The sequence below is a fragment of the Hibiscus syriacus genome, unplaced genomic scaffold, assembly GCF_006381635.1.
Source record: "Hibiscus syriacus cultivar Baekdansim isolate YM2019G1 unplaced genomic scaffold, ASM638163v2 tig00111794_pilon, whole genome shotgun sequence".
Taxonomy (NCBI): Eukaryota; Viridiplantae; Streptophyta; class Magnoliopsida; order Malvales; family Malvaceae; genus Hibiscus; species Hibiscus syriacus.
Genome location: NW_024063180.1, coordinates 642,210 through 714,298, shown reverse-complemented (window position 1 = coordinate 714,298; position 72,089 = coordinate 642,210). Strand labels below are relative to the sequence as shown.

Sequence of the window (72,089 nt, the reverse complement as noted above, 5' to 3'; positions counted from 1 at the left end):
GGTTTGTTTCCATTTTTGCTATGATTTGTTCCTTTGTCTGTAAGAAGGTACTGTAAGCAACGGTTTCATTTTTCCATATTTCTGTAGGATTACTCACCCAGGCGAAGGCCTACCTTCATCTCTTGTTCAAGAAATGTTCAAGGACGTAAATGGTGGGATGACGCAGGAAGGACTAGAGCTAAACATGTCGCGGAAGCTTCTGAGCAAGATGAATGGACATGTTCGGTATGTCCGGGAACGCAACAAATGTTACTTCCTTGTAGATCTCGAAATCAGAACGAGGAAAGGAAGACTAAATGCATCACAAGCAGAGTATTAATCTCTTATACATATATATACAATATGAACAGATGCTGAGACTTTCTAGCAGTTGAAATGCAAGAAACCCCAAGCTATTTGTGAAATAATGATTGCAATGTAAAAGGTAAGCCTGCTCATATCTACAATAAGCATTCACTAGTTACATCGTTCGCGATAACATTCATTATATCCACAACTCGAAAAGCTTAACAGAAAACTAATCACAATATAGATGTATTCCTTCTCTGAGAGAAAAAAAAACGCTCAGTCAACAGGCATTCAGCATGCATAGTGCATAATCAAACATCGTCAAATTACATTCATCATAGGAGAACAAAAACAGAGTCTGCATTCCGAACTATACAATTTTCTGTTAATGGCACTAATGTTACGTTCCTTGCCATCAAAATCTCAACTCCCACATCGAATGTTCCGTTTTGGAACACTGAAAAAAGAACCCAAAATAGAAAGGCAGAACCCTACATCCTCTCAAATGGAAGACATTAGATACTGAACTCAGAAGTTCAAATGCTCAGGTAGCTCGCAAGAGCCTCTCTAGACTACATAATATTTGCATCCTATAAATAACAGATTCACCTCTTCCTATGCTTTTCTTAAGGTCGAATATGTACGGATAAGTTGGCCTTCATTGCCCCCTTGAATTTGGTACAAGGGCAATTTCCGGATATTAAGCTGTTAAAACATTTAAAGCTCTTCACCAGCATCTTTCTTTTTAGGGCTACCAGAAGAATCACCTGAGGGCAACCCATTTGGCTGGCAAATGATATTCAAAGTAGAGTGTAGATACTCTGGAATGCCCTACAAAAAAGAAAATTTCATCCTTATTATTCTATTGATGAAAATCAACTCTTCAAACAAAAAGATGGAATCTGATACTTGGAATTTAAAAATGGTCAAGTAATTGAAAAATGCTTGGGAATAACTTATGCTAGATTGCTAATGCTACCTGATCACCACCATCTGGGCCATCAGAATGAAAGAGTATTGGGCGGCAGCGCTTATCTTCATTCATCAAGCTTGAATTCTGGAAATGGGCAACAAGAGCCGTCTTTCCCTGGATTCGAGCATATGCCAAAGAAGCAACTTTCTCGCTATTAAACTTCTCCCACTTCTTTCCATTAAATGCCTGATAAAGTAAACATAAATCAATCCAAAGAAAACATTCCAAGGCGTCGGTAACAAGCTTGCCTTTCTCTTTAATAATAAGCACAAGTTTTCTTAGAAAGGGTCAAATCCAATCATTTTAAATACACCTAATTAAGTGTCTAAGACACACAGTAAAAAATATATTGAGTTAGAAAAATATAACCTCATAAAAAGGTATAATGTGTGAAGGGGACAGCATATTGATAAAGGCATAGCCCACATTGCACTTGTTCTGCATCACAAATGGGAATATACATCAGTAGGGACAGAATAGAAAGAGAAAAAATGGTCTAAACTGCAAATTAGAACACCAAAGCAATTACCTTAAAATCTATGGGCAAATAGAGGAAATCATAAGTCCCTTGGTGATTTTCATCAATGGCAGCCAGCAACATCTTTGAGGTATATCTGAGGATCATAATGAAATAGAAATTGTCAAATAAACGCACCAGTACTTCAAACATATCAGTATGTATTCAATATTCACAAACCAGAAGATTATAGAGGGAGACTGACTTATTTGGAATATTTTTTATCATCAGAGTTGTTCGAGTATCTTCACCGCTAACAATTTTATCCAAATCCAGCTGAAACTGTTTTTTGTTATCCAACTGGTTCCGATTATTTTCAACCCGTCTGCTCCGGCCACGCTCAGCCAGCCCCTCCATATTGTTGGGTAGTAGTCCAGGGTATAGGCCATTGCCTAAGAATACAGGGCTCAGCCTAGGTGAAGACATCATTCTCAGACTTGACGAACCATTCTCAGACGCATTCCGTGGAATGCCAATACCTGAACTCATAGCAGCACGAGAACCCATGTTAACCATAAAACCTCTATCGTTGTGGCCTACACCCATGCCTCCAAATGTAGCGGGACTCGTGAATGAAGCATCTGATGATTCTGGGAAGAAACCAAAGTGTCTTTCCAGCAGAACACCAGACGGAGCAGATCCGATGTGATGATGATGGTGGTGTTGGGATGAGCCTGAGAAAGATCCTTGCTGGCCTGAGTATGGAAAGCCATGGCCCTTTCCATTGGATGAAAATGGATGCTCCAAAGATGACGTTGGCCAGACGGAAGAGTTTGTGCGATCTGTATATGAATTTGGATTTCCCCAAAGAAACTGTGGCCCAGACATTGTTTCCATCCTGGAACCATTTGAAGGACCAAAAGTAGGTATGGTTCCATGGAATTGGCTCAACTTTGGCTCTGGCAAAGAATGAGAAAGTTGAAACCCAGTTCCATGGGTTGAATTTGTACTGGTTAATGCATGCTCTACATGACTACACCTTGCTTGGTCCTTGCCAATTGGTGCAACTTCCATTGAGTTCGAGACTTGGGGATGCAGGATAGAAGCCAGACCTGGTAATTGGTTGCCGATCGTTGGGCTCATGTTCCCAAAAACAGGGGACTTATTAAGAGAATGCATTGGACTATGCTCTATAGGACTGTTAAACTGTGCCCAGCTACCTGTCAGGTATATCACAACATCCTCAGTTTACAAAATAAATAATGGACAACCAAGCCATGTGCACACAAATGATAGAATGTAGATCAAACAGCCTTACCTGGAGGAGAATTGGCTATCGGGGAACCAACTTGATGTCTAAAACTCCGAGATTCATCTTGTTCAAGCTCTTGATTCAGATGCAACATCAAGCTATGAGTTGAAAAAGATGACCAATGTGATTTTTTCATTATTGTTATACTTCCGAAAACAACAAAGCAAGAAATCAAACAAAAAGATTCTAACAGATGATAAACACAGAATGAAAAAAGAAATTAAAAAATTAAAAAGATAAAATAGAAAATGTTTGATAGTGTCTAGCATGCAGCTGCCAAGATAAAGGATCCATCTAGCTATGGTTCTGCAAGGACACAATTGCAGTAGTTCTCATAGTGTGTATTTCCTTGAGGTGGTGGCTCTAACAGAATTTCATCTCTAAAGTCGCTTCTCCAAGCTCAGTTCCATACCAAAGACTTTGGGATGTTAAAACATTTCTTGGAAGTTGAAGTTAGCAGGAGTTAAGAGTGGAATCTTCCAATCCCAGAAAGAAGTATGTGCTTGATTTACTATCGGAGTAGGGAAAATTGGGAGTTAAACCATGTAGTATTCCAATGGTTAACCAAAGAAGGTGAATATATGCAGATCCTGATAGGTACAAAATACTTATTGGAAAGTTGAATTATCTTATTGTTGTCCTAAATCCTAATATCGCTTATCCAATAAGTGTGTTGAGCCAATATATGTCATCACCAATTGTTGTTGGAATGCAGTAGAACAAGTTCTACATTATTTGAAAAGTGCTCAATGACATGAAATTCTATATGGCAATCATAGTCATAATAGGATCAAATGTTTTTCAGACTTGGATTGGGCAGGATGCAAGGAAGATAAGAGATATTTTCACATATGGCAAAACATTATTAGGTCACATTGAAAAAGGCAAAGCCCAATGCTATCATAGTGCCAAAACCTACGAGGAAAAAACTTATTTTCTAAGGGAAAACAAGACTGATCAAATAAATACAGTTTTAAACATTAATACCAATAAAAGTATCGGGTTTAAGATATACATACTTCCGACGAGCTCCTCCGGGGCGACTAGGTTCAAGCTTAATACGTTTACCAGCTATATCACTTCTATTGAGTGACTTGAGAGCCTGTTCTGCAGCTCTAACATCGTAGAATTCAATGAACTTATGGTGTCGCTTGTACGGTGTTTCCCTTATCTGCTTTTACATGATGAAAAGACTATTTCAGAAATGTTGCACACAAAATCTCATGTTTGAAGCAAGCAAATATTTTCAAAAAGAAAAAAAAAAGCATCACCTCTCTGACCTCGCCATAAACCCCAAATATTTGACGAAGATCTTCATTTGAAACTGAGGGGTCCAAATTAAAAACTACTAAAGTTCCTTGATTAACATCCTTCTCTGATGGATTGTCCTAGTAGTATAGGTTGGGAAGAAAATATAAGGGAACCACATTAATAGAAACAACACTGTGGCAAAACAAATTAATTCGGGAATAAAAATGTTCTAAACCTTGGGAATTGAGAAGTGAATGTCAAGTTTTCTCCGTCTTAGTGGCTTGTTCTGTAATGCACGCATAGCTGTTCGAGCAGCACGGATGTCATAATAGGATATCATCACAAAGCCCCGATGTTTACATGCCGTATACAGAGTTCTAATATCACCATATTGCTGCGAAAAGGGGGAAATGTAGCAGTTGGATCAGAAAAGATAGGAAATGACTTGTAGTGTTTAAAACCTCATCGGAGAGCTAAGAAAAACAGGTTTGCCAAACTTCCATTATAGAATTTAGGGAACATATAGTTACAACTTTAAATTGCTCCATGCAATACTTTTAACTTGAAAAACAAGGAAGTTGCTAAATCAGAAAGGCCAGTCAAATACAGCACCTAAAACCTGCATTTCTGGCGTAAGAGCAATGCATCACAATTTCACGCCATGCATATGAAAAGGGGGGCAAAATAATATAAGTACTTCCAAAAGCAGAATGCATTTTACACAGAACTACAGAAGCCCTAATAAAGTGGTGACAAGGAATGCCATCGTAAAGAATTTTAAGAATTAATTACCTCAAAAAGAGCTCTTAGTTCTGAATCTTCAACATTGCTATTTATATTTCGAACAAATAATGTTCTCGAAGGATGTTCTCCATATGGATGTTCCCCAGCTATAGTTCCAACACCATTAGGAAGGCCATATTGGAGCATGTCGTTTCCAGCAACAGCATCAGAGAGACTTACTTTTGACATACCAATGGTCAGGCTCTCTTGTGGATCAGTTTCCAATTCCATACCTCCACCGCTACCAAATAGATCATACTCTTCTAAATCTTCCAGTGAACTAGGCAACCCTCTTAAGTCAAAATCATCCATTATGCCTGCTAAAAGCTCATTCTCATCATCAGGCAGCAAGTTTCCAACTGCATGGGCTTCAATGTCTCCAAGTGGATCATTGACTTCCGCATCTTGATGTAGGTTATTAAGATCAGATGGGACACATCAACAGACTGATAATTATTATCAGTATCATTTAAGTTCACTGCATACAGTCAAAATCAGGTCAGTCTTTCCTTAATACAGTATATAGTGAGTCTTTAAACAAATGCTGACACTTACACTTTTCATGCGGAAGAACAGGCAACGAGCTAGAAAAAAGGGTAGCATCACTTGAGGCATGGTACGAATCAGAACTATATAAAATCTGCCATGCACTTTCCACTTTCTTTGATTCCTTTGCCATTGGAATCTTAGTAGGATCTAGAGCACACATGATTAAAAAGGCCAATTAAATGAGAAACCACACCTCGTATATTGGCAGCATAAAGCAAACAGATTGTAAAATTACCTGACACTGAATGTTCAGCCGACTGCATCATTGCATTGCCTTCTGCCAAGAACAAGGGGACAAAATATACATCAGCCTTATGAGACATTGAACATTGCATGCTTGACAACTGACTAAGAACAGCAAGAAACATACTCTAAAATTGTTATGGAGCAATGAGAAGTTTTAATATAAAGTCAAAATCAAACAGCCTGCATAATTAACTCTTAAAGTTCCTAACACCATGACATGTGGTAAAATAGTATCACAAAATATCTAGATCTTTTAAGCCTGAAAAAGTTGAAGACTTGAATTAGAATTCGAGTTCAAGTAAAAATCAAAGGTCTTATCTTTTTTATGTATTTAAATGCACCAATAACCTAAGTTCTAATTCCAAATTCAAGTGAGACCAATTCCAAAACCCAAGGTAAAAAAAAGGGGTCCAATCAGCTAAAAATTCAGTGTTTTGAGCAATACTCCTACAATAGCAATCCTACTATTCTTCAACATCCAATACCAAAAACAAATATTATCTGTTGACAAACTCAAAAGACAAGCAAAACCCAGAAAAACTTATTAAAGAAAGCTGATACCTTTAATACCAAGACTCAAACCTACTTGCTCAAAAAAAAACCTAATTTACATTAAACCCGGAAAATAAATAAACTTCAAATAAACCATAAAAACCCCACCAAAACAGTAAATTGAATATACAACAACCAAAAGAGAGAAAAAAATAGATTACCTGAATGAGGTTCAAAGAGTGTGGGGAATTAAAAAGAAGAAATAATTAACTGATTTTTTTCAATAGAAAGCTCTCTGCCACGATCACACGCAAACAAAACACAGAGAGAGAGCCGTGAAGAGAGAGGGTTTGAAGCAAAAAGTACTTTGCTTTCTCTCTCCCTCTTTATAAGACTTTAATGGATTTATTTATTTATATTTTTTAATTTATTTCTTGAAATAAAAATAATTTCTTTTGTGAAATAATGATGATTGGACGAGTGGAGTTAAAGAAGCAGAGAATGATTGAACAGAGAAGAAGAAATTGAGGAATTATGTGGGAATTTAACTGTATTTAAATATGGTCTTGGGGTCCGGAAACGCGTTCAATGGAAATTAATATTTGTTTTTACTTTTGCGAAACAGTTTAATCCAATCATTGACCTCGGGGACGAGGTGGAATTGCAATTTTGCCACTAACTAGAGGTTGCTGGGAGCAAAATCAATGATAATTAAATTAGGGTTAATAATCCCATCTCGATTCAATTTGGTTTAATTTAAATTAAATTTGAATCAAATGAAAATTAATTTTAAGATAAAAACATCCAAATTAAAATAATAATATATTTATAAATGATTTTATTTAAATAGAAATATTTATTATTTGAATTCAATTCACTGTTATGATATTTAAATTCATTACCTTCTTTGCTTTTAGTTTTCTAAACTTATTAAATGCAAATTTAGATGCCCAGAAGAAAATTTAACGAAGTTATATTTAAATTTAATGCGTATAATAAAAGGGCTTTTAATGATTATACATTTACAAATTTGAATATAGAAATTACTGAAAATTGAAGAGAAAAATAATAATTAGTATTAAAGTTCAATAATTCATAACTTTTATTTACTCGTAAATTAAAATTTGGATAATGTGTTGATTAAAAGCACAATGATTACATGGCAGGATCAAATCCGTAGATAAGTGAGAAGTTTATCGTATGACGGCTTAATATATAATTAAGAAAATATATTATCAATTTTATTATTATTTTTTTAACAAAATCGATAAAAATTACCGAAAATATTATTATTTCTACTCAAAATATTATTGAGCGTTTTATCGAGTATGGTAATATATCCTGTAAAGCGTTACCTAAAACATTATTTTTTCTACTAGATATATTATCAAACCCAATAAAGCACCCAATAATAACAAAACCGGTAGAAATAATAATATTTCCGGTAATTTTTTACCGATTTTGTTAAAAAATAATAACAAAACTGGTAACCCTTTTCTTAACCGTATATTAGTTTGTCGCACTTAAGACTTCCCCAAGTTTACAAGTTAATAATGTTTATCTTGCTTGACACTGAGGTGTTGAAAACTGGGTATTTGCATTTTTGGTACTTAAATACCGGATATTTGTTCTTTAGGTAGTATTTATCGGTTTGTGCTACAGCATGTTAAGTTCGGATACCTAGTAGTTAGGTACCCGTAAAATTTGAGTACTCATATTTTTTAGTAACGAGTGCTAGGCTTATCTATTTTTTAATTTTTTAATTTAATTTTTTAAAAATCACATAAAAAATACATAAAATTCTAAAAGTTTATTATACACAATTCATATACAAAATTTAGTGATTTGAAGTTAGTTTTAGGATAAATATTTGGATATATATATTAATGTTTATTTCAAAAAGAAAAAATTAAAGTTATTAATATCGATTGTGATTTTTTTTCGAATCTCATATTGACAAATTAATAAAAACTTTTTGTAAAATTTGAAACTTAAAAGCTCATAATACAAATCTAAGAAAAATTAGGATTTAAATTTAATTTTAAGGTAAAAAGGTTAGGGAACCTAAAATAAAAATATAATTTAAACTATATATATATATTAATATTATCAAGTCGGGTCGGATACTCGATTATAAAAACGTTTAACCCAAACCCTGGCCAACTACCCAGGAAAAATTACCCCTTTATTAAGTTCGGGTTGACAGCCAGATCAACTTGGTGGAGTATTTTTTAACACCCCTACTTGACAGGAGTTAGGTGTTGGGATCGAAGAGGCTTAATTTGAGACAACCGAAAAATGCACAAGGGGGTGAATTGGTAAGAATTTGTTTAGGGAGTAAGGAGAGTAAAAGATAAAAAATTGGCAAAACGATTTATAGTGGTTTGACTTCTCAACTAAGTCTACCTCCACTACCTAAGCTCTCACTTAGGATTTTTTAACAAATTCTACAAATTAATGTTGGTGTTGTGTTTAAGTCAGACAGGCCCATCAATATGATGTTCCCTGTAGATGTATCTCATCGCCAAATGAAGTAAAAAATTGAGAGAAAACTTGGAGCTTCTATTTCATGTTTAAGTTATCAACACCTGATGCAACACACATCTCCCGTATACCTTTCTGTATACGAGATTTGGATGTCACCTTACTTTTAAAATAGTTTTGTCTTTTGAAAACCCTTAAAAGTTTGTTTCAAAATTTAAGTTAAAAATTTTAGCACAATGATAAAACAATCATCGAAATATACTACCAAAATGTCCACTTTATATACATTACAGAGCATTTTTCTTTAAAATTTGATTACATGCCAACAATTGTTCAAATTAAACATGATTGTCCTACCGTTACTGATGAGAGTCAACCTTAACCGATGATATCTAATGCTATAGCTGCACTCCTTATTTAATTTGTCTTCGCTTTTACCTACTTGTGGAAACAACACATGTTAAGTATTTACTTAGTGAGATATAATATTATAAAGATAACACAATTTATACATAAGTATTTTATGACTATTGAATGATGAATTAAATTCCATAATCCATAAGGACCCGATAAGCCTTTCTCAGTTAAACCATAATTCTTTCATACAATTATCAGAATTATTCTTAGTAGACCCAACATATTTATCCTTTTGTATATTTTCCCCATTATTCTTAATTTGCCCTTTGTACATTAAATGAGAAATTACTATACATGCATTGCACCAAAGTGTCAATTGATCATGTATCTTTTATAATCATCATGGTGGTACCTTAAATACTGTTAACATACCATTTTGTATTTTCATTTTGGGACATCCTTTCATGCCCATTATGTATTATTTATGTTTTTCCTGTATGACATCCATCTTACCAATTATGCATTGATGTACATTATATATATATATATATATATCATCCTGTCATATCACTTATGCACCGTTTATATCAAAATGCATTATAATCCTTTTGTCTTTTACCCAAAGGCATTTAGCCTTTCATCTAACTTGCATGATTGACACCTTTCTGTCAAATGCACAATTAAGCCATTAATCTTTTACTTTTAAACAGATCATACTCTAATAATTAGACAAATTATCAATTAACTATTTAATTTCATTATAAATTCTATAGTTTTCACTTGTAGTGCCAAAACAGTCATTCCCCAAACATTTCTATAATTTACATGGGTTGCACACCCATTACCAATACGAAAATTCATAAACTTATTATGAATTTCTTAGTTTTTGAACTAATTCGTATCATCTATAAGGATTAAATAAGTCCTTATTATTGAAACCAAACTCCTTTTATAATTCTTATCATAAACATCCTTAGTATGTCCAACATATATTTCTTTCTTATACATTTTTCTTTTCATTTTTATATAGTAATTATTCGTTAAATTTCATTTTATTTATGGCATCCTTTCATGCCTTAATGCATCATTTCATGCACTTTATTACATCTTTTCATGCCTTAATGCATCCTTTCATGCATTTTATCTATAGCATCCTTTCATGCCTTAATCCATCTTTCATGCATTTTATTTATGGCATCCTTTCATGCCTTAATGCATCATTTCATGCATTTTATTTATAGAATCCTTTCATGCCTTAATGCATCTTTTCATGCATTTTATTTATGTCATCCTTTCATGCATTTTATTTATGGCATCCTTTCATGCCTTTTATTTATGGCATCCTTTCATGCCTTAATGCATCCTTTCATGCATTTTATTTATGACATCTTTCATGCATTTTATTTGTGGCATCCTTTCATGCCTTAATGCATCATTTCATGCATTTTATTTATGGCATCCTTTCATGCCAATAATCCACCCATATGCATTATTCCTTTATGCCAATAATGCACCTATATACATTTCAGCTATGGCATCATTTTATGCCAATAATGCACCCATATGCATTATTCTTTTATTCATTCGTTCTAGAGTAGTTCATACTTTAAAACTCGTTCATAATACTCTTTTCATACATATAATAAATAGCATAGTTAATACTATAGAACATACCTTAATTTAAACTTTCTAATTTGAATCAATATAAATCTTATTCATCTCAAATAATTACAATAATGTACTCACCTGGATTGTCTCGCTATTATATCCAAAACGCAAAGTTGATTAATCAGTTACTTTGCCTTTGCCTTTTGTTTTGCTTGACTCGGGAGCTTGATTTCGATCTACTCAAGAATCCATAAAGACACATACAATATCAATTGTTAGTATATTTCCTAACAAGTATACTTAAACATTACTCAAGAGTATATATTATTATATTTTCTATAACAATCTTAGCTTATATTCACATTTTTGAATCCATAGTATCGATACCCCTACCATGGTATTGATACTACTATACTATGGTACCGATACTCTACTATGGTATCGATATCATTTTTGCATTATGCTTTGAAATGGTATCGATACCTTCCCTTCAGTATCGATACTACCCCTTCGGTATCAATACCGATTGAATTAGTATCGATACTACTTAGCATATTCTTCTCATTTTAGCATGTAGTATCGGTACTGTTCTATCAGTACCGATACTCGTGCCAAGAATTTCCAGTTTTCAACCTGATTATCACCCAAATGTGGTTAAATTTCGTTATAATTACACCATACAATACTATTAAACTCTTATTTACCTATTCATAACAACTTTCCTTCATTTAGTTTCTTAAATCATCTAAAATCTTCCAATAACATTCAGTTCTAAGAATCACACTACTTTTTCTAATATGTTATTAATCATATCCAATGCTTTCAATCTCTCATTTACCTCTTTGGCAAGTCAAATCTACCAATAAACATCCATAAACACTCATATATTAATATATCATTTCAAAACTCATTTTCTTAAATCTCTAATATTTCATTCATACCTTTGTTTTAATCCTATATAGCCCTCCTTTAGCTTACATATCACTTAAGGTTGTAAAAACAACCCATAATCGAAAGGAAAAACTGATTAAATTGAAGTTTACCTTTGGGCTATGGAGGGTGGTCATTGCACAGGAAGAGAAGAGGAGAAGAAATAACTCTCTTTGTTTCTACTTTCCTCTTTTCTTCCTAAAATCCATAATAATGATAAATTTTAAATTCATTTCTCCTTAAAAGACTGAAATACCCTTTATATTCATCTATTGCTACAATTTAATCTAAAACACTATTTTAAATCATTTTCTTATCTTTTACTATTTATTCAAATAAGTCTTCTGATTTCAAATCTTTTCAATATAGTCACTGAACTGATATTTGGGGTATTACACCTGATCACTTCAAATCCAATCATATATGGAAAAATCTAGCTTGATGACGATGATAATGTCACTGTTATGGTTGGACTTCATCAATCATCAAATAATAATATGGTAGAGATTTATGTCAAAACCACGATTGCAACTAATATTCCGACCTCATTAGTACCAGCTCGAAGAACATATAAGCAGAACCCTCTGAACCATATGCAAGTGAGGCTGATGATAACCTTGTTGGGTGGTTCGATGAAAGTCTTGCTGAATTTAGCGAGGATGATGAAGATATTGTTCCATTACTAGACGATGACAACACATCATTAGTTGATGAGTCCAATGTTTTTGAGGTCGCCTCAGAGCGACAAGGTGTGGATGTTAAGGATGTATGGGATGCAACTCTTTCAAGATATCAAGGATTGCATAATGCTCCAAATGTTTGGGTAAAAACATACCCTCAACCTAAATTGCCTTGCCATGATTTGCATCGATATCATCATGCAGTTGCAATGCATGACATTAACTACGATGTTATATGAAATCCTGAAATATATGATATGCCAGAGTTATATGTGCCTACTGGGGTTCTTCAGACGAGTGGTCATATGAGTTGGCCATTGGGTCTCAGTTTGAAACAAAAAAAAGGCTCAACTAGTAATCAAGGAGTATTGCATAAAATCTCATCTTCAATTCTATATGGCAGAGTCATATCAAAAGACTTATTTCGTACGGTGTATACACCATGATGTTGCCTGTAAATAAAGGATATGAGTATCATACCTTCAACGAAGATGTTGTGAGAAGTCACAAGGTTCAATACACAACACGTATGTACAATGACCTCCTTGACACAAGACCACAGACATTTAGATTCAGATGTCATATGCTCTTATGTGAAGCTGTTGGTGGAAAAAAATCCAAGAGTGTCTGTTTCTGTGTTAGCGGCATCTATTCAGAATACATTTGGTTATATTCTGACTTATTACAATGCATAATGGCTAAACAGAAAGCAATGACCTTGTTGTATGGTGATTAGGATTAGTCATATAATGAGCTACCACGTATACTGCAAGCAATGAAATTTTTCATCCCTGGAACCATTGTTAGGTAATATATCATCATGCAGTCACGTTTGAAGGAAATGTTATCCCCAGGAAGAGAATTTTTGGTGGATTATTATGGGCGTTTAAGTCAGATGTAGAAGGGTTTATTTTGTAAACAAATGATTCAAGTTGATGGCACTTTTCTGTATGGGCTCTACAGACACGTCTTGATGATAGTCGTTGCATAAGATGGAGATATAAATATTTTCCCTATTGCCTTCGCTATTGTTAAAAATGAAATGGAGGAAACTTGGAATTTCTTTCTCTCAAACTTACGTTCCCATGTGTCACTCAATATGGGGTTTACGTGATCTCAGATTGGTCGCCTAGGTTGTTAAGCACAATTTCTAGACTCGAAAATAGATGGACGCCTCCGCATGAATATCCTTCATATTGTATATGTCATATCGCGTCCAATACAATGAAGAGGTTTAAGCATAAAAAGATCAAAAATGAGATTATCAACATGTGTAAGTATTATATCATTTCTCATTAATTATTTATGCATTCTCATTAATTATTTCTTCTTTAGTTATATTTTTTTATTTCTCAATAACATTTAATTTATTGCTTTTTAGGGTATGTTTACTCCAAACAAACTTCCATGCACGGCTTGAAAATTTGAGAAGATACGGAGATGATGTGTATGAATTCGCAGCTGAAATCCCTAGGGAGAGATAGTCACAAGCATATGATATTCAGGGTCGACGTTCTGACCATATGACTAATAACATTGCTGAATGTATCAACTCAGTGCTGAAAGCAACTCGACATCTCCCAATAGCAAGTATTGTTAGGGAGACTTACTTTGGGTTGGGTAAAGTATAGGCAGAAAAAAAGTGCACAAATTGATGCCATGATCAACGATAGGAGAAATTGGGCTCCAGATTTAGAGAAAGCAATGCAAAAGAATCAAACAAATGCGGCATCGATGCTTGTCCATAATTTTTCCAGACTTGATTATGATTTCGTTGTCCAAACACTAGTTCGACCACATGAGAGAGGTAATTCTACAACTTACACTGGTAATATGAAAAGAAGATGGTGTAACTGAGGTCGATTTCAAGCTTTTAGGTTCCCATGCACTCATGTTGCTGCATGTATGTACATCAATGTTGACCGATACTTATATGCTGATGACTGTTATAGCTTGCACACTATGTGCAACATTTACAGTTTTGAGTTCAAGAACCTCCCAAATTAATCATACTAGCCTACATGCACAATTTCTAAGGAATTGTTGTCAAATCCTCAATTGTGTAGCAAGTTACGGGGTCGAGCTGAATCTATCTGAATTTATACCGATATGGATGATCCACAAAGAGAGCCAGATCTACCCAAACTTTGTGGTCACTGCAGATGCGAAGGTCATAACAGAAAACATTGTCCATATCTTCCAAAAATCAAGTTGGATGCTAAAATAGTCGTTACGAAATATTATGTACTTTAACTATGTATTTTTTGTATTGTAACTATGTCTTTTTTAACTATGTTTTTTTAACTTGTATTATTTGAACCATGTTTTATAATATTTTGATATAAAAAATTAAGGAAAATGTTTTTGGTCTTAATTGAATTTGTTCAAAGTCTTCAAAAGTTTTCAAAAAATAATTCAAAGTTCACATATAAAGTACCGATAATATTATGACAGTATCGATATTATATGAACAATACCGATATTGTAACACCTTCAACCTGTACCCAACCCGGATACGAGTTTGAGATGTCATATTGACTTTTCAAAACCTTTACTTGTACATAATAATAAAATTTCACACTAATATTAAATAAAACTTCATATTATTCCAATAAAAAGGTTTACAAAATTTATCAAGCGTATATAATTCAAATCTCTTATTTATATGCCAACTACATTCGTATAACAAAATATATATTAATAAAAGACTTTTTTGATCTGATATCCAGAAAGGAGAAGCTGACCTGTCTTGCTCCTTTGTGCTCCTCAGACTTCTTGAAACCTACGTGTGAAACACTCACACACTAAATCTATGACTTAGTGAGGCATATAAAACATATAATGTAAACTATAACTCCTAACGATACATGCATATTTCATACTATTATATCATACAACATCATATACCCTTTCATATAACAAATACATACGCACACATATATCATCAGTTACATTTTTAGCATCATTCATATCATCATATCATAAATGATCGTATACTAATTCATGTTCTTATAATCATTTATATCTACACCACATAGCTTGTATCATATTCTCATGTTATCATTTAAATCATTCTATTTACATAATTCATGATCATATAATATCTATCACAAGGTCACATATCTTATCTCTTGTTTTCATATGTTCCTATTTATCATATAACCAACAGATTCTCATTGCATATTTTATATCATATTCTTGGATACTGATTTTTTATATTATACTAGTTCATGTTCACAAAGCTTGTCACATAGACATATATTTTCATAACTTATTATTACCTAATTCCTATAATATTCTCATATGATTTCTTGGATCCTTGTACTATATTTCATATTACCTAAGAGTTTAACCAATTTTAGATCATAGTTTCATTTAAACATATAGACTTTCATATACAACTTATCTAATATATTATTATACTTATTTATATACATGTTTCCTAGTTGATATATTATTCTCACATTATCCTGTAATTCAATACTACTTATTTTATCTCAATTCTCAATTAATCATATAATTCCATTATATTAGTTCACATACAAAGTATATTCACATAATACAATCATATAGTCAACCACCTCATTACCTATACATATACTTATAGTGCTCATAACATTTCTCATGTAATCATTTATATCATGTCATATATCTTACACTTTATTCTCTTATATTCAAATATATCATGCAAACATTTTTTTCACATAGATAATCTAATATATGTAATACATGTAACCTACATACTCATATTCAAGTACTCAACCACACATATAACAATCATACCAAGTTTATTTATATTATCTCTTTATTAGCCCATTTATACTTCTGAGAACTAAAGATATTCAAGTACATAGAGGTTGTGCACATATGTTGTCACCACAGCTCGTATAAAGTCCCACTAGGGGCATATGAATTTGTCCCGAATGACAGCATAGAAATATCCCGAAGGACCATATAGATGTCCCGAAGACCACATATAACATATATGTCCCGAAAGACCACTCCTTAAGGATTACATACATATTCCAATTGACCAAATAGGTGTACCGAAGTACCACATATATGTTCCAAAAGATTACATATATGTCCCGAAGGACCACGTAGAACCCTCAACTCTTGGCATGCAAACTATACCCCTAGCTCTCATAACACATAACATGGCATTATCATTTATATTATTTCACATTTCACATAGGCACGTAGTTCACTTACACATAGTATATTTCTATATAATTCACATATCACATATCACGTGACTTATATATTATTCTTATGTCTTCTTATAGACATATTCACATGACTCGTCACATATACGTATCTTATTTCACATTTTCATGTATCACATATATCTTGTCACATGACTTATCTCTTATGATCATATAATTACATAACTTATATTATATTCTCATATTATCACATAATATTATGTTTACATAAATCATATAGCTACAAACAATAACATATCAACACATATAATCAGGCATACATACAAATCATATAATTCACATGCTTGTATTTATGACTTCATGCACTATAATTATAGGAAATAGACTTATCGCAAGTCCAATTTCCATATACTCCCATATCAAAATAAAATGCACTCACATGGCCTCATAGTCAATACCGATCTCTTATCTCTTTCTCGATGATTATTACTTGGACGACTTGTTTGGACTTTACTCTCGATCGTTATCTACACAATCATACATTTGATATGCATATCAGAATTCTAAGTATCATAGTTTGATCCTTAATAACTCAATGTTGAAAGAAAGGCTTAATACAATTTTCCTTTTGAATAGTATCGGTACCCTATGTATGGTACCGATACTTCTTAGTTGTGGTATCGATACCAAGCCTGGGTATCGATACCCATTTTCGATTTTGTGATTTCATTGCAAAAAATGGTACTGATACCTCCCCATTGGTATTGATACCCATGGTACCGATACTACCACTTCAGTATCGATACCCATAAATATTTATCCTACCTTTTTCCTTATGGTATTGATATTGTTCATGCAGTATCGATACCATACGCATAATTATCACCTATTTTACCTTGTAGTATCGGTAGTAGTATCAATACTCACTCAACCAGTACTGATACTACTAACCCAGAATATACTTCTTTAACCCGAAATTATCAACACTTTACCCAAACTTTCCTTATTTAGCTCTCTTTATGCCTTAAAACTCAACTATAGATACTTAAATAATCTTTAAGCAATATAACACCTCATTATCTTCAATATCTCACTAAAACTCTTGAAATTAAGAATCTTTCTAAACTTTCAAGGTGTTCTAAATCCATTTCTAATACTTTATACTTCTTAATCCATCTTATGACAAGTCAAATTCATCAACAAAACTTCAAAAACTATATTATATCAATAATTCACTTCTACACGCTTATTACAATTTCTTTTCTAATTCTCTTCTCTTGTTGTTTTAATCTTATATAAGCTTATATAACACTCAAAGAATAAGAACCAACTTAAAGATTCAAGAAATAAACAGTTATACCCAAGTCACCTTTAAGCTGGAGCTCTTCAGCAACGAGAAGAAGATAACAATGTTCCAGACTTCTCTTTTTCCTTTCTCCCATTATCCATGTATTTATATCCCTTAAAAAGAGAAAAATAAAAATATTCTCTTAGAAAATACATCATACCCTTATTACTTTCACACTTTACTATTAAATCCAACATCAAAATTCTCCAGTTAAGTCTCTGAACTTATCAATTTTTTGAAATCAGGCCTCAAAATTTCTGAACTTACATTTTAGTCACTATCCCTGATTTTGGGATGTTACAGATATTATTCATGTGGTGTCGATACCCTAAGTAAGAGAAGTATTAATATTATCTAGGTAGTATCGATACCACCAACTTGCTCAAATTACAGAATGCAAAATAGGTATCGAATACCCAAAAAGGTACCGATACAACTTTACATAGTATTATCGATACCATGGTCACGTATTGATGCCATCAGCTCTAAAGGCTAGTAACAACTAGTTTTATTTAAAAAAAAAGTATGATACCCATACAAGGAGTATTGATACTTATTGTACTTTTATAAACTGCATAAATATGAATGTAATTTTTGTAATTAATTTTTTTTACTTATCAATGATTTTTTATACAATTAATATTGAGTACAAAAACTTAAATAAACAAATTTATTACTTATATTTGTTCAATTCTTGCCGATGTCGAGGAGTGGTAGAATAGTAATGACGTGGTGCTCATCGATTTCGTTGTTGTTGTCCACATTTGTCAATTTCGTCTTCTTCCGGTTCCGGTGTACTGAATATTACTCTACCACTTTGATTTACATCTTCGGGTGAAAATGATAGAGTATTCAAGGTATTTGACGTCATCGCCTCAAATTGAGATTGTACGTGATGAAGAAGATGATCCCATGGACCTCTTTCTTCTGATTAGGAGGAAAATTATTGTGAAGGTGGCACTTGATCCCACCCACTTCCTTCCCACGCCGCTCGACTCTCAATCGATGGTTGATAAGCACCATATCCACCATAACTTTATTGTGATAGATAATAATTGGAGGAAGCCTAAGATGAAGATATTGATGAAGATGATGATTTTCCCCATATTTTGTCTTCATTATTTTCCACTCGGATCGCTCTTCTAGCGTTGTCAAGTATTGTTTCCCATTTGCTTCATAATTTGGAGGTAGAAAGAAACATTGAAATCAAAATCAAAATCTTTGGGTTGTACCTTGGAACGATTAGGCAATCATAAATGTCTATTTTGCCATTGATGTATGAATGTAGCATGCTTCCTCATCCAATCTTCGCTATGCTTCCCACACACATCTATTTTATGTAAATCGTCAATGTTAATTATGGACATTTCTATCGGTTGGTAAAACCCAACTTGTCACGAAACTCTATTGGCAGCATGTATCTCAATAATTGCAAAATGGAGCAATGGTGTTACGGCATATCATGTCGCTGCTCATTCAAAGAACATTGGCGGTAAACACTGTTGGATATCCGACTCATAATAAGGCATCTAATTAAACTGCCAAAGTATTATGTTAGTATAATTAAACAATTAATATTACAATTTCAAAGTTAATGCAAAAAATATTAAAATTTATTGCATGTCTACCGGCAATATCAATCCTTATCGGAATATCTACTTTGGTTGCAACCCGATAACTTTGTATCGGTTATTCGATGTTGCCATCTAAAAAAATTACATTATTTATTGTCATTTTCAAAATATTTAAATAAATATTATAAATATCAAAACTTTAAATATATGAATTTACCTTGCGGTGAGAGGAAACTCCATAGGAGCGAATGTAATAGGCGTTATAAATGGAGACGATACCACTCCCATAATTGGAGCAAAACTAAACAAACCGCTATATCCACTTTTTTTCCTTTAACGACTACGGTCTCCTTACAGAGTTCACGATACAAAAAAGCCAAAATTGCATAACCCCAACTATATTGGCGACATACAACAAAATCCTCCATTACCGGAAGATATTGGGTGTGCACCAAATTGCCCAATGTATCTGGTAGCAAGATCTCTCCAATCAACGTCATAAGATATGCTCGAGCTCCATATATACCTCTTGCTCCATTGATTGTTCATATACTCTAAATTCTCTATCCAATCACGTTATTTGTATCAGTAACCCATCAATGACATCGGTTGGAGCTTCTTTTCCCAATAAATTTGAAATAACAACATTTAGCGAATAAGTGTTACGAAGCACCAATATCATATCATTAATCGAAACGCCAAGTTGATACATGATATCTTCCAATGTTATCGTCAATTCACCACAAGGAAAATGAAACTTATGTGTTTCAGGCTCCAACACTGATATCAGTACCGACATCACCTTAAATCCGCGAAGAAATGTCGTTCTATATAATCCAAATCGTGAAAGATATATCATCATCCGCTTATGTGGCTCTTCATTCGTCATTCCTCGATGATGAATGACTCGTTCTTCTCGCTACAACTTGAAAATAAATTATTTAGTACAATTACATAAATAATTATTATTAATACTATAATTTTGTCAAAACTAAAATGAAATAAAACAAATTAAATTTACCGTAGTCAACTCGATCGACGAAATATGAACATCATCAAGACGTAACATTTCTTCTCTTGAGGTTATTTCAAAACAAAATCTTGAACACAAGTTTTTTGCTCTCAATAGAATGTTTAATTCCAAGTGAAAAATCAATCCAACCCAAACATTTATTTATACTACTCTACCCAATGACATAAATGACTATTTTTTCAAATTGAAAATAATCGTTGGAACTCGTCACACTGATGTGACGAGTTTCATTGAATTTTTAAAAAAATTTATCTGTTTAACAACAATTAATCCAATAGTAAATAAATTGAAAATTATACCTGTTGGAACTTGTCACATCGGCATGACGAGTTCCATTAGGAATAAAATAATATTTTTTTAATATTTTAAAAAAATTCAAAAAAATATTTTTATTGGACTCATCATACCCGCGTGACGAGTCCCATAAGATATATTAAATTAATTCTGATTGTGGACTCATGTGACACGACCTATTAAAAAATATATATACCATAAAACTCGTTACGCCGACATTACGAATTTTATAATACTGTAGCATTCACAAAATATCTGAAAATAAATTTCCTTATCCTATTGGACCGAATAATCTACTCGCCTTTGTTATTTACCCAATTCAGTCGTCTCTAGTGCATCACTAAAAGTCTAAAACAACCTTTTTCTCTAAGAATATGCGATATGAATATTCTATTTATTTTCTAAGTACAGTCTTGAGTGAATCGCTAAAATAATAAACCCAAGTAACTCAAGTCTCAGACCACCACGGAACCGACAGAGGTATTGGTGGAACAAGAAACCCTGCCGTCACCGGCACAAACGCCGCCAACAACAATGTATGATGCTTAAGCTCCACCGTTCTACAACTGTTACTGTCGATCAGAGATGGATTGATGGGATGTAGATAGAGATTGTAGTCCTTGAAAACTTTAAAATCTCTTTTTATTTTATATTGGTGGACTGTATGTCCATCCATGTCAAGATCCAATAAGATTAGGGAGTGACTCCTTTTATTAATGAGAAAGCATAGTTTAGAATAGTGTTCCGGTGACTTTAATGATGGACGGATCGGTATTTTCTGAGTGAGATCAATTTCGATGGGTCTAATTAGTGTTTTAGAGTTTTTAAAGTGATTTCTGTTTGGTCGTGTTACTTGAATAGCTTTGGGTTTTTGTCGGTTTCGTATTGAATGGAGAAAGATCCAACTCTCAACAATGTAATGGGGCCTACTAATACACTGTAGATTTGACCTTATGAGTTCATATAGTTCCTTCCATTGCTAAACACCTTACTTGTAAGCTTTTCATCCATCGTTAATGGCCAACGCTCTCTCATTCTTCGTCTCCATATCCATCACTATCTTCGTACCCTTATGCATGGCTGCAACGAGCTTCAACGACGACCAATCCGTTCTTCTCGAGTTCAAAGCCCATATCACTTCCAAGGTTTTAAAAAATGATTCATGACGTTATTTCGGCCGTGATATAGTTTTGTCATTATCTAAGTTACCCGCGATGTCTGTAATAGTCCGCGACGGCCGCAATCACAGTAAATTCGAAATAACCAAAAATACGATCGCGATTTGAAACCCTGATCCTCATAATGTCTTGCCATATAATTGGTCCACGGCCACCGGAGTATGCAGCTGGACCGGCGTTTCGTGCGGCTTTAGTGGCCGAGTCACGGCCTTGAATCTTTCCAACATGAACCTGCACGGCGGTATCCCGCCACCCTTGGGAAACCTCTCGTTTTTGTTGTCTCTCGACATGAGTGGGAACTGTTTTAATGGCAATTTGCCATCCGAGTTGGCCAACTTGCATGGCTTGGAACTCATGGACTTGAGCCACAACGAGCTTACTGGTGAAATTCCTTCATGGTTGGCAACTATTCCGAGCTTCAACATCTAAGTCTCTTTGGTAACAACTTTATTGGAAGTATACCCCATGAGATTGGTAAGCTTCGAAAGCTGAAAAGTCTTCGTCTCAGATACAACCTGCTTTCGAATCCGATTCCCCCATCATTCTATAATATTTCTTCCTTAGAAGTTGCAGATTTCATGTTAATAATACCACAGGAAGTATATCAAGCAGTATGGGAACTTAACTAATCTCAGAGAACTATATCTTGCAGCAACAGATATTGCAGGTGAAATTCCTAGGGAAATCAGCAATCTTCGTGATTTGCGAGTATTTGACGCCGAAATACGAGCCTTACCGGTTCCATCCGGCAAACATCTTCAACATGTCGTCGCTAAAATGGATTTATCTAGGAAACAATAAGTTTTCCGTTACTCTCCCTATTGACATCCTTTCCAGTATCTAGGAAACTGAGTTATATCTAGGAAACAATAGTCTATTCGGTAGCCTCCCAAGGTATATGCCTTGGCCTTCCAGCACTTGAGTGGATTAATTTTCATAGAAATAAACTCACTGGAAGTGTTCCAAGGAATATTGGCAACTGCAGCTTTCTCCACACTGTAAGTTTCGGCACAAACGGTCTCACCCGTAATGATATCCTTTCCGTATATAACTCATTTTTCGGCATATTCGACTGCAAATTAAAGCATGCTGATTAAAACGATTGTATATATGTCTTCATGATGGTAACAGGACAAATACCAGAGGAGATTTCCAACTTAAGACATCTTAGACATTTGCATATTGGGGACAAAAACTTGACTGGTTCAATTCCATAAAAAATATTCAACATGTCAGCCATCGACTTCATTGCATTGCATTTAAATAGCCTTTCGGGACATCTTCCGTCGAGCACCGCGTATCGGCTTCCGAGACTTACACTCCTAGTCCTAGCTCAGAACAAACTCACTGGCAAGCTCCCCAGCTGCATCACCAATGCTTCGACACTCAAGGACATAGAACTCGGCCACAAGTCGTTTTCCAGCTCTCTTCCGAGTTCCTTTGGAAGCAATCTAAGACTCCTCGAGTGGCTCAGCCTCCAATATAACATTTACATTCGAATATTCGAGTCCAGAACATAGTTTTCTCTCTTCTTTGACGAACTGCAGATCTTTGTGGCATATAAGCATTGAATCTACTGCGTACCGTGGTGTCTTTCCAGCTTCGATAGGGAATCTCTCGAACTTGCTTTTATACTTTTACGCAGGCGGTTCCGGACTAAAGGGTAACACTCTGATGGAAATTGGAAACTTGAGCCGTGTGATAGAGTTCTCGGTTTGGGACAATGGTTTGGTTGGACCTATTCCAGCAGTTGGAAGATTACAGAGGCTTGAAGGTTTGTTTCTGAATGGAAGTAAACTGCAGGGATCGATCCCAAACGACACTTGTGAGTTAAAGATGATATATAAAATATCACTACAAAGTAATTTACTTGATGGGTCAGTGCCAGCATGCTTTGATAATTTGACTGCTTTAAGATCTCTGAACTTGGATTCCAACAAACTAATTTCCAACATTCCATCGACCTTGTGGAGACTTTCGAATCTGTTGGAACTCAATTTGTCATCGAATTTTCTCAGAGGCTCTGTCCCGTTAGATGTTGGGAACTTAAAGGTTCTGATCAGAATGGATTTATTCAATAATCAGCTGTCGGGTAATCTGCCAAGCACCATAATGACGACCTCAATTGTTTGATTTATCTTTCATTTGTAGAGAATTCATTGCAGGATCAAATTCCTGATTCTTTTGGCCATTTAATGAGCTTGGAGTTCTTGGATCTCTTGAGAAACCGCCTTTCTGGAGTGATTCGTAAGTCCATGGAGGCACTCTCCCATCTCAAATACTTAAACGTCTCTTTCAATACGCTCGAAGGCGAAATCCCGGCAGGAGGACTGTTCCTAAACTTGTCGGCCTAGTCATTCGGATCAAACGAAGCTCTTTGCGGTTCGCCTCGACTTCACGTGCTACCATGCAAAGCTGGCTCCGATCACCGATCAGAGAAGGTTTCGGTTCTTGTGCTGAAGTGCATCTTACCAGCTATAGTATCTGCAATGTTGCTGGTGACCCTTATAATCATCCTTTTGAGAAGCCGTAAATCGAAACCAAAGGTCCCGATTCGAAAAACTCCGTTGCCACCGGCAACATGGAGAAGGATTTCTTACTACGAGCTTCGAGTTGCAACAGATGGATTCAATGAAAGCTGCTTGATTGGTACCGGAACTTTTGGCTCGGTTTATAAAGCCGTAAAAGTTTTCGACCTACGTATCGATCGAGCATTCCTGAGTTTTGAGTCTGAGTGTGAAGTAATGCGGTCCATTCGGCATTGAAATCTGGTTAAAGTCATTAGCAGTTGTTCCAACGAGTATTTCAAAGATTTAGTACTCGAGTTCATGCCGAATGGGAGCCTTGAAAAGTGGTACTCTCACACTTCCGCTCTAAATATTGTACAGAGACTCAACATAATGATCGATGTCGCATTGGCTCTTGAACATCTTCTTCATCATGGTCATCAAACACCGGAGATCCACTGCGATCTGAAACCCGAAAATGTCTTACTTGACGAAGATATGGTAGCTCATGTGGGTGACTTCGGGATCGCCAAGCTCTTAGGAGAAGAAGAATCCATGAAACAGACCATCACAATGGCCACAATTGGTTACATGGCACCAGGTGATCATTCTCTTTTGAAAATTAAAATCTGCAATCGATTTTTCGCCAATGAGTTTCTGTGCAATTTATCGCAGAATATGGAACATCAAGGATCGTTTCTACCGAAGGCGACGTCTATAGTTTCGGCATATTACTTATGGAGACGTTGACACGAAAGAAGCAGACCGATGAAACGTTTACCGACGAATTGAGCTTGACGGATTTGGTGAAGGAGTTGTTTGATTCACTAACTAACGTTATCGATGCAGCTATACTCCAGGAAGGGGAGGTACATCTCAGTGCAAAAACAAGTTGCATATCGTCAGTGCTAGAATTGGCCTTGGATTGTTCAGCAGAGTCGCCTAAGAGGAGGAGAAAGATGGTAGATGTTGTGGCCAACTCAAAAAGATCAAAACCAGGTATCTAAAAGATGTACGAATACCGTCTAGAAATATTTTATAGGGTGAGGACGTATATATTAATTATTGAAAATAAATTTTTAAGGTTGATATCCATAATAAAATTGACAGTTAATATTAAAAAATTCGAATTTCAAGGATAGCACGCTTTGCATCCGCCGGTGTCTGTGGTTATCTAAAAGCTGCTAAAACAAAGATCATTGTATCATGTTATGTTTCCCGAAGTTTCCATACAATACATTGGAATATCATCTTCCAAACATACTCCTATAGAACATATTCATCGTCCAAAACACGCAAGTGAATTACGTTTAAATGATATTTTCCTGTCAACGAATTTTTTAAATATTTTAATAATGAAATTTGTCAAAAATTATAATAAAATAGATCATACGACGATAACAAAAATGAGATATGAATTTAATTTATTTTTAAAACAATTTAGATTATTAAGACGAAATGAAGAAGAAAAACACTCGATTAACATCTAAACTCACAATAAAAAGCCACTAAATAATGATAATATTGGTGATTTGATCGACGATCATCATAATTCCAATTTCCTAAACCTTAAATCGAACCTGACCTAAATATCACATTTTAAAAAAAATCGATCTGATCCGACCGAATATATGAATTAGAAATCGACTCGACCTGATCCGAAATAATAAAAAAAATATTTTTATTCAATAAAAACAGTGACTTAATTGAAAAAAAATATATATATATAGGGGTATTATTGTAATTATTCCTAAATATATAAGGTAAAATTATATATATTTTCGGGTCGAGTATTTTTCACCCTAACCCGAACTCGACCCGACCCGACCCGAATATCACACTTAAAAAACCCGACCCAACCCGACCAAAATAAAGTTTCACTGACCCGACCTGACCTGAAATAATAAAAAAATAGTTTTATTCAATATATAAATAAATTACCAAAAGATTGATGAGGGTAGTATAGTCAAATTTTAATTCCCTCCAACAATGGAATTGAATTCCATCATAGAATGATGAAATTCACTTTCCCTCATTTGTTGGAAAGTTGAAGCCACGAGGGATTTCAATTCCCTTGAAAAATTGAACCAAACATGTGAAAGTGGTGGAATTGAATTCCAATTCCCCCTAATTCAAGGGATTCATACGAACCAAACGCCACCTAAGAGTTTTGAAGTCCAACTTTTCTAGGAGAAAATGATTTTTTTAAAAGAGAAAAGGAATAAGATTTATATATCAACATTGATTGTTGCAAAGAAACAACGACAATATATTTTAATGTGAAGGTTGAGAAATACGTAAACTCAGGGATGGAGAGGGAAGGAGAATCGTTATTCTGAAAATTTTAAATTATCATATATTTTAATTTTTTAATATATTTTTTATTAAAAATATATTTATATACCTAAAATTTTATAAATTTAAATTCGTCTCTATGAAATTTTAAAAATTCAAGTTCACTCTTATCATAAATATTTTTGTGAGTCCTTATGTAAACTAGTGAGAGAGAAGAAATAAAAAATGGATTAAATTTATAAAATATTTAAATGTTGATGATTAACTTTTTAATGTTAAAATTAAATTATAATAAAATATAAAATTTTAGAATTAAATTTATTATTATTTTAATTTTTTAAAATATAACGTCATTTATTGTTAAAATAGGTTCCTAATATTTTCAACGTTATATTTTTAGGTGTCTGGACATTTATTTAAAAAAAAATAAAAATATTTTTAGGTTCCTAATGTGTTCCCTCCCTTCTCCTCCTTCTCCCTTCCCCCTTCCATAGCTATCGATAAGCTAGTTGTGACAATCACCGTTACCATCATTAGCATCGACATCAATTCTCGTCAAACCCACTTTGACCTTTCATCGTAATCTACCACCGTTTGTCGTGGAGAAGCGTTCAAAGGTTCGTCGGATTTTAAATCACTGTCTCTATTCTTTGTCGATTTTGACCGATTCAACATCGTCAGTCATACCGTTACCACCATTCAAACCACCGTGCAATTTAGATCAAAATCCAACCGTTCAACGGTGACGATGATGGTCAGTGATGGATGAGACGGTTAGTAATTGGGTCGAAATGAGAAATTTTAGTTTTTTAGGTTTTTTTATAATTTCAGAAAAAATGGGTTTAAAAAATAAATTAAGCTTTTTATTTTTTAAAAATAATATTTTTATTATTAAAAAATTAAAAATATAATGATAAACACTTAAAAATATAATAAAAAAATAAACACATATTTTTAGGAAAAAGTTCTTTATGTACTAAAACATTTTCGAGACATAGTTTGAGAACATATTTTTGTATTGAGTCTATTTTAATTAATGATCAATTTATAACCTTTTATGGTAGAAGGATTAAAAAATGCTTAATACAAAAATAAGTGCTTAAATTTTATCTCAAAAAACGTTTTAGTACCTAAAGAATTTTTTGTTAAAAATAGGTGTCTAGCATTTTCTCCGTTACCATTTTAGGTGTCCGAACGTTAATCGCCGTTAAAAATCCTCTTTAAGTGACACATGTTATATTCTGGTTTTAATTTTAAAAAAAGATTTTATATTAAAAAAAATTAAAAAATACAACAATGCATCGTCTTCTCCCCTCCCCTCCCCCTCCCCTGCCACAACCGACTATCATGTTCGACCAAAATGGTAAATGACTGACCACCACATCCTATCAAACGACCAATTACCACGATCGATCTAAGTGATTCTTATAGATTCAAAACCCTAAAATAAAAATTTTAATTCGCACCATTTTTGGGTGTTCGAATGGTTGCGAATGTATGAGCTTTTGGTCATGGTTTGTTGGTCGATCACATGTCGTTGGGTGTCTAGCCAATTGACGGTGTTGGTGACGACTAGCGATAGCAAAGGAATTAAAATTAAATTTTAAAAGTTTGGATTTTTTTAAGATTTAAAAAAATTTAGGTTTTTTTAAAATAAAAATTATATATTTTTTATTTATATAAAATTTCTAAAATTACTAGAACGTGAATCATATCATTTAATGTTGGTTGGTGTCTATAAATCTAAAGTGTAACAGAAAAAAATATTGAATACTTACTTTTAACAAATTTTTTTATACTAAAACGTTTTTCAAGGTAAAATTTAGTAACTTGATTTTATATTAAACATTAGAAAGAAATATTATCTCAGTCAAATATTATCTCAGAGTAGTATCATTTTGTGAATGGTAAAGGAGGTAAGAAAAAAGAAATGGCGGTTCCACTTTTAAGTAAGAAGATCGTGAAGAAGAGGGTCAAGAAGTTCAAGAGACCCCAAAGTGATAGCAAAATCTCCGTCAAGGTATATTAAAAAAATTTATCGTCATTCAAGTTTTGATTTTTATTTTCTTTTTGGTTTAATTAAATTCGATTTAATGTGGATAAGAAGATAGATCTCGACACCTAGTCTGAGTTTCTGTATACTGAGTCAGTGTTGATTGACTATCTGATCATTTACAATTGCTCCAACCGGGATGCTCAGTCTTTTGAAGTATTAATTTTTTTATTAATTCTTAAATTCTTTAACTTGCTGTAAAAAAGTAATGAAGTTATTCAGACTTTTTTTTTTCTGCATTATAAGATTTTTTGGGTGTTTTTTTTTAGATATGCTGGGAGACATGATGATACTTATCCATCATTTCTGCATTTGAATGATGAATACTAACATGCAGTACCATCTTATCTCTTTTTGCGAAGAATTTTTCAAAAAATCACTGTATAATCATTATTTTCTTGTCATACATCGTTTAATTTTATTTCTCAATCTAACACCTTTACAGGTAAACACGGTCTTTGCATCGCGCCTTACGCTGATGTGACGTCACGTGGGTAAGACACGTCCCTGAAGCGCGTCTTGTAAAAAGTGTAAAAAATTCGGGTGTTAATTTTGTAAATAATTTTAAAATCGTCTCATATGTAATTAATTTATATTACAGTGATATTTGTGTAAAACCGTCAACTTTATTTATTTATTTTTGCGTGTGAAAAAAACTTTCTACATTAAAATCTTTAAATATTCTTTTCAAATTATTTTATAACTCCAAATTTTAATTTTGCATGAAATTACACAATACGTATAATCTAGTATAAAAAATTTTAAAGGTAAGTATTTTAAAATATTAATAATTTTATAAAAGTTTTATAACTAATATTTCTTTTACAAAATGATGATGATGATGATAAACATTTTATAATTTAAAAAAGTATAAATTTTATATATTTTTAAAAAATTTATTGACTTTTAAAATTAATTGTTTAAAAATATCAAAATAAACTTTTAATTATAATTGAGGGATCAAATGAATTATTATTCATTAATTATTATTTTTTAACAACAGTTGATAATGTTTATTCATTTTTAATAAAATTATTTTGATTTTTGCATGAAATTACACAATACGTTTAATTAGTATATGAAAACTTTGAGGGTAAATATTTTAAAATATGAATAATTTATAAAAGTTTTATAAGTAGTATATTATTACAAAATGATACTGATAAAGATGATGATAAATATTTTATAATTTAAAAAATTATAAATTTAATATATTTTGAAAAATTTATTAACTTTTAAAATTAATTGTTTAAAAATATAAAAAATATTAAAATAAACTTTTAACTACAATTAAGGGATTAAATGAATTATTATTCATTAATTATTATTTTAACAACAGTCGATAATGTTTATTCATTTTTAATAAAATTATTTTGATTTTGATTTTATATTTTTTAAAATTAATATTAGAAAAATATTTTAAATAAAGAGGTGATATTTTTTAGTTTACATTCTTTTTATTGAATTTTATTCACTTTTAATTATTTTTATTGTATTTTTATTGATTTTTTAAAAAATTGAATAATAATTCATTTGATCTCTCAATTGTAATTAAAAGTTTATTTTAATAATTTTAAACAATTAATTTTAAAAGTCAATAAATAATATTAACTGTTATTAAAAAATAATGTTACACAAAAAAAAGTTGACGTTTTTACACAAATATCCCCATAATAGAAATTAATTACATATTAGGCATCATTTGAAATTATTTATAAATCTAGCACTCGATTTTTTACACGTTTATAAAAGGCGCGGTGCATGAGCCGTGCCTTCTGTCAAGTGGCGTAAAGCGCGGTGCATGGGGCGCGCCTTCCTGCAAAGGGTGTTAGATCGAAAAATAAAGTCGAAACGATGTCTGACAGGGAAATAATGATTATAAGGGTGCTTTTCGGGAAATTCGCCCTCTTTTGCATATTTTATTGACTTTTTCAGAATTGAGGTAAATTTTTAATTGATTTTTTATGATTTTCTACCACTTGCTACTATCAGGGTATCAAATAGCGTTTCGAAACCGTGATAGCGGCCGTAATATTGCGGTTGTGCTACCGTCTAAAACCGGTTTTGATGATTTTTGCGATGGGTCACAGATTCACACCAATATCGGTTGATTGCGCCCGCAATTTAACGGAAAACGACGATTACGCCAATAACGAGACGCAACCACCGTTATTCAACCGTGATTCCAAGACAAAATCAAAAACCAACTTCTGTTGCAATCAACTGTAAACGAAAATGAAAATGAAAATGAAGGGACTTTGGATTCCCGAGTTAGCTCTGACCAGTTTTGGATAGAAGATGCGCCGGAGAAAGTCCTTTGAGTATCAGACGACGATTGTCGATTCCTTGACCAACCATGAGCAATTTGTGGGTTTATAGATATTTTGACAGAGGATTTTGTTTTTGAATAGTTTTGAAGTCCACCCTCTGCTCCCCTCTTTGGCCTCCATTCTCTCATATTTGGAAATGAAATGAGTGAAAATTGAAGAATAGTGAAATGGGTGGGGCTGTGGGGTGAAGAAGAGTGAACTGGGGAGTGAAGAAGAGTGAAATGAAAAGTCTTCCCTGATTGACGTTCGCTTCAAATTAAGAAATTTAATCCCTCGTTTTCACAACACTTCACCAATGTTTTCTTCTTATTCTTTTAAAGGCATAATATACCATTTGATTTATGAGTTATATATACATTATTTTAATATTTAAATCATTATTTTATTATAATTACCAAAAAATACTGATATAATATAATATCTGATATTTTTTAACGTCCATAATTTGAATAAAATAAGATATATAAGAAAATTAAATAAAAATGAGAAAATATATATAATTAAGAAGTCAAACCATGCATTAATTATTTAAGTTTTTTAAATGGATTCATTATTTAAGTTATGTACTCCTTTTAAATATTTAGATGTTAGGGTGATTAAATCTTTGGTAAAAATATGAATTTTTTAAAAAGAGAAAAATATTATTTTTCCCTTTTTTTATATTTTCAGTTGTAACCTTTGTATTTATATTTTAATCTAAATAATATCTAGTAACAATTAGGGAAAAATGAATAATCACTTTATAAATATTTCACTAATATCATTTTAAGACTGATTTCACGATTTAATTTGTTAACTTTAATACCTAAATTATGAAAATTCCATTTTATAAAAAAATATAAAATAATAAGAAAAGTCTTTTAAATAAATAAATAAATGTCTAAAAAACTATTCAGGGTTTGAGTTTAAGCATACTTGTGTTCCTCAACCCGTGATGGGTTTGATTGTTGCCTTATGGCCTAAGGGTGTGTATCTTAAGGCTGAGGATGTAGCAAATGCAACACTCTACCTAGCAAGTGAAGACCAAAGATATGTTAGATTGCATCATTTGTTCATAGACGTGGGATTTACTGTGCCAACCCGTCGTTCTATGTTCCAATGCCCCGAAACAACCATTCATACAATATTCTAATGAATTTTAATATTTTTTTATAAATTTTAAGTTTCTTAATTTTTAAATTTTTTAATTTCTTAGATTTTTATTTTTATCCATTTTAATTTCTTAGATTTTTTTTAATCTCATAGTTATAGCAAAATTTATTTTTATCCATTTTAATTTCTTAATTTTTTCATATGTTGATTGTTGATAGTCTTATTTCTTTTAAATAATAATGTATTCACAATGTCATCGTTAATTAATTATCTTATCCTATCATCGGATTTTTAAAGTTTCTATTTGATTAAACTATATTATATATATGTCAATTTCGCTTATAAAACATTTTAAAAATCATTAAAAATGATTTCTAATAATTATAATTATTTTTATTATGTTTTAAGATAAATTGTGCAAAATTTAAAAAATTTACGACCGCGACACCGCAGTGAACGCGATAACATCCGTTGTGTCCGCAACCGCGATAAACGCGACGTGACGAAAACGTGACCGCGAACGCTATTTGATACCCTGGCTACTATTGGACTACTATTAGTTTCAATTTTGGTTTCGCCTCTCGGAAAGATTAATGAGAAGCTTCTCGCATTCTCGGCCATGGTATCTAATGTCTGGTTTTCTTTATGTATTTGTGTAACTTGGCATTTCGTTTTAAGGGCGAATAAAACCCGTTTACCAGGTCTTGTGACACGGGTTAGCTTTTTTCTATAACAAGCTTTCTGTTACTAAATCTCTGGTCATATTGGCTTGCCTCATATCCATGCACATTTTACTTCGTTTGTGTTAATATTGAATATATGAAACTTCTCTTACATATCATGTTTACCCTGACGGTTGATGACAGACAAACTGGCGTAGCCCCAAGGGAATCGATTCTCGTGTTAGAAGGAAGTTCAAGGGATGCACTTTGATGCCAAACATTGGTTACGGTTCAGACAAGAAGACACGTCACTATCTTCCGAATGGCTTTAAGAAATTTGTTGTGCACAATGTCGGAGAGCTTGAACTGTTGATGATGCACAACAGGTGCTGTTAATTAACATACCGAGAATGATTGATTAATCACTGTTGATCTATATTGTTTATTTTTGTGTTCTCGATTTGTATTTGTTTCTTATCGGGACATACTGTGCCGAGATCGCTCATGATTTTCCACAAAGAAGAGAAAAGAGATTGTGGAACGAGCGGCGTAGCTTGATGTTGTTGTTACTAACAAGCTTGCCAGGTTGCACAGCCAGGAGGATGAATGAAGGCATAAGCTTGTATTGGTTATATTTATCAGTGAGCTTTGTTTGATCAGCTTGCTTATAAATTTTGGGTAGTTTTGTTTTGTCGTATCACATTCTTAACCGTGATATTTCTTCGACATTGGTGATCTAAGCATTGTAAGTACATTTCTTAAATGTTATCGTGTTATTCGATTTTCATCGACTTTCGAATATGAGAATACCTTCAATAGGAACATATTTGAAGGATCATATTTGAATGTATTACGTATGGAAACTTAGGGCAACATAACTTGATAACGATGGTTGATGAACTTTGTTTTAGCAGCTTTTAGAAACCTTATCCGAGCAGGGGCTAAGTGAATGTGAAAATGGAATGCTTAATTTAGTTAATTGCGATTCAAAAAAATGGAAGGGAATATAAAGCTTGTAAGGTCAAGTGTTTGTAGGCTCCATTAGCATGAAAAATTCATGAAACTAAAAACACAATACACCAGCAAAATGGATAGGACAATTTAACAGTAACATCCGGTCAAGATCCGAAGTACAACAGAATTTAACGCTAATTACCCCAAAATCCACGAGATCCGAATCAAACAAAAATCTGAATGAATGAAACGCTAATACCTCAAAATAACGTCTAAAGGACCGGATTTCAACCACCACAAAAATGAGATCGAGCATCAAACTCTTCATCGGAACATTGAGATAACGCACGAGTGGAATGCTCAACGCATACTCCATCGGTGCATTGGATTACGATGTGAAGCCGAAGGAGTTTCCGAAACGATGAAAACAGAGGAGGCGACGAGGAAGTACCTGAAAAAGAAGAGCATAAACAACACAGCGTTAAAAAACGGAAAAAAAATCGGGGAGACAAGATTGATGAGAAAAGAATGAGAGGTGACACAGTCGGAGAAAAGGAGAGAAAAAGGAAGTGAAAAACAAAGGAATAATGAAAGAATTAAAGAAGAGAGAAAACTGGTGGTGGGGGACGGTCGAAAATAAATCCACAACCGAGGGAAAAAAGAGAGCAAAACTCAATACATAAAAGAAAATAATTAGAATTATAAGATTTGTTTTTTAAATAAAAAGAGAGAAGTCAAGAGAATTTTCTAGTTAAAGTTAGTTTGAAAGTTGGTTAATCTCATCTTTCAATAATTGATTTAATCTAAATGTATAAGATTTGATTTAAATTTAAATTTAAATTTAAAATTTAATTTATTGTATGTTGAATACTAATATAAATATAATTATATTTGAAGTTGAATTGAGTTAAATATTTAAATAAAAAAATATTGGAACCTTATTAATTTGTAGAAGTTAATTGCAAATAATTGAGATGAAAAAGAAATTAAAATTCCGGCTATCTACAAACGAACGTTTGATATATTTAGAACCCTACTTCACTCCTACATGTTAGAAGGGAGAGCTTAACATGATTCGTTTTGGCGCCTGTTCTTCTCTGATTTAATCTCCACCTTTGCGCTTGATCGACCCATAAAAAACACGGTAGCGGCGGCGATGGCTACAGCTCCGACCGATGCAATTATCGAACCCCATTTGATCTTACTCCCATTATCCTCCTCTTCTTCATGTCGTTGTTCCTCATATTTCAGTTCATCTACTTCCTCTTTTTGAGTCCGACCAATCAATTCCTTGGTTTTCTTGCTTTTCAACACAACGATGGCGTTCCTCAGCTCGCATAACTCGGACTCCAACTCAGTCATCTTCTCCTTGATCTCATTCGCCATCTTCTCCGACCCTTTTATGGCCTTAACTTCATCCATCATCATCTGTAAATCGAGCATCCCGTAACTTCCCCTCTCTAACATCGCTTCCAGTATCTCGATTTCTTTACTCAATTTCTTCTCATCTTTAACACCATTACCATCGCTCGCGTTCATAGCTTCGTCGATCGCTTTCCTGGTTTTCTCAATTTTCTGGGAAACTTTTTTCTTATTCAGATTCGCTTTGCGCCTAGGAATATCGGCTTTTGAAATCTTACCCTTTCCAGATTTTCTTCTTCGTTCATCAGCTCCGGTCCCTAGATCTTTCAATTTCTCATTCAATTTCATCGCTTTCAAAATCTCTTCATCTTCCACCAATTTCTCCAATTCATCACCTTTCAACCCTTTCGCGAGCATCCTCATCAGAACTTTCCGCTCCAATTGTTCGATTCCGAGATCCATTTGATTCTCACCGTTATCCAATTCTTCAACCCCACGGTTTAACGAATTCAACTTCTTATCATCATCTACATCATCGAGGTTCAATCGAGGCGCCCCGTGCCCTAATCTCTTACGAAACGGTTCCGATCCGAAAGCTTACCTTCCATCCCAATTCCTACGCGGTCGTCGCCTTCGTTCTCCGCCACCTGATGGACCCGCGACGATGACGAAGAAGAAGACGATGAAGACGGCGGCGATGGGAAGTTGTAGAGCACGGAACTTCCCATTAGATTAACAGAAGAGATCCCCATTAAAGATGGAGCGTGGATCGAAAAAACAGATTCTTATACTAAAATTTGAAAAATTCAAAGAAATTTGCTTTAATTTAACCAAGCTAATGGAAGATTGATTTAAATTGAACGGTTGCGAGAAACGGAGAGATTTGGATTTTCCATTTCTGGTAAATATTTTCCCGCCCTATTTACGGGGTCAACTATCATACGTGTGCATAACTGATTGGCTTAAAACTGTTCATCTTCATTTAATCAGATAAGATAGTAAACTTGAGTTCGTTGACAATCAATGAAAAAAATTGGCTAAACAGGTAGTTTTAGATAAAAATATGATTATATCATTAAGGTGATGACGTGGACATAATATAAGTATGACGTAAATATACATATAATTCATTAAAATCATTAATAATAAATGATAGATGATTACGTAATATCGATTTGATTAGAAAATTAAATAATTAATTTGAATATAATAACCGATTTAACCGAAACAAAGTGTTGCAGTCGTTGAAGTCTGGTTTTACATCACCAACATAGCAACCATGTGGAGATTACTCTGATAAAACTTGGATACTATACAGAATCCACTCGATCGACCCGACTAGATACAACATAAACCGATTGACCCAAAACAAGGACTAGACACAACATAAACCGATCTATGAAACCGGTGAAAGTGCAAATCAAAGAATGTACGGAACGACTAGCTACGAAGGCGTCGGCAGTGCCGCTACCACTACCCATTGTCCTTTAGTGGGGGGAAAACATTGAGGCTTTAAAAAAATAGACATGAGCTGCCTTGTCTAGCGGATCCCCATGAACAGATGGTTCTGCACTAAAAGAAGAAACCACATAACATGTGAGACGTGTGTATGCACATAAAGAACAGATATTGATGTTAGTATAAAATGGCACACAACAACAGTATTGTGAACCGTGACATAAGACTATTCCGGACATTTTTTCAAATGGGACTGCTTGTTCTACGATTGCTTACGACCGCAAAGAAAGTGTATTCGGTATGAGTTGCCGAGTATATAGGTATGCGGTACTACAAAAAATAAAGGAAGCATAATCTAGCCTTTTCTTTTCAATTCAAAGGATAACATGAACCTGTGATTATCTGTTTGAACTAGTAAGGACATCAAACAATCCACAGCAACTAAACAACAACGTTCTTTGCACCGTCGGCGGAGTCGAGGCAACAAGGGGCTGTGAACCAATTCAGCAAATAAGCAAGAAATCACTTCGCAGTAAAATAAGGGAGTATTCTAATCCACAATTCTCAAAAGAAAAAGGGCATTATCTACTGATATACATGCATTTTAGAATCATCATGTGGCTCAGCATCCCGGGTTTTTTCGGCGACATTGCTAGTTTCAGCAGGTGACGTGCTCGAGTATGGGGAAACCTCTACTTCATTTCCTTCCAATTCAACCCTGGATATGCCATTTGATGGGGGCAGTAACTCTACTTCACTTTCCTGGGACCTTGATTCAACTACATTGTATACTGATTTGTTTGCTGAATTTCAGTACTTCCCAACTTCGTCCTTCGCAGTTTTCACCGAATTCTCAACAGCGGCGGCTTCGACTGATTTGTATACTGAAATTTGCAGAATTAGCATTAACATTCCTATGAGTTCCATTTTCAGCAACTTTCATAGACGTGATGGTAGCCGAATCATCTTTGTTAGCACATGAGGTATCTTCAGAACCAAGATTATAGGCTTCTTCCTTCGACTTCTTCTCAGAGACTCGAGATTCGTCATCCGAACTACCACTGCAGCTAGAACTCTTATTGTGCTCAGCATGCTAAATTCGAACATGTGTGGTGCCCCCAACATCATCCAATCCAGATTTTTTGTGACTTTTGAATCTCTAAGGGTTTCTTCCATGGACTTTTCCTCATGTGATTCAACAGGTGACGGTGCTCTTTTCCTTTCTTCTTGCCTGTGATTGAATGGATGCTGGTGATTGTGGTCACCCTGAGATGCAGGGGAACCGTTACTGTCCCTTTCATCATTTTCTGGAACAATTTCACAAAATCACTATAATTTCGATTACCATGCAAACGAGAAATTTATCAATCACCCATCTTGAAACAACAAAAATAAACACTAGAAAAAAGACTGTCTTCAATTAGAAACTTCATTTAACAGGAAGAACAAAAATCTCCAACACAGTAACCCAAGAACAAATGGCACTTACAAATCAAAAAGAAAATTACCCATCATCACAATTCAAGGAGAAAAACAAAACCCGAAACGAAATTCTCATAAAACAGCGCAAAATACCCTGTGGGTTGACTACTAGTTGTTCCTTCTTTTTCTTGGCGGCTTTTCTCTTCTTTGAACCAGATGGCATGATTGCTTCCCTTCCCCCTCACTGTGTGCAGGATGAAGTGATGTTTAGAAGGTGCGAGTTCACAAATTATGCAAGCCAAAAAGAAAACCGCTGTTACTTGCTAGAAACTACTTAAGAAAGCGCTGGTTGGCACCATCCGATTGCTTGAACTGGATGCTCACTTGGAGAGAGATTTGGAATATTTAAGAAAAATTAAGAGATTTTGAAACTGATGGGGCCATTTGGAGGTGTGGGGTATGTTTGAAAATGGATTGAAATGATGAAATTTGCAATAAGTGGAGTTGGTTTTTGTAAAAGCTAAAAGGTAGTTTAGGTTTTTTTTAAGCATCAATATTGAAAAGACAGAGTATTTATGTTTAAATATCAATAGGGATCAAAACGATGAAGATGTAGAAGTATGCATAGAAGGATACGTTCTCCCCTCAAAAGATTGTTTCAAGTACCTAGAGTCTATGATACATAAAAATGAGATGTTGATGATGACGTTATACACCGTATAAAGACGGGATGACTAAAGTGAAGGGCCTCTACTGGAGTTTTGTGTGACAAGAAGGTGACTCTAAAACTTAAGGGAAAATTTTATAGAATGACAATAAGATCAGCGCTGTTGTATGGATCAGAATGTTAGGTAACCAAGAAGGATCATGTAAGGAGGATAGATGCCGTAGAAATGAGAATGCTTCGATGGACATGCGGTAGGACTCTGTGGGATATGACAACAAACTCTGCTATTAGGATGTTCTTGGGGGTGGTGACTGTTTCCGAAAAATTGAGGGAGGGAAGACTACGGTGATTTGGGCATGTTCTTAGGCGACTACCGTCGGATGCGGTCAGGAGGGTAGAGTCGATTACAGTCGACGGTTTCAGAAGGAGAGGACGACCAAGGCGGAAGTGGGGAAGACTGCTTGAGATCTGATTTGATGGATTTAGCCCTTACAGAGGACATGACCTCTGATAGGAAATTATGGAGACTTAAGACTAGGGTAGTCGAGTAGTGTATGTCACATCTCTAGGGTGTATCATCTCTGTCTTCTTTTAATGTCTTTGTAGTAGTTTCCATGACTTCTACTTTTTATACGTTTCTGTTATTGATATTTATGAAAGCTTAGAACTGGACTTGCTATCATAGACTTCTGTGTATCATTCTCTTTACTTTTAAATTTAGTCGGATCTTACGTTTCTGTCTATATGCAGAGATTTTTTCGCAAGATTTATTTGCAGGGATTATTACCTATTACAGACGCGCATATGATATTAATGACTGCATATGAATATTGTTCAACTATATATTTATGTATTTATTTATATATGCATTGTATTTTATTTATATTTTTAATGTTTTGACTGCCGGAAGTCTTCTGAGGAAACTACTCTCAACCTGATGTTGGGGGCAGCCTACTATCCTACTCTCCTTACCCCATTACATACCGAATTTAATTTTGTTGTTGTGAGTTTGCTTACGTGCGGTTGATTTATTTAACCATATCATTTTTTATACTATTTATAAAAATAACAAATATTTAATATGGAAGAAAAAAGTGTAAACTGAGGAAGAACAAAAGTTTATCTTTGGAGCACTCAAGTGTACCCAACACTCAGATCTGGTCAGACAATCCAATCAACAAAACATGAAGTAAAGCCCAGATCTTTAAGAAATCCCAATTCGGAAGTAGAAGAAGCTGCAATGGAGGCTTTGAGAAGGCAAGCCAGTAAGCTCAGAGAACAAGTTGCCAAGCAACAGCAGGCAATTTCCTCACTACCCTTTCGTTTTTCTTCTTTCATTCTTTTTTTGGCTTTAACGAGAATCGAATTCTATTCATCTGGTTGCTAGGAAAATGGTGGAAAACTAGAAAAAGACTTCTCCTTTTCTCTCGGTTTGCTTTTAAATTTTAAGAAATGAATAATTTACTATCTGTTGCTGTGTTAGACAACATACTTGGTTACTTGAAAATTTTGGAATTTTAGGACCTAATTCATATGTTTCGAGAATTAAAGATTGGATTATGGAGGTAATTCTAAACATTCATTGTATTTTTAGTCATCAATGTGGGATGATTTCGTGAGTGTGTGAAAGATTGAATTGAGTTTATTTTCTCTTATTTATATGTACTTCATGCTGCAATTTTCATTCTTTTCTAACACATTGAAAAGATTAGATATGGAGCTCCAAATGTTTTATTACTGCAAAGCTTCATCCTTTACTTGAAAGTTACCGAGGAAGAGTGTGTTTTTCGAGGAAATGAAAGATTAAGTGAAAGTTGAGTGATCAGTGAGATCTTAATGCTTTGAAACATCTACCGAGTATTGATTGATGTTTGAATGCTTTATTGAATTTGGTCTACACATAAGCATGAATGTAATTCATTTTGTTAATTGTTAGGACCGTTCATGTTCGATTCTTGCATGTTTTTCTGTTACTTTACCACTTCTGTTTTGCTTCAACTATTAGTTTCTTCTCTAGTCGAGTTACGGAACTTGTTTTGCAGGCTGTAATAAAGCGATTTGGTGGAACTGGTTACGAAGGCTAAGATGTTGTAGTTATTGATGAGGTTGAAATGCAAAGACATCAACAGCTAGACAAACTGTACAGGACTGCTCGATCGGGAAGGGTAATGATCGTTCTCCTCATCATATTTCTGAAATTTGAAAAATCACTTGGCATTCCTGTAAATTTCATGGACTAATGGATTCTTTTCTTGATTGATATACTTTCTTCCTTTCAGGACTTCCAGAAAGATGTTATTAAAGCTTCAGAAGCGTTTACAGCCATTGGAAATTTATGGAATGCGAATGAAGTAGTTGTTTCGATTTGAGAGCACTGATACTTCTGAGTTTCTTGTCACAGGCAACGCATCGAGGTACTGAGCCTGGCTGTAGGTTACTGTTATTGTGCGAAAGGTATTCTAGTTCCATGTTTAGACTTCACCTAAGTTGCATATAGCTTACATTTAGCTCGATAGACTCGTATGATCTGGATTATAATCGTCTAAATCGCTCTAAGCTAATGTGAAGGACAGAAAAACCGAAGAATAATGCTGGTTACGTACTCTATAGCTTAATACCTACACAAAATAATACTACTTGTAATAAAACTATGCAGGTAAGCTCATCTGGATGGTCAGAAGGAGAATGCAAAGGTAAAGCAGGGTGGTTTCCATCAGCTTATGTTGAGAAACGCCAGAGACTTCAGTCCAATAATCTGGCCAGAGAAGCATACCAAGTTAGTCGAAGGTTAAGCCTTTATCCGTCTTCTTTTTTCCTTTTCCCCTTTTCTTTATCCTGTAGGCGTATTATGCTTCTAGTAATCGTATGGGTTCTTTTAAGATGTTCATGTATCTACAAGAGATGTGAAAAGTATCTTACGAAACATGCAACGCTATGAAACTTTTAACCCTAACATGTTTTTTCATGATGTCTAAAGAAAGGTAAAAAAGTATTCCAAAAACCAATCTCAAGTTGAAATTTCGTGGTCAAAGACGAACACCCTTTAGCAGGAGAAATTGGGGTCTAGTTCGAAAATCTTCTTCATCTGCATGGTTATTGTAGAGCATAGCCTCTTCCTAGAATTGTTTTTGGCTCACGTTGAAGAGTTCAAATGAAGTGCTACCAAGGAGGCATAAGCCCCATCAGTAATATTCATCAATGAATCGTGTCCGTCTTTCTCAACAAAGGCTCCGTTTTTCACAACCGCAATAATATCAGCACCCTTTATGGTGCTAAGGCGGTGAGCAACTACGATGGTTGTTTGGTTTATCATTACTGCATCCAGTGCCTCCTGCACCACACGTTCCGATTCTGCGTCTAGAGCACTCGTTGCCTCATCAAGCAGAAGGATCCTGGGGTTCTTCAATATGGCTCTCGCAATGGCAATCCGTTGCTTTTTGCCAGCCAGACAACTTAACTCCTCGTTCTCCGACTAAGGTCTCGTAACCCTGCGGCAACGAGCTGATGAACGCGTGTGCATTCGCTGCTCTTGTTGCTTCCATGATCTCTTCTTCGGTTGCATTTCCCTGTTTGCCATAGGCTATGTTGGCGTGGATGGTATCATTGAAGAGTATCGGCTCTTGGCTAACCAATCGTATTTGTTGCCGCAGCCAACTTATTCTTAACTTTCTGATATCAATGCCATCCAAAATTACACTTCCTGACTTAGATCATAAAATCTTAAGATGAGGCTAATGACAGTTGACTTCCCACTGCCACTTTCTCCAACAAGTGCAACAGTCTGCAAATATGATATAAAAACCAGGGTTTCAAATCGTGGTCGCTGTCGCGTTTTCGGTTATTTTGGATTTACCGTGATTGCAGCCGTCGCGGGCGCTATTACAGCCATCGCGGGTAACTCGGATAGCGGCGAAACCGTTATATCGCGATCGCGGACCGTTTTTTAAAACCCTAATAAAAATTAAGCAAAATGAATTCTCTAGTAGTAAATGAGATTTGGGTCTTAAATAGAATTGATCTCATAAATACCTTTCCAGCAGGTATCGTGAGACACAAGTCTTTGAATACTTGGATGTCTGGTCGAGTCAGATACTTGAAGCTGACTTGTTCTAACTCAATATTGCCTGTTACAGTGGCAATTGTCAAGCCATCCTCGCTGCTCGAGTCAATCGGGGTTTTTTTTTATCAAGAATGTCGAATATCGAAGCTGCTAAATCCTTGGCTTTATTCGTGTCAGGAGCCAAGGCACTGGTTTGTGAAACACCAATGGCCGAGACTGTCAATGCAAAGAAAACCTTGAATACTTCATCAAATGTTGCTTTCCCATGCTTCACAAGCACAGCTCCAAGGTAGAAACAGAAGGCATTTGTGCAATATAAGGCAAAGAAAGAGAATCTGTACCCGGTACCGCTTACAAGTCCGAGACGGACTCCCTGTTTCATGGGGGCTTCGCATTTGAGTTGGTACAAATCCACCTTCTGTTCCTAACAAAAAGATGCGACAGTTCTGATACCTCCAACAGCATCATTAGCTACTTGGCTTGCTTCTTCATACTTCAACAGCATTCACATTGAACATATACATATATATACTTTTTAGTATAACTGAATCAACCCCTTCATCTAAATTGTTCAATTGTCATAGGGTACCACTGACCTTTGCATCAGCACTGAATCCCTTCAGAAATTTGGTCTGCAAGTATCCTTGAATTAATGTAAATGGCATGACAGCTAGGAATGCGATCGCCAAAATCCAGTTAGCAGTAAATGCTATGACTAATCCTGCTATGATAGTAGCTAAATTTTGTACAATAAGGGCCAGGCTATCGCCAACTAGATTTCTTACAGTCGATGCATCAGTTGACAGTCTTGCTCCGATGGGGCCACTGAGAGGTTCAAAAGAAAGATTGTTGTTAAAGCAGCAAGAAATTTCACAGCATGAGAAAGTTTTTAAAAAAGGAAAAGGTTGCTTGAAATGCACCTAGAATTCGCAGGATCATCGAACCAACCGATATTTTGGTGGACTACCTTCTTAAACATCATGGAATGAATTCTTTCAACCAGTTTTCTGCCTGCAATTCCAAAGAAGAAGTTCTGCGCCGGTCCAATAATTAGAGTAACCACACCTAATCCGACGTAACTAAGTGCCCATGCCCTGGAATTCTTTAAAAAAGCTTAATTGGGGAATCATAGAATGATTTAATGGCTGATAAGAAAAGGAGACCAAATATAGGAAATACTAGTCCATTAATAGCTGCAGCAATGGAGCCAATCAATAGGACTGGAACCTCAGGCTTGTTAAGATTCACCAGCCGTCTAATTGAAACTTTTTTGCGTCTTTCACGCTTTAGTTTCATCCGGTACGCTTCTCTCTTCGCCTGTTTCTTCGGTTTCAGCAAAGTTAACTAGACTGGGAACACCGATAGTATACGTGAAGGATTGTCGGCTTGATGATGATGCACTTCTGCTTGTAGACCTTACCAAAGACGTACTCAATCTCTGGCTTACAGACCGGCTAATTTCCTTATCTGAATCAGCAGTTTCATCCGACTTTTCGGTTTCCTTCCCTCGAGCACCATCACCTTCTTTATCTCCCTCCTGCAAACAAACTAATTGGGAAAAAGCCCCTTCCGGATCTTTGATCAACTCCTCATGCGTTCCTAGATTTAATCTCTTAATGTTGCAAAATTGTGAAATAATACAGAAACAAATGTCAATGAAAGCTGGCTTTGAGATGGTACCTTTCTCCACAAGTTTCCCTAAGCGCACCACTGCTATCATGTCCGCATTCCTGATAGTTGTCAACCGATGGTCCACCACCATGGTTGTCCTATTGGACATCACTTTCACCACTGCTATCATGTCTGCATCACTGATGAAATAAACCCTCCAATGAATGCTGTTAGAAGCTGTATAAACTTTCCAACCTGTCACAAAAACCATGTATCGTAATCCTCCTGTATATACACACACATAAATAATATACACATAGATGTATATAGTATTAACCTTCTCGCCCATTGCCTCTTGAATGAGTATAATATCCCCCAACATCCTCCCGACAACTTCACCAGTCGTTGTTTCGGTGTCGAAGAATCCGATGTCCTGTTGGAGTATGGTTTTTTAGTAAAAGGCACGGATGCGGGCTGCCTGTCTTTCTCCGGTCACCATCCAGCATGTTACCTCTGTAAAACCTCCATAGATATTAAACATGCAAATACATAGGAAGCTAACTTATCAAAACAGTTGTTAATTATACAGTATTCAACACTTTCGTGTGAATGAAGTAATGCACGAATAAATCCCCAGGTATATAAACTTCACTGCAACCTGAAAAATCAAACAAATAGAAAATTAATTCATTAATTAATATCATTAAACTTTATTAGCATTACTAAGCAACTATGACTAGTTCACTATATGGTGTGTGTATGTATAATATATATATATATATATGCTCACAGCTTAAGCAGTATTTCCCATCATAACAATTAATAATCCGATAATATTATGAATAACTTCGAATCAAATGATAAAGAGTTTAATATTATTATGATGGGATTTCTAATTTTATGATCGTAAAACATTGCTTCAGCATGATATCACGAGAAAATATTCCAAAGAAAACGAGAAGGAAAGGCAAGAAAGTTGATTTTATATAACCACCGAGATTATTTTAACGACATGGGATCCATCGGCGCCGGAGAATTTATCGATTATTTCGCCGAAAATGAGAGTCTTGAGTGGCTGCGTCATTCCATTGGCCATGGCGGCGATGGTTCCCGCCGTTATAAAAAACACGTCCAACCTATCAGCGAACGCAAATAGCTTGTAAAATGGCACTTTCTGTTGATCGGCAGATTTCTTCTTCTTGTTGCCGCCATTGTTGTTACTTTTATCTTTTTCTTCTGAAGCTGCTCCGTCACTTCTCACTACTGATGATGATCACTACTGATGATGATCCGTGGTCGTCATTATTAAATTCCACCATGATTTTTTTATTTCCTTCTTTCGATAAAAAAACTAAAAGAAAAAGAATCAACCCAAATCTTTGCTTGGGTTAGCTAATCGATCTGGTGTTTTCAACCAGAAAATATTTCTTTTAGATTAAACCGAAAAATGAAGACATAACCATAAAGATCTGGAGAGAGAGAGAGATGTAGCGAAGTGTGGAAACAAGTTCACAGAAAGAAAGAACTTATGACGTGTGTAAAATATCTACCTATTTTTCTGATAGGTTAAATTAATCTTGAATAGAAGATAATTTCTGTTTAATTATTTGCTTTTATATAAATTTCAATTATTTATTCACTCATTCAAAATTTAATATATATATATATATATATAGTACAAAGAGATTTCACATTTATAAATTTTATCTCTCTATTTCATAACAAAATTAGTCTAATATTTTTTTAAGTCTTTATTAATTTAAATTAATTTTTTTATCCCTTCTAGTCTTTAGAATTAAATATTTAATATGTTCTGATTAATTTAAATATATATAATTTATATCTCTTGATATTTAATTCTAACTCTATCCTTAATTATATATAAATTATAAAATAATTGATTAATATTTTACATATAAAATTTTAAAATATTGATTTCTAGTTAATAATGTAATAATATTATATAATTTAATCAATTTTTATTTTTAAATGTATAAACATTAAAATTATAAAGTAACATAATATAACTAACTAAAAGAGGAAACCGAAAATAAATTAGTAGAAACTTGTTACCAACTCCATGTTTATTTTATACCTTTAAAAAGTACGTAAACTATACGAGTGGCCATTAAATTATGGAAAAAAATCATTTTGATCATTGATGTTTTAATTTGATCAAATAAATAATTCAACTTTTTAAATGATTCAATCAAATCACTCTCCATTAAAAACTAATGACGCATCTGACGTGACTGTTATAAACTAACAACGAGGTAGATGAATTATTTTTATATTATTATTAATGTCATATGGGAAATAATAAAATGCACGTATTGAAAAACCCATTTAATACATAACTGAAAAAGACAAATCCTTTTAATGTATTTTTTTGGAACACTTAACCCGGTTAATGGGGATTCATTCATCTGTTTCATTATCTTCATACGGTTGAAATCTATTAACACTTTCAGTGCTAAAAATCAAATTGGTTTATAGCTAAACGCTAAATTTTTGGGTGTAGGGTAAACATTGATTTGATCAAAAAAGATTTCTGCGTAAAGGATAAAGAATGGGTATAAGATATCATCGCGAGGAAAAAGGATTCAAATGTGAGTTGTAGTAAATGCTTAAATGTTTGTTCTTTTAGAAACCCCTAAAAACAAATTTTAAAACTCTTCTGCAAAAAAGAAAAAAGAAAATATTTAGGATTTTTTCCTGTTAGAAACACAAGATATATCTTTAGGGGTTATATATACATATAGTATATGTGAATTTAATGTTTACTGATTATATGACTTTTAAATATTTCTTCTTTTAAAAATCCCTAAAAACAAATTTTAAAACTTTATCGGTACGAATGAGATATTGTTTACTGATCATATGGGTTTCTTCTGATAATATATGAGATTCTGTCATAGTATTTTTTTTAACTGGTTATAAGGGTTTCTTTTGATAATTTATGTTTATATTATGTTTACTCATTATATATGACGTTACTGTAACATTTCTATCCCGTATATGTACCTATATACGAGTTAGAGATGTCCATCAATCATATAAAAATATATGTAGACACCATTTTTAGACCCACCTAAGCCCACTACACATTAAACAACTGGCTCAACTGAAATCTGAGCCCAATCACAAACCCAAAGCCCATATGACCCAACTCTAAACCTAATCAGCAGAAACCCTAGGTGACCCTTTCACCTCCTGCCACCGGAGCACGCCATCACCACCGATGAAACCATTCCCGTCGTCGGTCACTCTGCCATCATCATCCATGCAACCAGCAATCCGAAATTAAAAAAAACAAAAAACAAACCACAACCTACTCCTAAAAAATCTGGGGCATTTAAGACCTATTGCACCTCTTTGCCGACTGAACCACTCCCATTGGAGGCCATCATCGTCTGTCATAACTCCACCAAATTTCTCAGATAGGCTCCCTGTTTCAACCATTCGCACATGCAAGGAAAAGAAGACAAAAAAATATACATAATTTTTCTGATTTTTATTGTAACAGTGAGGGCTATTATAAAACCACAAGCAAACCAATGTAAAGGGGGCTCCCACTTTCGAAACAGAACAATGCAAGGACTCTCGCCTAGATTCGAAACAAGCTAATAAAAAAGGGATTTTGTATATCGACTATATTTTCTCATTTTCAGTAGCTTTGGTCGAGGTTTTTTTTAAAAATAGTAAAGATGCGAAGCATTATCATATTTGAGTCGGGGGTTCTATCGTTGCCGGAGTAGTCGGGCCGTCGGGGTTAGGAGAAATTGAAGGTCGAGTTTCCTTAGGTCTTTAAATGTCTTGCATGTGGGTTTGGTGATCACATTTGGATAGTGGTCGAAGGCAAAGCAGCACCTTTTAATTTTTGCCTTTACTTTCAATCATTTACATTTTGATCCTTAATTTTAGCTCTTTATTTTCAATATTTATATTTCGGTACTTTATTTTCTGCCTTATTTACTTTTTAATTTGCTGTTATTTAGTATAATCGTTTATTTACTCTTGCTATTTTTAGACTTGCCATCTTTAAATTCATTTGGTTACTTATATATGCTAATAATTTTATAGATACCAACTGTTATAATGTCTCTCCGGGGATCCGTTAGACTTAAAAATTTAATTTCGGGGAATGTGATGAAATATGATTTAGAAAACGATTTGATTTTGGAATCGCCACCAACCTTTAAGTTAGGTAGATTGAAAACCTTAAACGTTAAAAAAATGGTATGCGTTTTACCAAAGATTCGTTTTTAAGAGTTCGAGAGTCGGTTACGTGTGGGGAAGAGTGAGCACCCCCACAACGCCCAAATTTGGCACCTAAACGATTATATGTTGTTTTAATATTAGGAATTATGAACGTGAAAATATATTTAAATTATGATCCTTTTATTCATTTGACTTTGTTCAAAAAATGTAAATTTTCGGATAATTAATGCCTTTTTATGTGAACAATCTTCGGGAAATCACTTCCTTTACAGTTAGGAGACTTTCTTATAGATTTCCCTCACAAAAGATATTATTTCGCAAATTTTCAAAAAGATAAAATAAAACAAAACAAAATAACAGAGAAAAGAGGTGAAAAATAATCAAACGTACAGAGAAAATTAACAAAATAAAAAACATTTATGCGAAAAAATCCTCGAAAAGACATATTTCCTTGTAGTTGGGAGATGTCTTCGTAGATTTCTTTCACAATGAAATTTTCCTATTTACATATTAAAACAATGATGATTTATAAACAAAAAGGTGGAAATAGCATAATATGTAAGCAATAAGGACTAAATAGCCAGAAAAAAGAATTTCAACATGCCTAGTGAATAAGGACTAAATAGCCAAGAAAAAACTTTAGGGACATAATAATAAACAATCTTAAAATCATAGCTAATATGTAAACATGATATAACCTGAGTACTATAGAAGGAATAAATTCCCAAGCAACATACATGACCAAAATAGAAAAAGGTAAAATGTCATACCCAAAACAGAAACTTAGCACAAACATATAACAACATGAACAAGATGACTAAAACGAAACAATAATAATTTATGCTGCTTAAGAGTGAATAAGTTAAAATACAATGGCCCACATAAGAATATAAACATAAACATATTTAACAAGAAATACATGACTAAAATGGAATAACCAGAAACATTGGATGATTAAATAATAATTAAAAAATATACCAGATAATGTCTAAAATGAGAAATACATAAATTACAGGTTCAAACTCGAATATCATCGAACATGCCAAAATACATAAATCGAGGACCTAAATGAAAAAAATAAAAAATAGAGGCTTGAAGTAAAACATTACAAACTTCATTAATGGCTGAAATAATATGTTACAAATGAGGAATGTCTTCAACAGTAATTAACCCACAATAATTAAAAAGACACTAGTGAGATTACAAAATGCGAAAGATTAAAACTGCTAATAACCCCAAATATGTCATTTCAAATGATCAATATAAACCCATTTAAGGGTTTCTTCTGAAACCCTATGCCATTTTCCCCATCCATTCTCTTGGCCACTCTTTCTTTTTTCTCTACTTCCCCCTCTCTTCTCTTTCAACGGACGAGGAAATACACACAACTCCCCGGCCACCGTAGACCGGTGGCCACGGGGAGTAAAACAACTCCATACCCCTCTTTTCCCTCTCCCAAACCTTAGCAACCGAGTCCCTAAAACCCTCAAACCCCCATAAACAAATCCCTTAGAACTCAAAGAACCCCGAACCAAAACACCCAAAAAAAACTGAAAGCTTTCATTCAATACAATTTACCCTTAACTCCGATGGTGGCAAAGGTCTCAACCGACCAGATCTTGACGAAAAGGTGAGGGTTTTCCCTTTTTTATGGGTTTTTTCTTTTGTTTTTATTTTACTGAACGTTTTTCCCTATTCTCTCTATTTTTTCTCCTGGTGTTTTTATATATCTCTCTCGTATTTTTTTCCTTTTTTTTCTCAAAAACTTTCTCTTTATTTTCCCCTTCATCGAATGTCCCCTTTTCTCTCTCTCCCTTGATTTTTATCTTCATCTGTATCTGTGATTTGTTGATGGTTTGATGGATTTGTGATAGACAACCCGAGGAGATATGCTTGATATGCCTCAGGATAGTGTAGATTTTGCCTTGATTTTTTCTAATTTTTTTACTATTAGAAGTATTCATGGTCACTATTGTTAATAACATCGGGCGGGAAATGCTCGGCGGCCGACTCATACAGCTCAGTATACAATGGTGAAGTGCACACGCCAGAGGGAAGTCAAACAGTTGCGGCGGTGGTTACTGATGAGTTTTAGGGTTTGAAATCGTAATTTGAACGGGTTCTCTGGTTAGGCTCGGGTCTGATCCGGTCGAGTTTAGGTCAGCAACTGGGTCTTGTAACTGGTCTTGGGTGATAGCTGGTGGGCTTGAATATAACTGGGATCTGGGGCTTAAGAGCCTGCAACAAAAAATGTAAATGTAAATGTAATTTAATAATAATAATAATAATAATATAATAATAATAATAATAATAATAATAATAATAATAATAATAAAAATAATAATAATAATAGTAAGATAATATTTTTGTAGACCCGGACAAAAACGGGTGTCTATAGCTGCCCCTTTTTACACATTCTTGTGTTAACAAGAATATGGCAAAGACGAAAAAGACAACTAGTTTTTGTCCTGTTCTTCTTTTTTTTAGTTTTGGAAACTTGATGTGCATGTTGTTGGGGACGACACTGCTCATACGCGATGAAGAGATATGGTCATCTAAGGGTGACATGACTCCTACGTGATGAGGAGATTTGGTCAGTAGATAACACAGCTCATACACGATGAAGAGTTATGGCCGTCTTTAGGAAGGGTGATAACATTATTCCTATGCGATGAGGACGGCTGGTTATCTAAGGGTGACACGACTCCTACGTGATGAGTATGTCTGGTCGGTGGATGACACAGTTCCTATGTGATGAGGACGGTAGGCCATCTTTAGGAATGATAACACGATTCCTACGTGATGAGGACGACTGGTTATCTAGGGGTGACACAGCTCCTACGTGATGAGGAGGTCTGGTCGGTGAATAACACGGTTCCTACGTGATGAGGACGACATGCCATCTTTAGGAAGGGTGATAACACGATTCCTACGCGATGAGGACAGTTAGTTATCTAGGGGTGACATGGCTCCTACGTGATGAGGAGGTCTGGTCGGGGATAACACTGTTCCTACACGATGAGGACGATAAACCATCTTTAGGGATTTTGGTTTCAAGAGAAACTGACTCAAAGATGATTTTTTCCAAAGAAACTGTCTCAAGGGAGACAAAACTTTTTTTTAAAGGGAAACAACTTAAAGATAAGTGTTTCAAGAGAAACAAACTCAAAGATGTTTTTTCCAAGAGAAACAGACTCAAAGATTTTGTTTGTTTTGTTTCAAGGGAAACAGACGCAAAGGTTTTTCACAAGAAACTGTCTCAAGAGACAAAATTTTGTTTCCAATGAAATAGACTCAAAGATGAATGTTTCAATAGAAACTGTCTCAAGAGAGACAAAATTTGTTTCAAGGGAAATGACTCAAAGATGATTAGTTTTTTCATGAGAAAATGTCTCAAGGATTTTGTGTTTCCAGAGAAACTGCCTCAAGGGAGACAAAATTTGTTTCAATGGAAACAATCTTAAAGGTGGGTGTTTCAAGAGAATCTAACTCAAAGATTATAAATTTTGTTTTCAGTGAAACAATTTTAGAATTTGTGTTCTTTAAAGGGAAACTGTCTCAAGTGAGACGAATCGACTTTGAAAATCTCAAGTGATTAATTTTGTTTCAAGTAAAACAACTTTGAAATTTGTATTTCGAGAGAAAATGTCTCAAGTGAGACAAAATTTTGTTTCAACAAACTCAATTTTTTTTTCAAGTGAAACAGACTCAAAGATTTCTCAAGAAAACTGTCTCAAGAGAGAAAAACTTTTGTTTTTAGAAATTGTCTCAAGCAAGACGACACTTTGTTTTTTTAGAGAAAGTTGTCTCATGCGAGACAAAGTTTGTTTTAGAGAAAACTGTCTCAAGCGAGACAAAGTTTATTTTAGAGAAAACTGTCTCAAGCGAGACTACACTTGTTTTTCAGAAAAATTGTCTCTAGCGAGATAACACTTTGTTTCGAGAGAAAGAAAATCAAATGAGACAGATAGTCCGCTTGTTCCTGCATGTTGAGGAATCGTCTTCAGAATATCTGATTATTGACTTCAGGAAGTCCAATTTGTGGATGACATTGTTCTTTCATGTTAAAGACATATGGTCATTTCCAAGCTTTTATTTCCTGAAAGATCAAAATGATGCATTTATGGATGGTAATCTTGGATGTTTATGGGTTGCATGATAAAATTTGTATTTTATTTGATGAATTATTAAATTTTTTCTCAAGAGATGGAAAATCAAAGTCTTTATTGCATATGATGATGAAAGTTTGATGCAAATTTCATGTGTCATGTATGTATGTGTTGATGTATGTTTTCTCGATCTGGAAGGAGAATGATTGCGAGAGCAGTCTTTACTCTATCATTGATTCAGTTTGTCTTCATTTCCACCAGGGTATACTCTTGCAATCCTCAACCTGAGACAATTTGTTTTCCTTTCCCCATCAAATTTTGCCCCAAAAATTTATCTTCTCTTGCCCCAGCTTGTATCTTGAGCTTCAGAGAAATATTTGTTGAATTCCAAGATATGCCTCCAGAGAGATTATCTTGTTTGAAAATGTTTTTCTTCTTTTGAAAACAACTTGACAAAAAAAGAATATGTGAATTTTCATTGTCAAATGAACTAAAATAATGTCTCTTCTTCAACCTCACAATTGGAGCAAATCACAAAAATATGAATTCATTGAATATAAAAAATCAACTATTTTTTTAATCTTTGATAGCTGCAAATTTTTGAAAAATATCAAGATTTAAAGGTTGACTTTTGAGGTAGGCTACCTAAATTCTAAGATTTTTCTCATTGCTTCGGTCATCGTGAAGATCATGGTACGCCCCTTTTTCTTGGTTTGGCATTTTGATCGGAGGTGAACAAAATGACGCAACTAGCATAGTCAATTGCTAGACTCTTTAGAACACTTCTATTTCAGTTCTCTGAAATCTTCTATTTTTTCAAGCCTCGTAGACCCCTCTAGCAAAGGTAGTGCTGAAATATCGGTCTAAAAATGAGATTTATGAGTGCTCGTGTGAGTTTGACTATAACAGGTGTTCCTCAACTCCCTTAGTCCATATTCACCAAAACTCCTTTATTTAGTAATTTTTATTTTACTTGCCATTGTTTGGCTAGCTGAATTCAGCTTTATTGTACATATATCTTATAATTGCCTTTATTTGGCTAGCTGAAGGATTCATGTCATCACAAAGTCTTCGACTTGACAATCACAATGAAGCAAACACCGAATTGCCAAGTACCCGATCAATGTCATGGTTTGAATGTAATCTATTCATAAAGCTAGAGCTTTTGAGTTTCCTCTATAACCAATTGCTTTAACGGAATAACTCAGCTTTATTGTATACACACACACACACACACACACACACACACACACACACACACACACACACACATATATATATATATATATATTTGTTTACGGATTTCATTTCTTAAGCTTGCTGAGGAGAACCTGTTATAGCCTAGGTGCTTGTTGAAAGTCATAAAATCTCATCATTAGAATTCAATTTCCAAGTAACTGACCTAAACTAGATTCATCTACTTGACCATTCCATCTAAGAAGATTATGATAATCATTGAACGTCATCAACAAAAGTAGGAACCAATCAGTTTTACAATCTCATGTGCTACTTGCCCCATTTTATCCATTCCTAACACATACCTGAATGCCAAACCCTTGATTGACTCTGCTTGCGAGGAGAAAACTAGCTAGGTCCCTTCAAGGGAAGGGTATGCACTATGATGTATTTTAGATTAGGATCAAGGGTCCTTGTTTTGTCAAGGTTCAATCTTGTCATTTGTTAAAGATTTACAACCTCAATTATTAAAAAGCTTTTAATTAAAATGATATTCAAAGAATTTCGAGATTGAAATTTGTTGTTCATTTCTTAAGAATGAAGCATTTTATTGAAAATGTTCGAAATCAAGTGACTTACAAACATTTAAAAATGGATAGAAAAATAATTTCAAACAAGATGACATGCATGAGAATGCAACAAAACTCTTGATGGATGCCCTAGCCGACTTCCGATCATAATGCCCAATCACACATTGAACGTCAATGCCCCTGAATTGATCAAATCTTGGACCTTGCACTTCAATGCCCCACAATTCTCAGTGGTGTGCCCTAAACTCCCAATGTGATAGCTGCATATGGTGTTTATATCATGTCTTTCAGGATATGAGGCCTCTCTTGGTTTGGATTAAACTGGAGTCACAAGGTTCTTTTCAACTAGCATTGGGAGCAATTCCTCATACGTCATTGGGATTGGATCGATGTGATCCATTTCACAAAATATCTTATGAGGTTTGGTCCCTATATCAGCTAGATATGATCCCACCATATTGATCTCAGTTATTTCCTCATTGTCAGTACTGCTAGTGCTTCTTATCTGGCCATTCTTGAAAGTACTTTCGATCATTTATCCACACATAACAATGTCAGAAAAACTCTTAGTGGCAGCTCCAACCATGTAGTTGATATATGGAGATTTTAATGTGTCGATGAATAGAGTGATAAACTCTCTTTCAGTCATCGGTAGATGTAATTGAGATACGATATCCCTCCATCTTTGTGCGTATTGTCGAAAGCTCTCATCACTCCTCATCTCTATATTCTGTAGCATTGTTCAATTCGGGGTCATATCAATCATATGTTTGTATTGACCCAGAAAGGCACTAGCCAAATCCTTCCAGGAGCATATTTGAGTACGACTCAATTGATTATACCACTTAGAAGTGGGTCCAATCAAACTGTCTTGGAAGCAATGGATCAACATATGATTGTATCCAATCATCCTTTGAACAAACATCGTGAGATGAGCATTAGGGAAACTGGTTCCATTATACTTCTCAAAGTCGGGCATCTTGAATTTGGGCGGAAGTACAAAGTCGGGAACTAAAACTAGTTCTGTTGCATCCATTTCATTATGAGAGCATTGTCCTCTCATTCTTTGGAATGTATCTCTGTACCACTTTTTTAAAGTCTCCGGGATCTCATTATTGGCTCTTTTCATCTTATCGGGATTTGACATGTTGTGATCAATAGAATGATCCCGATGTTCTAGCACAGTTGCATGAGTTTTAGTGGTGGAGAAGCGTGCTTGGTGGCTTGGAATCTTATGGGGCCAACTGAGTATCGGGGAATTTTCATGTGCATTAACACATTCAGAAGCTTCTTTGGTTGAGAAAATCTTCTCTTTGCCTCTTTCTTGGTTGAGCACAATCAATTTTTCTACCATTCGGTCAACAAGGTTTTTTTGGTGTTGCAAGATACGATCCATGGTGGTTTTTCGCATATGCTCCATTTTCACTTCCCACTCTGCTTGCATCTTTTGCAGACTCTCTTCTAGTTCTTTCTTCAGCTTCTCAAATTTTTCTTCTATTCTCAATACTGTGTGAACGAAGTTGCACAATTAGAAGGACTTCCTCATAGTTCTCCATGAGACAAACCCATGATTCCATGATTAATGTATGCAAAAAAATGCTTCAATAAATGCCATGCAAAATACAAATATGCAAATGGAGATGCAAAAAAAAGTGAAAATATTTAAAAAATGCAATGCAAAATTTAAATGCAAAAGGTATTGATTACCAAATGTAACCATATTTAGAAAGCGTTCCATTCATCCAAAAGAGTTTTCATCTTTATAAGAGAGATCCATCTACGAATGCTGTTTGTGATACGTAATCCCCAAACAAACTACCAAGCTCGGTCCGTCGGATTGCGTTCTTCCTTGTTATGAAAACTCTTTTCCATTTTAATGGTCATTCTTCTACTATGATGATTACTTGGTTAATCAACACATTTATTTTATTTATGATGATCATGCAATGTCAAACAACAACAACAATAATAATAATAAAATCAAACATAGAAAATGTGTCAGTATAAAAGAATTCAAATATCAAGCAAATATCAAGAAAATAAAATAATACAGGTAAAGAGAAGATATTTAGAGTCGTTTCTCCTTTGTGTACACTTAATTTGGGTACATACTGACAGACAGTGGTTTAGCATGAATTTTATCAGGTGGATTACTAGGGCTCACGATACGCTGTGTTGGGTTATAAGAAAAAGGGTACTCGAATTGTTCATGTTGGTGCCTCCTTAGGTTGCCAGACCCTCAACCCTGGCCCATTACAGGCTCGTGCGGATCAATTTCAATTCGAGAGGATACATTCCGTTATGTCCATATAGAGAAACAATTTATCTCACATAGACATAAGGTATATGAACCCCAAAGGTTACTAGCTAAAACCCATGCGAAGAAACAATTTATCTCACGTAGGCTAAGCTTTCACCTCAACTTAAAAAGGACAAAGCTCATAAGTGAGCTTATGATATGTAAATGTACGTGTTGTGTGTGAGGAGAAACTCACAAACCTTTAAAAACACGACAAAAATAACACTCTCACAATTTCCAAAATATGTTCAAATTGAAAACCACTAAAATAAAAAAAACCAATTAGTTAAAAAACAATTTAAGTTTGTAATTCCCAAAATAAAAACAACGTATAATCGTTTATAGCCTGACTCTTTAAGTCCCCGGTGCAGTCGCCATGCTATCATAACGTTTCCCTGGGGATCCGTTAGAATTAAAAATTTAATTTGAAGAATGTGATGAAATATGATTTAGAAAACGATTTGATTTTGGAGTCGCCACCAACCTTTAAGTTAGGTAGGTTGGAAACCTTAAATGTTAAAAAAATGGTATGCATTTTACCAAAGATTCGTTTTTAAGAGTTCGGGAGTCGGTTACGAGTGGGGAAGGGTGAGCACCCCCACAACACCCAAATTTGGCACCTAAACGATTATATGTTGTTTTAATATTAGGAATTACGAAAGTGAAAGTATATTTAAATTATGATACTTTTATTCATTTGACTTTGTTCAAAAAGTGTAAATTTTCGGATAATTAATGCCCTTTTATGCGAACAATCATCGGGAAAGCACTTCCTTTACAGTTATGAGACTTTCCTATAGATTCCCCTCACAAAAGACATTATTTCGTAATTTTTTCGAAAACATAAAATAAAAGAAAACAAAATAACAGTGTAAAGAGGTGAAAAATAATCAAACATGGAACAGAGAAAATGATCAAAATAAAAAACATTTATGCGAAAAAATCCTTGAAAAGACACATTCCCTTGATGTTGGGAGATGTCTTCGTAGATTTCTCTCACAATAAAATTTTCCTATTTACATATGAAAACAATGATGATTTATACACAACAAGGCGGAAATAAACTTTCATACTAATAATAATTTCCACAATTACATAATTTATATACAAACATACATGAAATTATAACGATCGATAAAACAAACTTACAAATTTGAACCAAAATGCATATGTACAAACATGATAAACTAAAAAACCAGTAAAAGAATTTAAACATGCCTAGTGAATAAGGACTAAATAGCCAAGAAAAAACTTTAGGGACATAATAATAAACAATCTTAAAATCATAGCTAATATGTAAACATGATATAACCTGAGTACTATAGAAGGAATAAATTCCCAAGCAACATACAGGACCTAAATAGAAAAAGGTAAAATGTCATACCCAAAACAGAAACTTAGCACAAACATATAACAACATGAACAAGATGACTAAAACGAAACAATAATAATTTATGCTGCTTAAGAGTGAATAAGTTAAAATACAATGGCCCACGTAAGAATATAAACATAAACATATTTAACAAGAAATACAAGACTAAAATGGAATAACCAGAAACATTGGAGGATTAAATAATAATTAAACCATATACCAGACAATGTCTAAAATGAGAAATGCATAAATTACAGGTTCGAACTCGAATATCATCGAACATATCATAATACATAAACCTGGGACCTAAATGAAAAAAATAAAAAATAGAGGCTCGAAGTAAAACATCACAAACTTCATTAATGGTTGAAATAAAATATTACAAATGAGGAAGGACTTCAACAGTAATTAACCCATAACAAATAAAAATACATTATTGAGATTACAAAATGTGAAGGATTAAAACTGCTATTAACCCCAAATATGAACACGCTGACCCCCTAATAAACGTCTCCATTTCAAACGATGAATATAAACCCATTTAAGAGTTTCTTCTGAAACCCTATGCCATTTTTCCCCAGCCCTTCTCACGACCACTCTTGCTTTTCTCTTTACTTCCCCCTGTCTTATCTTTCAACAGAGGAGAAAATACACACATTTCCCTAGCCACCGTAGATCGGTGGCCACGAGGAGCAAAATAACTCCATACCCCTCTTTTTCCTCTCCCAAACATTAGCAACCGAACCCCTCAAACCCTTAAAGCCCCATAAAAAAAATTCCTTAGAACTCAAAGAACCCCAAACCAAAACACCCAAATAGAAAACGAAAGCTTTCCTTCGGTACGACTTACCCTTGACTCTGATGGTGGCAACAGTCACAACCGACCAGATATCGACGAAAAGGTGAGGGGCTTCCCTTTTTGATGGGTTTTTTCTTATGTTTTTATTTCACTGAATGTTTTCCTCCTCCTCTCTATTTTTTCTCCTGGTGTTTTTATCTCTCCCTCTCGTATTTTTTTCCTTTTTGTTTTTCTCTAAAAAACTTTCTCTGTATTTTCCCCCTTCACCGAATGTCCCCTTTTCTCTCTCTCCCTTGCTTTTTATCTTCATCTGCATCCGTGATTTGTTGATGGTTTGATGGATTTGTGATAGACAACCATAGGAGATAGGCTTGATATGCCTCGGGATAGTCTAGATTTTGCCTTGATTTTTTTAATTTTTTATTGTTTGATGAATTCATGGTCACTCTGTTGATAAAACCAGGCGAGAAACACTCAGCGGCATCCTGGTGACTCGACGGCCGACTCACATGGCTCGGGATACGACGGTGAAGTGCACGCGCCAGAGGGAAGCCGAATAGTTGTGGAGGCTGATGTTGATGAGTTTTAGGGTTTAAAACCCTAATTTAAACATGTTCTCTTATTGGGCTTGGGTCGGATCTGACCGGTTTTGGGTCAGCAGTTGGGTCTTGTAACTGGGTCTTGGGTGATAGCTGGTGGGCTTGAATATAATTGGGCTTTGGGGCTTAAGAGTCTGCAACAAAAAATGTAAATGTAATTTAATAATAATAATAATAATAATAATAATAATAATAATATAATATTTTTGTAGACCCGGACAAAAACGGGTGTCTACACCAACACAATATCTTAATACTATATACGCGCATCTATTTTTTTATATGATATGATATATCTTCTTACATATACTATGTAAATATTTTGTTACCTCTTTTTCTTTTTAAATAGCATTTATTGTTTCTCATTTACTTAAACGTTGCATTTTCCCTTAACTTTCTTTAACTGTGTCGTTTGCTCCCTTAGCTTCTTTTCTTTCTTACTTAATTTCCTTTTAAATCAATCCAATCAAAGCCATTTTAGTTTTCTTTCTTTTTATTCTTGTAACTTTATTTCCTTTTTGATTAGTTTTTGTTGTATGCATTTATACCAATTAATTAATTAATTTGTTTAGCCTTCTTTCGTTTGTTACCTTAAATTTTGTATTTATTATTTATTTAGTTTACTTGTTTACTTAATTTTAATATATGATTCTATGCTTGTTTAGTTTAGTTCGATTTTCGATTGTTGATTTTTTTTTCTTTTCTTTCTCTTTGAACTTTGTCATTTTTCTATATATATTATATTATCTTATCTTTTATTTATATTTATATGCAATTATATCTTGGAATTACGTTTATGTTATATCGTACGTTCATATTAATTGATATTTTAATAGTTGCGTGGTACATGCAAAATGTGTGTAGTAAGTATTTAAATTGTGAATAAGTTTTATGTATTAATTTCATATAATATAGTTGAGTATACAAGCAGGTTAGTTTAATAACATGAAATTTATTTTAATTTGAAGCTGTAACACCCAAATACGATTAAAACGAAACCCGATGGGTTTGGGCATTGCACGAGACCACCGAAGTGGTTAACCCAATTTTTTCCTTAAAACATTTCATTTTCTAAAACATAAACCATTGCATTTAAACAAAACAAAGACAATAATAGTTAGATTTACAAAACCGGGAGCTCCCAAATTAAATCTCAAAATACAGTAATACAAAAGTTATGACTCGAATACAAAAGGGTCTAAGAAATATATGCCCACTAAAATAATCAAGACATACTCTATAATTGCTGATAACTGAAATATGACTGGCTGGTTATAAGCTCCCGAGTCTGACACTTACAAACACATGAAAGGAAACAATTCCGAACGTTGAGGTACGAGCTTAGTGCCAAATAAACGACTCCTCTATACTACATGCATCCATTAACTACGAATACTTAGCAAGTTAAGTCATGCTGCAACGAAATACATTAAGCTCATATCATAACATATAGATATGTAACGATACATCATATGAATCATAATATGGTCTTGCCATTTAATCACGGAAGTGCCTTAGCACTAATACTAAAGTGCCTCAGCACTGATAAAAAAGTGCATTCGCACTGATACAAAAGTGTCATAGCAATGGGGAAGAGAATTTGGATATTCACAAAAATATATTTAGGACAATCATCATACATTCAAGTGACTTGGGTGCTCTCATCGTTTCCTGAGTATCGAACAAAGGCATAGTCTTATGAAGTATTGCTTAGTGATCTAACTTTATCACATAAGTTAATGTTCTCACTTGCAGGCTTTTATTAATATGCTCTTATCGATCCTAACCCCTTCTCGGGTTCTTTGGTCAAAGCAAAGCTTATAGCTTTTATAGTCTCATTGGTTCCGATACTCAACCATATGGTATCAATGTTTCTTCTCACTACGTATCGATACTACTCTGAGAATTGACATCGGTTTAACTAACTGAAATTTGAAGAGGTCTCCTAGTACATAACAATCACTTCTAACATCTTCTTTAGCACTTATTCTAGCATTTTTTACCTATTCAAACCCATTTACGATCATACTATAGGTCCATGGCCTTTCAGGTAAAGTTTTAGGCCTAAATGACCATTTTAAGGGGGTTTCGAAACTAAAATGTAAAATTTTCATTTTGGACAAAGGGTTTTAAAACCAGCTAGGGGTTTCAAAACCTCTACTGCAAATTGCCGTGTTTCCATGAACAAACTCCCCAAATCATTCTCAAAACCTTCCCAAGATCCCCAAACATTTATTCAAGGTTTATGTGGATTCAAGTATCATAAATGGTCCATCCTTTATGCATGAATAACATCAAATATCAAAATTCATGCCAAACCCAAATGCATTCAAAAGCTTCATACAACACATACAAGCAAACAATCACATTTAATGACCTACAAGTGGTATATGCGAGTTAAGTATGTGTTACCTTAACTCAAGTTGATGGAAGAAGGCTCCAAGAATCACCCAAGCATCAACTTATCCCTATTCTTGGCCTTTGAGCTCTCAGTAAGCTCTTTCACTAACCAAAGCAAAGAAAGGGATTACATCTAGTTTTAAAGCTTTAAGTGCTTAGAAACATGTTTCTAAACAATTACGAAAAATCTATAGACACTCTTAATGTAACACCCTATACCCGATTTTGAAGATTAACCCAAATACCTGAGCATACATTAGATTCTAATCATGTTGGAAAAAAATAAACCCTAAACATGAGTGACAATCGGAAGCAATTTAAATTTAAAACATACATCACTAAACATGTGGCAACAACTGACAATAATATCAATCACAATATTTACACGATCGAATATCGCAAGATAAATGTCATTCATAATGCATGGGTAATTTGGACATTTCACACCGAATGATTTTTAAATACAAATTCTCATTTTAAAGTTACCAATATTCATCATTACTCATTAATTAGTGGCATGCAAATTTTCAGGTTATTCGGATGTCAAATAGGGACTAATTTAACATGCTCAGTTTAGGGACCAAAATGTAACCTTTTCAAAATATAAAAATAAAAAAAATATGGAATTGAAGGTTCCAATATGAAGCTATTTCTATTTTAAAGTCATAGAACAAATTTTAATCAAATCCGACTTAAAACAAATCATTAGTTACAAAATCAAGTTTTGAACCAAATTGAATATATTTTAACGTTTAGGGACATCCTAGAACTTAGAGAATACTTTAGGCCTTTAATGAATGCAATTTTAACTATTTTCATTGAGATAAAAATAAAGGGATCGATCCCTTTTCATGGGGGATCGATCCTTTGCAAAACAGTGCTAAACATTCAAAAGGGATATATCCCTTTTTCAAGGGATTGCTCCCTTTTCAAAAGGGATTGAGCCTTTTTCAAAGGGATTGATATTTTTTCATAAGGAATCGATCTTTTTTTCATAAAAATGCATAAAATTGATAGAAAAATGCAAGAATAAGCCACTAAACTCCCATACAATTAATCATAAGGTCTATGAACATGTTTGGACACACTTGAACCACTTAGAACATGTCAAAACACATATATAGCATGCTTCATATCATCAATTAACATACAATTCAAACATTTTTCATGAAAAATCAAGTTTTGCATAAAAACTCAACTTAACCACAAGTCACATATCCATTTTGTACATTATTGGTAGTTTCATGCTTCCTATGAGTCTAACATATTATAACATCCTATTATAATTTGTCTAGGTGATCAAAATAGGTATTTTAGGCATAAATCATACTTTGACCAATTTAGGCATACTTAGTAATATTGTATAACATGTAATCTAACATCCACATTCTTCATTCCATTATTCATTCAAGAATCAAAGTACACATAGGTCATTATATGTCACTTATGCATTAGCAAGTGTCATAAGAAAAAAATCAACTAAAGCTCAATTAAGGATCCCATATTGCCTCAAAGTAACCAATGCTCAAAAAAAATTTACATATACTTCATTTATTTGATCACTACTAAGTGCCTTGCCCCTCAAGCTCTCGATCAACAAGTAAAGATCTGAAAAATTTTAAACAAAGAGTGCGAGCTTTAAAGCCCAATGAATAACTAAACATTCAAATATGGTGTACATGTCAAGGCTAAAGGGAAACATACCTAAATGCCATGAAACCTTATTTGTTTTTACCTCAATGATCATACCTTAATGTCATGCTACAATGTTCACTTAATGCATCATAAATGCACACAAAATCCATATTATAATCATGCTTTATATCATATACCTGCAGCAAATGACATGCACTTATGCACAATTACCTTTTCAACAAAGTCACATATTCCACATACATTGTTTCAATTAAAGATCAATGTATTTTTTTCAAAATACACCTCACTCAATGGATAAAAGGACTCCATACAACTCTCATTTTATTTGTGGACTCATATAGGTCCAAAACCATGAAATTACAACCTTACCTCGTGTCTTCTCGGAGCATAGCTCAACGCACCAACCGAACCCCGTATAACTCTATCACACACATATAAAACATATAGAGTACTATTTCCTAGGCATGCATTTCATATCCAAATGTCCCATTAAGAACAAATAGCCAATTAATCCAAGTAACCAAGAGCGATTGTCAACGATGCATATTTTTTCACATATATTGTTTCAAACTCATTTTGAAACACAATCATAATTGGTTGTCATAATCAACCCACATTATGGATAGCTATATGGTTGACTCGTCCAAGAACACATTCACACTTAGAGATGGTTTTCATGATCAACCTTACACTTATGGACACTGAGAATATTTGACTTGTCCAATCACACATTCACATTATATATAAATTTTTGAAAAACATTTTCAAAATTATATGCATCATTTGCAATGCATCACATTCATATTTCAGATTCACATTTCATATCAGTTGCACATTTCCAATTCGCATCCCATGAATCATAATCTTTTGATACACCATAACTCATAGTCACCATGTCATAACATATATACTGTAACATCCCAAACATCGGGTTAGTGACCAAATTGTAAAATTTTAGAATTTAGTGACTAAATTAGATAAATTGAAAAGTTCATGGACTTAAGTGGAATATATTTGTGTAGGACTGATTAGCAAATAAGAATGAATGGAAGGGAAAAATGGCTATTTGGCAAGTAAATGAATTAAAAAATTGGTTTTTGGTACTTATATACACGTAGAGCTATGAAATGGGAAAACGATTTCCAGATATATCTTCATCCTTCTTCCTCTTCTCAACGTGAGCTCCATAGCTAAGGTGAGTTTGGTTTTCAGCTGGTTAATTCTTGAAATTCAAGAATGGTTTTGATTGATAGAGCATTAGGAAATATTTTGGAAACTTAAAGGAGTGTAGAAACTTAAAGAATTGTAAGTTCTGGATGATTGAATATAAGAGGTTTCTAATTGAAATTATGAATAAGAGGAAATAAATGGATTCTGAAGTTGGAGTTGACTTGTCATAAGTTAGAATAAGAAGTATTAAGTGTTAGAAATGAGTTTAGAACATGATGAAAATTTAGTAAGATTCTTAGTTTAAAGAATTATGGTGAGATATTGAAGATGATGGTGTGTTAGAGGGATAAAAGATGGTTAAAGTGAATATAGTTGAGTTTAATGGTATGAAAGAAGTTCTAAAAGTGAAGTTTAAGTGAAGTGTTGGAAATTTTTGGGTTGTAGGAGTATATTCTGGGTTGATGGTATCAGTACTGGATGAGTAGTACTAATACTACAAAGCAATAATAGGTGATAATCTTGTGTAGGTATCGATACTACATGAACAATATCGATACCATAAGGAAAAATTTGACAAATTCTTCATAGGGTATCGATACCGAAGTGGTAGTATCGGTACCATGGGTATCGACACCAATATAGAGGTATCAATACCATTTTTAGAATGAAAATCCAGAATTCAGAATAGGTATCGATACTGAAGTAGAGTATCAATACCACTATAGAGAAGTATTGGTACTGTACCTTGAGTACATATACTAGTCAAATGGAAATAATGAATTAAGTTTTTTATCTAGATTCAGCTTTGATAATGAGTTAGTAGTGATTTAAATTATGAAATTTATACGTACTTTATATTCGTGTAGATAACGAACGAAAGCAAAGTTAGGACAAGTCGACAAAGTAAGAATTACCAATAGAGATAGATAAGAGATTAATATTGACTAGTGAGGCCAAGGTGAGTGCATATTATTAAACATATAATGTTTATGAAAATAAGACTTGTGATAAGTCTATTTCCCATATTGATTTCATGATTACATAAATACATTCATGTGATCGATATGATTAGTATGAGTACATGAGCACGTGCATAAGTTATATTTATTGATATATGATTATATAAGTTATATGGTATATGTGAATATAAGAGAACAAAATGTAAGCTATATAATACGATATATGCGAGTACATGTACATGTGATATATGCTATGAGACATGATCTATGCGATTACTTGACTATATGGAATAAGAAGATAAATGGTGTAATTGATAAAGCCCATAGTATGTGAGATGAGAGATAAGTGTTGAACTATGTTTTGATATAACAATTTATGGAAAAATGTTTTTGGACTTGAATTGAATTTATTGAAAGTTTATAAAAAAATTCAAAATCCATTTAATTTGGAATTGAGTGCAAAAATGTTTTTATGAATAGTACTAATACTGTGTGAACAGTAACGAACAATACCGATACTCAAAACATCGAATGTAAAAGGAGTATCGATACTGCTACAGGGGTACCGATACACTTACTGTTCACACAGGCCAAAGGTTATAAAATTCAAATATTACAAAGGGGTATCGATACCCATTGAAGGGGTACCAATACTACTTGTTTTGGGCAGTTTTATTTTGTAGAAAATGAATCCCCAACGGCTCCAAAACATCCCCAACGACTATATACGACTTCAAACTCATTTCAAGCTATAAATACAAGCTGAGGATACTTGAAGAAGTATGAGAACAACTATCCAAGCAATCAAACATAAGAGATGAGCATTTTATTATTATTTTCCTTTCTCTTGTAAGTATTTGTTCTTGTGAGTTTAATTCTTGTAAACACCTACATTTGAGAGGTTAATTTGTTTACTTCTTTTATCCTTTTGTAAAGGGGAAAGGTTCTAGCTAAGCCCGTGTAAAAGCTAGGGAAATGTTCTAGTTTATCCCGTGAAAAACTAAGGAGTTGTAAAGGTTATCTCTTTGTCCATAAAAAGAAAGAACAAATTAGTAAATTTGTTAGAAAATCTTTGGTAAGGAGCTAAGGTAGTGGATGTAGACTTGGTTGAGAAGTCGAACCATTATAAATCGCTGTGGAATTCTCTATCTTTCAATCTCCTTACTCCCTAAACACAAAAACCATTCTGACTCCTCTTTGCAAAACATTTTGGTTGTCAATTTGAGCTTATGCAAATCCAACAATTGGTATCAAAGCCTAACTCGTTAGAAGGCTTAACATCCTTGAGACAATCCTCGAAAAAGCTCTACCAATTCCCGACGCAACCGACAAAGAAATGGCTTCAACCTCCGGTAATTAATACATTGAAGATTCACCTATTATGTATTCAAAACCGGTCAACAAGTCACCATTCTTCAATGGAGCAAATTATGCTCATTGGAAGAATAAGATTATGTATTTTATTCGGGCCTATGATCTAAGGGCTTGGAACTCAATCATGAACGGTTACTCCTCTCCACCCGGCGAGTACGACGATTGGAGTAAAGAATAGCAGAAAAAGTTCCAGCTTAATTCTAAGGCTATACATATTCTCTTGTGTGCTTTAGGCCCTAATTAATATGGAAGAATGTCATCTTGTTCTAGTGCCAAAGATATTTGGGATAAGCTCCAAGTCACTCTGAGGAACTGATGAAGTGAGGGAATCAAAGAAAATTTTTCTCAACAATAGGTATGAGAACTTCAAGACGAAACCCGATGAAGACATCAAAGCTATGACATATAGATTTTCTGTGATTGTCAACGGTCTCATAGGATTTGGAGAAATAATCCTTAATGAGAAGCTTGTAAGGAAGATGATATACTCTCTTCCAAGTTCGTAAAAATTAAAGAAGGCCACAATTATCAAAGCTAGAGACCTAAAGTCTCTTACTCTCGATGAATTGATTGGTTCTCTTCTCACTCATGAGATGATGTTGAAGGAAGAGGAAGAAAATGAAGATAAGAAAAATAAGAAGGAGGTGGGCTTTGCTTTCAAATCCACCAATGAAAGCTATCAAGATTCAAGTGATGAGGTGGATGAAGATGATGACGAACAAGAAGATGAGATGGTCAAACTCTTAAAAGAGTTAAAGAGATTCATGACTTCCAAGGTAGTAAAGCATGAATCAACCACGAAGAAGAGTCCCCCGGTGTGCTTTAATTGTCAAAGAATGGGACATGTCAAGTATGAATGTACCCTTCTAAGAAAGAAAGAATCTTCCAAGAAGAAGGCATATGTGGCAGCCTGGAGTGATGAAGATGACTCCAATGATGAAGATGAAGTAGTCAACCTATGCCTCATGGCCACTCATGAAGAATTCGAGGTATCTTCTAACTCAAATGAATTTAATTTATTTACTTTTGATGAGTTACATGATACTTATAATAGGTTGTATTTGGGATTTGAGACCATGAATTCCAAACATACAAAATTAATTTCAAAACTCAAAATTGAAAATAAATCGATTTTGAAAGCAATAGTTGATTTTGAAAATCAAAATGAAATTTTGAAAAATGATTTAGAGCTTTCAAAAATCAAAATAAATGATTTAGAAAAGAAAATTTTTGTGTTAGAAGTTAAGCTTGAAAGCTTAACAAAAGAAAACTAATTAATTTCTAAAAACAACTTATTATATTTAGAAATGACAAAATGCTTACATTGTCATTTTCATGGTCATAAGGAACATACTTATCATTTGAAGAAATGAAAATGTTTTAAAATTAGACAAGTATGGATTCCTAAGGGAAAAAGGGGCATTGAAACTAATGTTCAAGGATCCAAAGTAATTTGGATACCAAAATCTACTTAAATGTCTCTTGTAGGTATGTGGGAGCAATGGTGATGAAAGTTATGATATTCAAGATGCTCTAGCCACACATGAGAAAGGAATGGGTAACCTCTAAGCTTAATGCTTTTAATTTTGGTTATTTGGTTGGTCATTTGATTTTAAGCATGCATGAGTTTTTGGATTTAAATGATTATGCATTATTGTTTTAATCTCATGTATGTTAAAAAGGTTTTATGATGAACATTTTAAAGTTTTAATGATTTTACAGAATTTTTAGTTCATCATAATAAAATTTTGGTCAAAATTGGTTTTAAATGCAAATGATATCTCTCTAACAATTGATATCAAATTTTCAAATACTTTGATTTTACAAATTTTGAATTTTTGACCTAAATTTGAATGTTTATGCATGTGGTTTAAATGAAAATGATATCTCTCTAACAATTGATATCAATTTTTTCAAATGCATAACAGTTTTGGAAGTCTGTATGCATATGCACTTAATTTCAATAATTGATATTGCATAAAGTATTTTAGACTTGGATACATTGAATTTCATGTACTACTAACATGTTTGTTATTCTTTCTTGAAATTCAATTTTGTTTGAGTGTCAAGTTCTTAAAGCTAAATTTTGTTTGGAATGCAATTATTGAGGGGGAGCTTTGATTTTTCAAATGATTTTAAGATAAAATTTAACATTTACTCTCCATGTGTTATTTTAGAACTTTAAAGATTGAATTATTTTTTATATAACAAAAAAGGGGGAAAGTACGATTTGAAAAATTCAAATTCTTAATGAAAAAGGGGAGCTTAACATTTTCATATATTTTCCAACAATTGGTATCTTTTTAACAATTGATATCCTTTTGTTAACAATTAATATCTTTTTCATTAAACATTTTATTAAGGGGGAGTTTTTGCGAAAAACAATTTTTCAAATGTTTTTTACATATAAAAGGGGGAGATTGTTGAACTATGTTTTGATATAACAATTTATGGCAAAATGTTTTTGGACTTGAATTGAATTTATTCAAAGTTTTCAAAGTTTACAAAAAATAATTCAAAGTCCATTTAATTTGGAATTGAGCACAAAAAATGTTTTTACGAATGGTACTGTACTGTATGAATAGTACCAATACTATGTGAACAGTATCAATACTGTGTGAACAGTAATGAATAGTACTGATACTTAAACATCGAATGTAAAAGGAGTATCAATACTGCTACATGGGTACCAATAAACTCACTGTTCACACAACCTAACGGTCATAAAATTCAAATATTACAAAGGAGTATCGATACCCATTGAAGGGGTACCAATACTACTTGTTCTGGGCAGTTTTATTTTGTAGAAAATAAATTCCCAATGACTCCAAAATATCCCCAACAACTATATACGACTTCAAACTCATTTTGAGCTATAAATACAAGCTGAGGATAAATGAAGAAGTATGAGAACAACTATCCAAGCAATCAAACATAAGAGAAAAGTTTTTATTCTTATTTTGCTTTCTCTTGTAAATATTTATTCTTGTGAGCTTAATTCTTGTAAGCACCTACCTTTGAGAGGTTAATTTGTTTACTTATTTTATCCTTTTGTAAAGGGGAAAGGTTCTAGCTAAGCCCATGTAAAAGCTAGGGAAAGATTATAGTTTATCCCGTGAAAAACTAGGGAGTTATAAAGGTTATCTCTTTGTCCTTAAAAAGAAAGAACAAATTAGTGAATTTGTTGGAAAATCCTTGGTGAGGAGCTAAGGTAGTGGATGTAGACTTGGTTGAGAAGTCAAACCACTATAAATCCCTATGCAATTCTCTATCTTTCAATCTCCTTACTCCCTAAACACAAAAATCATTCCGACCTCTCTTTGTAAACTATTTCGGTTATCAATTTAAGCTTTCACAAATCCCAACACTAAGGGTATAATTGGCATGCCAAGAGTCGAGGGTTCTACGCGGTTCTTTGGGACATATATATGATCCTTTGGAACATATATGCTGTCATTTGGGGACATATATTTGGTCCTTTAGAATATATATGTGGTCTTTCGGGTCATTTTATATGGCACTTCGGTGCATCTTTCTACGCGGCACTTCGGTGCATATTATACGAGTTGTGGTGATAGTATTTGTGCACAACCTCAATGCACTCACATATCTTTAGTTCTCCGTAATGTATCATGGGCTAATAAAACATATAAAGAATTCATATTCCATGATATGTCATGTTTTATTATTTATTGCATGATCATGCATCTTATGTGATGTGAATTATAAATCCCCTTGTAAAGTGATGGAAGTATGTGACAAGCGTGTTCATTTGTTACATATATATATGCATATGCCTCACTAAGTCGATGACTTAGCGTGTGAGTTTTTGGCACGTAGGATCAAAGAATTCAGAAGGGCACGGATAAGCAGCTGGGACAGCATAACTTCTCCAAATATCATATCAGAAGCAATCTAAACAGTAGGTTCTTTTTGGTTATATTAGCCCATGTTGGCATGTAATTAAAGGTTTAAGTTGTATATGCTCTGATCAGTTTGTAAACCTTTTGTGTTGAATTTATGTAATTATTCAGTTTATTTAATATAAGTTTACAAATTTCCACTATTTTGTATAAGTACATTGATTGAAAAAGTCAATGTGACACCTCGGACTCGTATCTGGGTTGGATACAGGTAAGGGTGTTACATTTAATGGTATCAGAGCTATGTTTTAGTCGATTCTAGGCATAAACCGAGGTCAAAAGTGTTTTAAAAAGTTTACATGCCAACAGAATAGTGAATACATCTGATCTGATATAGTAACTAGTATGATGTATTGTTAATAGAGTTATATGATTATGTCTTATTAGATGTCTGATCACGAGAGCTCCTGAAGTGAAGCGGGAAAGATAGGCATGAAGGAAGTAGTAATTCACCTGTCCTAGCCAAGCAAGGTGAAGAGTATGCACCTCAGGGAGTGCCTGCACATGACCAAGATATGTTCTTTAGGATGTTGGATGCAATCCTGACGCATTTCTAACCTCTTGCTCCATCAACTCATAAAATGAATTTGGCAAAAGAGTTGAAAGGATTGGGAGTTCTCGAATTTATAGGTAAAGCCGATGAAGGTTCTATTGCGGCAGACCTTTTTCTTAATGATGTGAAGATAATGTTGGACAATCTCTTCTGCTCTGAAGTAGAGAAGCTAGATGAAGTGGTCTCCTTGCTTTGTGGGCAAGCTAGAATATGGTGGACGGATGTCTCTATGAGAATGATAAGTGACCAAGTGAAATGGTCCTTGTTCTTAGAAGAGTTCAAGCACAAATATATTATAGATTAGTTTATAAGGCATATGAAGTAAGAGTTTATGAGTCTGAATCAGTTTAATCACATTGTGTATGAATACGAGTGCAAGTTTAATAAGTTAAGTAATTTTTCTGCTGAGCTTA

The 72,089-nt window shown here is 34.0% G+C and overlaps 5 protein-coding genes and 1 pseudogene across 5 annotated transcripts; 3 read left to right on the top strand and 3 right to left on the bottom strand.

The window, feature by feature from the left end:
* Nucleotides 1-326, top strand: part of LOC120170832 — a 1,030-nt pseudogene extending 704 nt beyond the window's left edge.
* A 270-nt stretch (nt 327-596) lies between these two features.
* Nucleotides 597-6,435, bottom strand: LOC120170867 (protein MEI2-like 5). The gene is given in 14 exon segments (XM_039178714.1): nt 597-1,119; nt 1,268-1,447; nt 1,631-1,699; nt 1,791-1,875; nt 1,984-2,938; nt 3,037-3,128; nt 4,050-4,201; nt 4,302-4,418; nt 4,517-4,675; nt 5,074-5,501; nt 5,504-5,542; nt 5,620-5,760; nt 5,849-5,890; nt 6,430-6,435. Coding segments are annotated over 13 exon segments (2,562 nt in total). The 5' UTR covers nt 5,880-5,890; nt 6,430-6,435; the 3' UTR covers nt 597-1,005.
* A 13,041-nt stretch (nt 6,436-19,476) lies between these two features.
* LOC120170805 (60S ribosomal protein L32-1-like) lies at nt 19,477-33,651 on the top strand. The gene is made up of 4 exons (XM_039178672.1): nt 19,477-19,481; nt 28,719-28,825; nt 33,147-33,328; nt 33,424-33,651. The coding sequence occupies exons 2-4, from the start codon at nt 28,736-28,738 to the stop codon at nt 33,596-33,598; spliced, it is 447 nt and encodes a 148-aa protein (XP_039034603.1). The 5' UTR covers nt 19,477-19,481; nt 28,719-28,735; the 3' UTR covers nt 33,599-33,651.
* On the top strand, nt 22,399-25,517 carry LOC120170830 (receptor kinase-like protein Xa21). The gene is made up of 8 exons (XM_039178689.1): nt 22,399-22,477; nt 22,656-22,711; nt 23,271-23,437; nt 23,551-24,055; nt 24,169-24,264; nt 24,358-24,744; nt 24,892-25,111; nt 25,186-25,517. The coding sequence occupies exons 1-8, from the start codon at nt 22,399-22,401 to the stop codon at nt 25,515-25,517; spliced, it is 1,842 nt and encodes a 613-aa protein (XP_039034620.1).
* A 3,436-nt stretch (nt 33,652-37,087) lies between the features above and the next one.
* Nucleotides 37,088-38,361, bottom strand: LOC120170829. The gene is made up of 5 exons (XM_039178688.1): nt 38,292-38,361; nt 37,866-38,023; nt 37,602-37,809; nt 37,314-37,519; nt 37,088-37,207 (listed from the first exon to the last, which is right to left on the bottom strand). Exons 1-5 carry the CDS (start codon nt 38,359-38,361, stop codon nt 37,115-37,117), a joined length of 735 nt encoding a protein of 244 aa, XP_039034619.1. The 3' UTR covers nt 37,088-37,114.
* A 3,577-nt stretch (nt 38,362-41,938) lies between these two features.
* Nucleotides 41,939-42,382, bottom strand: LOC120170828 (ABC transporter B family member 21-like). Its single transcript, XM_039178687.1, has 2 exons — nt 42,293-42,382; nt 41,939-42,238 (listed from the first exon to the last, which is right to left on the bottom strand). Exons 1-2 carry the CDS (start codon nt 42,380-42,382, stop codon nt 41,939-41,941), a joined length of 390 nt encoding a protein of 129 aa, XP_039034618.1.
* Nucleotides 42,383-72,089: the final 29,707 nt, after the last annotated feature.

Bases quoted from the DNA above. Each gene is read 5' to 3' on its own strand.
- LOC120170830 (XM_039178689.1), top strand. From the start codon at position 22,399: ATGGTTGGCAACTATTCCGAGCTTCAACATCTAAGTCTCTTTGGTAAC. The intron at 22,478-22,655 runs GTAAGCTTCGAA...TATATCTTGCAG, and splicing joins AAGTATACCCCATGAGATTG to CAACAGATATTGCAGGTGAA. The intron at 24,265-24,357 runs GCACTCTCCCAT...TTGTCGGCCTAG, and splicing joins TGATTCGTAAGTCCATGGAG to TCATTCGGATCAAACGAAGC.
- LOC120170805 (XM_039178672.1), top strand. From the start codon at position 28,736: ATGGCGGTTCCACTTTTAAGTAAGAAGATCGTGAAGAAGAGGGTCAAG. The intron at 28,826-33,146 runs GTATATTAAAAA...GGTTGATGACAG, and splicing joins ATAGCAAAATCTCCGTCAAG to ACAAACTGGCGTAGCCCCAA. The intron at 33,329-33,423 runs GTGCTGTTAATT...GTTTCTTATCGG, and splicing joins CTGTTGATGATGCACAACAG to GACATACTGTGCCGAGATCG.
- LOC120170829 (XM_039178688.1), bottom strand. From the start codon at position 38,361: ATGCCATCTGGTTCAAAGAAGAGAAAAGCCGCCAAGAAAAAGAAGGAA. The intron at 37,810-37,865 runs GTCACAAAAAAT...GTTCGAATTTAG, and splicing joins AAACCCTTAGAGATTCAAAA to CATGCTGAGCACAATAAGAG. The intron at 37,208-37,313 runs GTATATCAGTAG...ATTGGTTCACAG, and splicing joins ATGATGATTCTAAAATGCAT to CCCCTTGTTGCCTCGACTCC.
- LOC120170828 (XM_039178687.1), bottom strand. From the start codon at position 42,382: ATGGCAAACAGGGAAATGCAACCGAAGAAGAGATCATGGAAGCAACAA. The intron at 42,239-42,292 runs GTTACGAGACCT...GCTGGCAAAAAG, and splicing joins CATCAGCTCGTTGCCGCAGG to CAACGGATTGCCATTGCGAG.